The 72089-nt window shown below is 32.7% G+C and overlaps 5 protein-coding genes and 1 pseudogene across 5 annotated transcripts; 4 read left to right on the top strand and 2 right to left on the bottom strand.

Annotated features, from left to right (window-relative positions):
• The first annotated feature begins 1239 nt into the window (after window positions 1-1239).
• Window positions 1240-11132, top strand: LOC11412360 (uncharacterized). The gene is made up of 8 exons (XM_024784620.2): window positions 1240-4689; window positions 4828-5571; window positions 5750-5902; window positions 6411-6902; window positions 6988-7887; window positions 7980-8747; window positions 9535-9604; window positions 10696-11132. Exons 1-6 carry the CDS (start codon window positions 2107-2109, stop codon window positions 8739-8741), a joined length of 5634 nt encoding a protein of 1877 aa, XP_024640388.1. The 5' UTR covers window positions 1240-2106; the 3' UTR covers window positions 8742-8747; window positions 9535-9604; window positions 10696-11132.
• A 13052-nt stretch (window positions 11133-24184) lies between these two features.
• LOC11405999 (uncharacterized) lies at window positions 24185-30376 on the top strand. The gene is made up of 7 exons (XM_003613369.4): window positions 24185-24612; window positions 26024-26164; window positions 26252-26617; window positions 26773-27015; window positions 27725-27817; window positions 29241-29441; window positions 29527-30376. The coding sequence occupies exons 1-7, from the start codon at window positions 24301-24303 to the stop codon at window positions 29737-29739; spliced, it is 1569 nt and encodes a 522-aa protein (XP_003613417.1). The 5' UTR covers window positions 24185-24300; the 3' UTR covers window positions 29740-30376.
• A 3490-nt stretch (window positions 30377-33866) lies between these two features.
• Window positions 33867-35297, top strand: LOC11406532 (metalloendoproteinase 2-MMP). The gene has a single exon (XM_003613368.4). It carries the CDS (start codon window positions 33978-33980, stop codon window positions 35082-35084), a length of 1107 nt encoding a protein of 368 aa, XP_003613416.2. The 5' UTR covers window positions 33867-33977; the 3' UTR covers window positions 35085-35297.
• Window positions 35298-43846: 8549 nt separating this feature from the next.
• On the top strand, window positions 43847-59030 carry LOC11409593 (structural maintenance of chromosomes protein 5). The gene is made up of 30 exons (XM_003613365.4): window positions 43847-43899; window positions 44607-44784; window positions 44879-45032; window positions 45281-45354; window positions 45717-45866; window positions 45956-46060; window positions 46295-46440; window positions 46918-47029; window positions 47124-47279; window positions 49099-49220; window positions 49311-49455; window positions 49543-49608; window positions 50173-50301; window positions 50384-50482; window positions 50632-50797; window positions 50902-51044; window positions 51235-51298; window positions 51399-51523; window positions 51828-51905; window positions 53734-53806; window positions 53889-53992; window positions 55092-55208; window positions 55278-55355; window positions 56182-56281; window positions 56363-56417; window positions 57360-57408; window positions 57490-57577; window positions 57662-57734; window positions 58470-58573; window positions 58653-59030. Exons 1-30 carry the CDS (start codon window positions 43856-43858, stop codon window positions 58712-58714), a joined length of 3159 nt encoding a protein of 1052 aa, XP_003613413.2. The 5' UTR covers window positions 43847-43855; the 3' UTR covers window positions 58715-59030.
• Window positions 59031-59176: 146 nt separating this feature from the next.
• Window positions 59177-61190, bottom strand: LOC25494614 (metalloendoproteinase 2-MMP-like; annotated as a pseudogene).
• Window positions 61191-62017: 827 nt separating this feature from the next.
• Window positions 62018-63330, bottom strand: LOC11411133 (metalloendoproteinase 1). Its single transcript, XM_003613364.4, has one exon. The coding sequence runs from the start codon at window positions 63276-63278 to the stop codon at window positions 62151-62153; it is 1128 nt and encodes a 375-aa protein (XP_003613412.3). The 5' UTR covers window positions 63279-63330; the 3' UTR covers window positions 62018-62150.
• Window positions 63331-72089: the final 8759 nt, after the last annotated feature.

Below are 72089 nucleotides of genomic sequence, written 5' to 3'. Positions count from 1 at the left end.
GCCCTTCATTTTAATCATACGGTTGACATGTCTTCCTCTCACTCTCATATAAGGTCACTCTTTCTCACTAGATATGCCCAGGTTCTTTCCGGCCACATCAAAAGGTTGGAAGAAAGGGTTGATTTATTAATTGCATCATGAGGGAGGGAGGGAGAGAGGATTAAATAAATTACCATAACACCCATTAAGTTTTGCAACTTTTAAAAAGAAAAAAGAAAAGTTGGGCTATTTTTATTTTTTTGGTAATAAAAGTGTGAGCTTTTTATTCAAATATAAATGGTACACATAGCTAATACACACCTAATTTTTGAACGAGTGTGTATTACATTCCCCATTTCTAATATAAAAATGTTCGAGTACAATTAACCCCTAAACTAAAGAAATCAGTAAAGAAAATAAATTAGAGTACAGAAACATCACGGACAGTAAGAGTCTTGTGTGTTGACACCTTAAAACTACTATCTAGTGCTTGTAATTGATAAAATAGATCTTGTATGATCTGTTAGACCGCATAAATATACGTTTGATATAAATATATTTGAATAATTAATAATATGACATATGTTTAAATATATTACTCCCTCCGTCCCATTTTAAATGAGTCTTTAGTTCATTTCACACTTATTAAGAAAAAATGTACTCCCTCCGTCCATATATGTAAACCCCCTTTGCATTTTCACTTTTCTTAAGAAAAGTTGTCAGTGTAATTAATGTGTCTGTTTTGTGTGTTAATATTATCAAATTGTCCTTTGTTTGTATGTGTATTAAATTTGGCCTTTCAAATTTCAAGACAAGTTAGCAGTATTAATTAAAAGTATGTTTAGGAAAAATAATAATAAATGCATCTAGTAATTTGAAAAAGAGTTTATATTTAGGGACAAAAATAAAGTCAAACGGATGCTTAGATATAGGGACGGAGGGAGTATAAGTGAAAGAGAGAGAAAAATGAGTTTAAGTGTCCTTATTAACTATTGATGCATTCTTCTTTATCATAAATGCAAAGTAGAATATATTGAATTGAGAGTGGTGAAAGTAATATTAATTAGTGTTATAATTGAAAAAAGTAATTAATATTGTATTGAAAAGTGAAATAAGTCAATTTTTCTGAAACAATATTTTTTTGCAAATAGCTCAGTTATTATGGGATGAAGGGAGTAATAACAATGTAATATCTCAATCAAATGAAACTCTATTTTATATTTAATATGACATTTTAAAGAATCATAATATATATGAAATCATATTTCAATTCTAGTTATAATAATCTATTTAATTGTGAGAAAAATTAATGTAGACTAATACGTTTAAATTATTTAAAAGGTTGAGAAATTTATAAATTAATCCAAAATATTAAATATAATAAAATAATAGTTTCATATTTACTTAAGTTGATTGATCTATTAGGTTTAAAAGACTTTTTTAATGGCCTAACAATTTTAGTTAAATATAAGCTTTTAATTATTATTTTTAGTCTTTTCCATTTTAAAACAAGTCTGGTATGAGCTGGGTGTGACGTAAGCTAGACCTTGGGCCTTTGTGACTCCCCCCCTAATCTTATTCCCACCACTAATTCTACCTCCACTTCCAACATTAACACTACTAACATATACTAACATTTTGTAAAATAATAAATACACTAACATGGTCATATTTGTTATTTAAAAAAAGACAACATAGGTGTTCCACTCCATAACGTACAATGGGACCTTCCCGGCCACCCAAACAAACACTTATTGCTGTTCAACCTTCCCATCAACCATGTTGGCTTAATTATAGTTTCGATCCCCCTATTTTCATTATTTTGCGAAAATAGTTCTCTTATTTTAGAATTTGATAGTTTTGATCTTTCCTTCAAATATCTGGTCTAAAAATATTAGTTCTCATTTGAATTACTTTCATTATATAATTATACTTTTACCCTACCCCCAAAACTTAAAATTTATAATAATGGCTCAACAAATTTGAAGAATGAGAATTTTTAGTTACTCTATCTAAACATTGGCAATTTATAGTTCTGGTTTTACCTATATGCATTCTGATAGCCCTAGTAAGATGTCTAATAAACTATTTTTCATTTAGAAACGATTTTATTTTAGGTATAGGAAGATGGATTGCCTTACTGAATTGGGAAAAGAAGCTGTCACAAAATTGGGACAATTGGTTGTGGAGTTATCCATGAAGCATTTTAAATATTTGACACAACACAAAAAAATTACAATCAATCTGGAGGAGGAGCTCAAGAACTTAAAAATGATGAAACAAGCATTGCAAACAAAGGTGGACAATGAAAGAAGGAAGGGACATGAAATTGAACCCATCGTGCAAAAATGGCTATCTGATGTGACAATTATTGAAAATGAGTGGCAAAAATGGATCTCTAATGAAAATAATGTTAACAAGAAGAAGAAATGTTTTGGTGGACAATGTTCAGATATAGCATTTAATTACTCATTGGGAAAGCAAGCAACTAAAAGGATAGAATATATTACAAGCCTGAAGGAGGAAAAAAACAAATTTAAAGATATATCTTACCCTAAAGCTTCATTAACACTTGGATCTACCTTCACAAAAGATGTCAAGAGCCTATTGTCTAGAGAAAAAATTATAACAGAGGTCATAGAGAAGCTCAAGGATGATCAAGTCAAAATGATTAGCATTTGTGGGATGGGCGGAGTAGGAAAAACCACACTGGTGAAAGAAGTCATCAAAACAATAGAAAAAAACAATCTATTTGATGAAGTTGTGATGGCAGTGGTTTCTCAAGATGTAAATTATGAGAAGATCCAAATTCAAATTGCTGATACTTTGGGCATGGAATTTAAAAAGGACAGCTTGCTAGGAAGAGCAATGGAACTACTTGAGAGACTGAGTAAAGGTAAAAGAGTCTTAATAGTTCTAGACGATGTGTGGGATATTCTTGATTTTGAGCGTATTGGACTTCAAGAACGTGATAAATATTGCAAAATATTGTTCACATCACGGGATCAAAAAGTGTGCCAAAATATGGGATGCAGAGTGAATTTTCAAGTCCCTGTATTGTCGGAGGATGAAGCTTGGAGCCTATTTCAAGAAATGGCAGGAGATGTTGTAAACAAACATGATATCAATCCAATAGCAAGAGAGGTTGCAAAGGCATGTGGTGGCTTGCCCCTTGCAATTGTGACAGTTGGAAGAGCACTAAGCATTGAAGGGAAGTCTGCATGGGAAGACACACTTAAACAATTAAGAAATTTTCAATCATCTTCCTCGTCAGATGTTGAAAAATTTGTCCACCCTCGCATTGAGCTTAGTTTAAAGTTTTTGGGAAACAAAGAATACAAGCTATTCCTTATGCTTTGTGGATTGTTTCCTGAAGACTTTGATATTCCTATTGAATGTTTGTTGCATCATGCAGTGGGTTTGGGAATGTTCAAACACATTACTGCATCATGGGAAGCAAGAGACCAAGTGCATACATTGGTAGATAATCTAAAGAGAAAGTTTTTGTTGCTGGAAAGTAATGTGCGAGGATGTGTAAAGATGCATGATATTGTGCGAAATGTTGTTATATCATTTTTATTTAAAAGTGAAGAACATAAATTTATGGTGCAATACAACTTTAAGAGTTTAAAAGAAGAGAAATTGAATGACATCAAAGCAATATCACTTATCTTGGATGATTCAAACAAGTTAGAAAGTGGCTTAGAGTGTCCGACACTTAAACTTTTTCAAGTAAGGTCAAAAAGCAAGGAACCAATCTCTTGGCCCGAACTTTTCTTCCAAGGAATGTGTGCTCTTAAAGTTTTATCTATGCAAAATTTGTGCATTCCTAAACTCTCGTCTCTATCCCAAGCCCCATTCAATCTCCACACATTGAAAGTAGAACATTGTGATGTTGGAGATATATCTATAATTGGTAAGAAACTTTTACTTCTAGAAGTCCTAAGTTTGTCACATTCCAATGTTAAAGAACTCCCAATTGAAATAGGAGATTTGGGCAGTCTAAGATTATTGGATTTGACAGGTTGCAATGATCTGAATTTCATTTCTGATAATGTCTTGATTAGACTGTTTCGGTTGGAAGAACTTTACTTTAGGATGTACAATTTTCCTTGGAATAAAAATGAAGTTGCGATCAACGAGCTGAAAAAGATATCTCATCAGCTAAAGGTTGTTGAGATGAAATTTAGAGGTACTGAAATTTTACTCAAGGATTTGGTCTTCAACAACTTACAGAAGTTTTGGGTTTATGTGGATCGATACTCTAATTTTCAAAGATCTTCATATTTGGAGTCAAATTTATTGCAAGTTAGTTCTATAGGTTATCAATATATAAATAGCATATTGATGATCTCACAAGTGATTAAGAAATGTGAAATCCTTGCAATAAAAAAAGTGAAAGACTTGAAAAATATTATAAGCCACTTATTAAGTGATTACTCAATTCCATACTTGAAAGATTTAAGGGTTGTCTCATGCCCTAATTTGGAGTATCTCATAGATTGCACTGTTCATTGCAATGGCTTCCCACAAATTCAGTCATTGTCTTTAAAAAAACTTGAGAATTTCAAACAGATATGCTACTCCTCTGATCACCATGAAGTCAAAAGATTGATGAATGAGTTCTCATATTTGGTGAAAATGGAATTAACAGGTCTCCCAAGCTTTATTGGCTTTGACAATGCAATTGAATTTAATGAGCTCAATGAAGTAAGTAAATTTTTTTTTTTTTGTTATGCTTATTATTTATTCATTTTCCTAATTTTATACCGAGAGACGTTGAATTTTTTTCTAGTAAGTTATATATTGGCTAATTAATATCAACTATATTTTTTACACATTTTTCAGGAATTTAGTGTTGGCAAATTGTTTCCATCTGATTGGATGAAAAAGTTTCCAAAGTTGGAAACAATATTATTAAAAAATTGCATTTCCTTAAATGTGGTGTTTGATTTGAATGGAGACTTGAATTCTAGTGGGCAAGCATTAGATTTTCTGTTTCCTCAACTAACAAAAATTGAGATATCCAACCTAAAAAATCTATCATACGTGTGGGGCATTGTTCCAAACCCTGTCCAAGGCTTTCAAAATTTGAGATTCCTGACAATCTCAAATTGCAAATCTTTAACACATGTATTTACTTCTGTTATTGTAAGAGCAGTCACAAATCTTGAGAGATTGGAAGTAAGTTCTTGTAAGTTGATTGAGAATATAGTGACCTCAAATAGATGTGAAGAAGAGTATGACAATAAAGGACATGTGAAAACTATTGGTTTCAATAAACTTTGTTATTTATCACTTTCAAGACTTCCAAAGCTTGTGAGTATTTGTTCAGAATTACTTTGGTTAGAATATCCATCCTTGAAGCAATTTGATGTTGTGCATTGTCCTATGTTGGAGATCTCTTTCTTACCAACACATATTGGTGCTAAACGAGACAACCTCGATGTCACGTATTCTGCAAACTCAAAAGATGTTAGTTTTCACAGTTTAAAAGAAAACAATTCAAGGTCTTCTAATCGGTCTGTTAGCTGTATTCCATTTATACCCAAATTTATTCAACAAGGAACCACAAGTAAGAGAAATAGTAAGGTATGAAATCTCATTTTATATATTTTCCACAATTGTAGCCATATTCTTCTATATATATAACTTGAAGACGTAGAATGACTCCATTCAATAGAAACACCATTTTACATAAAACTAATAAAATTACCCACAATAATTTTGAGAAGTATTCTGTTTAATGATATATTTTATGTGTTTGCAGGAAGCATTGGTCACACGAGCTACAAGAGAAAAGGGGGAAGACATGATACACTCTTTTCCTTTACTAGAATCTCTTCACTTAATATATCTGCCAAATCTTGTGAGACTTTGCTCTTTTGGAACATACGAATCTTGGGATAAACAACAATTCATGGTGGGTATCAAAATTATTTGTCACCATATACATTTGATAATGTTTTCTTGAACATGTGGATCGAAAGTTCTACATAAAAGTTAAATAAAGGTTTATATAGGTCCTAAACTATTTGAGAAATTTTAAATAGATGCTTAAACTAAAAAAAAAAAAAAAAAGGTAATAAGGTCCTTGAACTAATATATTTTTTTGTAATTACGTCCTTCCATTACATGCTGACTAATGATTGACTAACAGTTGCGTGATGAAGGTGTAATAGAAGGACCTAATTAAAATAATAATAATATTAATTCAAGGATCTGATTACAAAAAAATTTATTTCAAGAAATTATATAAAAAATTTCAAATAGTTTAGTACCTACAAAATAACTAAACCTTAAAAAAGCTCATAGTTGTTATTTTAGTACTTTGCTTTGGTATATAACATAAATGAGTGGAGAATGAAAGATATATGTAGTACTTCAACATTGGCAAATTGATTTTTTATTTTTATAATATGATTCTGTAGAATGGTGGATTTGTGGAAGATCATGTAAGCTCAAGATGTCACCCACTCATAGATGATGCCTTGTTTCCAAACTTAACTTCTTTGCTCATAGAAACATGTAACAAAGTCAACATATTGTTCTCTCATTCAATCATGTGTAGTCTTGAGCATCTTCAAAAGCTCGAAGTACGACAATGTGAAAACATGGAGGAAATAATATCTAATCAAGAAGAAATAGATGCAACTAATAATAAAATTATGCTCCCTGCATTGCAACATCTACTTCTTAAAAAGTTACCCAGCCTTAAGGCCTTTTTCCAAGGTCACCATAATCTTGATTTTCCATCATTGGAAAAAGTGGATATTGAAGATTGTCCCAATATGGAATTGTTTTCAAGAGGTGATTCTTATACACCTAATCTTGAGGATCTCACCATAAAGATTGAATCACTCAGCAGCAATTATATGCAGAAGGAAGACATAAACTCCGTAATACGGGGGTTCAAATCATTTGTAAGTCTCATCTTTCATGATGATCTATATATGTTCATTAATTAAGGTAATACTTCTTGAAAACACACTAGTGAATGTTTTGCAGGTAGCGTCACAAGGATTCGTGATGTTGAACTGGACCAAACTACATAATGAAGGATATTTGATTAAGAACTCTAAAACAAACATCAAAGCATTTCATAAATTGTCGGTGCTTGTGCCGTACAATGAGATACAAATGCTTCAAAATGTGAAGGAACTGACCGTAAGTAATTGTGATTCACTAAATGAGGTGTTTGGATCAGGAGGAGGAGCAGATGCAAAAAAGATAGATCACATTTCCACCACACACTATCAGCTGCAAAATATGAAATTGGATAATTTACCCAAACTGAGTTGCATATGGAAACACAATATTATGGCGGTTGCAAGCTTCCAGAAGATAACAAATATTGATGTTTTACATTGCCATAATTTGAAGAGTTTGCTTTCCCATTCAATGGCAAGAAGCCTTGTTCAACTTAAAAAACTAACAGTTGGTTATTGTGACATGATGGAAGAGATAATTACAAAGGACGACCGGAATAGTGAAGGACGAAACAAAGTCAAGATTTTATTTCCTAAATTGGAGGAATTGATCCTTGGTCCCCTTCCTAACTTGGAATGTGTTTGTTCGGGAGATTATGACTATGATGTCCCAATGTGCGATGTAGTAGAGGACAAAGAAATCAATAATAATAAGATTCAGATTTCATTTCCAGAATTAAAGAAGTTAATATTTTATCATGTGCCAAAGCTCAAGTGTTTTTGTTTGGGAGCGTACGACTACAATATCATGACGTCGTCAACTGAAGAGTGTCCAAATATGGCAACATTTCCCTATGGAAATGTTATTGTAAGGGCACCCAACCTTCATATTGTTATGTGGGACTGGAGTAAGATTGTGCGTACTCTTGAAGACCTTAATTTGACAATATATTATTTTCAAAATTCAAAGAAATACAAGGTACACACACATGAGGTCTACCAACTCAATCATAGTTTTTGAATATAAACTTTATCACATAAAATGCATGCAAATTTTTGTGTTGTGTGCAGGCAGAGATCCAAAAATTAGAGACATTTAGAGATATCAATGAAGAGCTTGTTGCCTACATCAGAAGAGTAACAAAGATCGACATTAAAAAGTGTCACAAGCTGTTGAGTTGCATCCCAGCGAACAAGATGCACTTATTCTCACATATGCAGATTCTCAATGTGCGAGAATGTGGGGGCTTAGAAGAGATATTTGAATCAAATGATAGAAGTATGAAATATGATGAATTATTGTCTATATACTTGTTTTCTCTGCCTAAACTGAAGCACATTTGGAAAAATCATGTTCAGATATTAAGATTTCAGGAATTGATGGAAATATACATTGAAAAGTGTGATGAACTGAGCTGTGTGTTCTGGGATGTTTCCATGACCACGAGCCTTCCAAATTTACTATACCTTTCAGTGTGTGATTGCGGAAAAATGCAGGAGATAATCGGGAATAGTAGTAATTCAAATCCTATTAATTGTGTAATAGAACAGCAACAGAGGGCTAAGATCATATTCCCAAAATTGTTTGAAATTAGACTACAGAAGCTTCCCAACCTTAAATGTTTCTCTCAGAGCTCTTTCCCTTCCTATGTTGAACTGCCAAGCTGTTATTTAATCATAATTGAAGACTGCCATGAGATGAAGACTTTTTGGTTCAATGGAACCTTGTACACACCAAATCTTTGGTCTTTATTTGTGGAGAATACCAAATTTGACATAGATGAAGATGTGAACGAGGCGATACTACAACACAACAAATGCTTTGAACGTTGATTTGAGGTATGAATAATTTTTTTTTGTTTTTGTGCTAACCCTCCGGTTCTCGGGGGGAGGAGGCCTGGTAATGAGAGTTATGAATTATTATTACCGTCTTTACCACTTTCTCCCTCTTAGGCATGACAACAAAACCCATACTCGCGGTTACCCGCCCGAACCAAATCCAATTTGACGGGTTTTTCCCGTTTTGACTAGGTTTGGCTATGTGTATGGGTTTTCTCCGATTTCAAAACACGGGTATGGGACGGGTAACGGGTATATAGGTACCCACCCGAACCCATACCCATACCCGTCCCAAATGTAAAAAATTACTTTATGTTGATATGTCATGTTATTTTATTTGATAATTGTCATATTAATGAAAACTACCATTGATATTTGAAGGATCAATTAAATAATTACGTCTAACAAATGTTAAAGTGAACATATTGGTGGATAATGTATTACAACGTTGCTCTTGGGGATGCAAAAAAAACTTCTATTTTTTATTAAAAAAAATTATTCGATGCGGGGATGGGGCAGGGATACCCGAACCCGTCGGGGACGGGGATGAGATTCAATTTCTCATCCCCGTTAGGTATGGGTAGGGTAACAGGTAAGTATATGAGAATCGGTTATGGGGATGGGGAAGGTAAAACCCGTCCCCACCCCGCCCCATTGCCATGCCTACTCCCTTTGCATGTCTTCTTACTTACCTTATAAGAATTGTATATTTTAGTAAAAGATGTCTCCTTCTGAAATAACTAGTTCAATTCATATACTTGAACTTAAAAGTGAATATTTTTTGTAGCATATTTAGGTGCTAAAGCGTGATGTGGGTTTGAAAGGAAAGATGTTATTCAAGAAGAGAGCATTGTAAGGTACATTACATATGTCATTGATTAGTTTTATTTTGTGATAAATTTGATGCTATTTGTGCCACCAAACAAGCCCAGTTTAAATCTTTTGAAATCTTCCAAAAAAATGTTTTAAGGGATTTGAAAATTGCCTTCTTCGATTTTTAAAGGTTTTTTTTGGTGGTGGTCGGGGTTTGAACCCTAGACCTTGCATATATTATGCATTGTCCCTACCAACTGAGCTAAGCTCACGAGGACGATTTTGAAAGGTTTAGGCTCAAGAGTTCTTACATCCAGAGGGTGCCATGATTTTAAATTTGTGTTGCCTAGTATTTTCATAGTCAGACATAATAACTCCACCAAGCTTGAGTTCGACCTAGAATCATTTTGTACCATTTGCAGAGCATCTTTCTGAATCCATGTGTATATAGTGAGCTTTTTGATTCAGAGCCGGCCCAATAATCTTCAAAAATAAGTTAGACCAAAAATAAGTTTTGGCATATGAGGCCTTTTTTATCTGCATATGAGGCCTTTTCGCATATAAAATTTAATGAAAAATAATATTTTTGCTTGTAGGCCTAAAGCGAGGGCTTTAGTGGCCTTATCCTTCGGCCGACCAGTTTTTGTGACCTTCAATCCCTAGACATAATTTATATTTTTCAAAAGTTGGTGCAGTACTACTAGAACAAAGTACTAACTTCATTGGAAACTTCATTGTTATGTCATTAAATATGTACTCCTTAAAGAGTTCCGCTACTACTTATGGTTCTTAAGGAGTGCCTCAGAGACACTCGTTAGCATTTCCCTTTAATTATTTATTCTCTCTTCATAAAACATGTATTAGTCCCATCTGGTTTATTTAAAGTATATCAATAAACATGCTAAAAAAACTCATCAAGTAGCTACATAACTCATCAAAAAGCTACTGATCCAAATTATCTAACTCAATCAATAATCTCTTCTGCTTAAATTATATAATGTTAACGATATTTTTTGTGAGCAATGGATATCTTTGATATTTGATCTTTCACCTGCAAGTTTGCATTGAAATATCCTTATATTGTAATTTCCATAACAGATTCTTTAATTCTAAATTCATGTATCATTATTACTAGATGTAAATTGAAAGTCTGAGAACTAGCTTTGGGAAAAGCAAGATAAAAAGTCTTTCATAGAAGCATTTCCTTTGGAGTCTTCATTCATACACCCAAAGAATGCTTTTGTCTCATCATACAAAGGCTTTGTTAGAGAAATTCAAGGGTTTTGTTTATAGAGAAATTGTTTCTTCCTACGACTGCATAGGGGAAAAAGGCATTGTTAGAGAGATTTCAATGACTGCAGTAACTGCAATAAAAATGTAATATTTAGGACAAATATTTTATGGCTACTTTATTTTGTTATGTTGTATACTACTCACAATGATGTTGTTTCCTTTCACTATGTTCGATTATCAAGGACTTCTACACAATATGACTGTGTTTTCTTCACAGTATTTTAAGTACTGCAAAGGATTCCTTTTAAAGTATATAATGATTTGAGCTTTTGTTTTGTTTTTCATAATACTTTAGGCTTACATATATGTGTGTACGTGTCTTGTTCAATAAAACAGTGGATTATATGCATTGATTCATGTCATAATACTTTCAAGGACATTGTAAGGGGTGATAATTTCATTGAAGAGCACAAATTATTATGAGATTATATATTTTTATATATAACATATTCAGCATGTGAAAAATCTTGCCTGAACACTATTGTGTCCATAAGCTTGCCTATATCATGATATTTGATAGGTCTTTTCTCTGTATTACAGTTTTGTATTTGTCAAAATTGAGTTTTTGGTTTTTGGTTTGTTCAGATCTTGTTTGTCAAAATTAAGCTTTTTTGGTTTTCTATTTACCACCTCGGCTGTCGACACTCACAAACAACATGATTCTTATATATATTATTATATCTATGGAAGCTAAGATTGAATACTTAAGCTCATCACTGCTACAAACCCAGGCAGCTCTGCTGTCAAAAGTGCCAATGGAGACATTGTTGCTAGCATTATAGAGCTAACTAACTAATGGTCAGAATTGGTAGTACTTTTGGTTTCTGAAATGTGGAGCTTTATTCGACATATTACATCGGTTAATTCGTCTTCTACTCTAAGTATCCTTGTTACATTGAAGCCAAGTGTGTGTGCAAACTAGCGACTGAAAACGTCCGTGTAACCTCTGCATTGACATTGCAGCTTTGGCGAGGATTTTATCATGATAGATACAAAGATATTGTAGAGGTATCCCATTGCCACTTCTAAAAGGAACCAACCTGCAAATAGTTAATTTAACTTAATCTTGCTTGTTTTGATTTTGACCGTCTGATTCTCTGAAATCAATAATTTATCTTATCTAATGTTCTACTTACAGGATTCCTTTCCTCACCTAGTGATTGCTCCAAATGCTGGTATTGCTGCCTATTCCATTGCACCACCATTGTCAAAGGCACCAGCAGAACGCATCGCCTGAACACCTTGACAGAAGACTTTCCAAACAAGGAGGCGGTTGAAACCTTATTGAACCTCGGCTCCGATACCTGCAACTTGTAGTGGGATTTTTAGGGATAAGGATGCTAAATATTTAGGTAGTTTTGCAGTTAATATGCATAACACCACCTCCTTTGAAGCTGAGTTTCATGACTTGATGTATGAAATTGAGATATCTTATAAGAAGAATTGAAGTAGGCTTTGGTTAAAGACCGAGTCCCAGCTTGTTACCATGGCTTTCAAAATTTTTAATATTGTTCTAAAGAATAAATTTATAAAACGTATGGACTTAATTATAAACATGTATTTTTACATTTCTCATATTTTCAGAGTGGGCAATCAGTGTGCTGATAAAATTTCCTCAATTGACCTTCATCAAAATAGTATGATTTAGATAAGTTCTACTCCTTTAGATTCTTTAAATCGTAATAGATTAGGCTTCTCTGAGTCCCAATTTTGTTGACGTTGATATGTGTTAAGAGTTATCTTCTTTGTTGTTTCAATTATTGTTTGCTCTGTACTCATTTTTCATTAAAGTAGATGTTGAAAAATGTATTTAATGAGGTAGATGTTGAGTTCTCTTGGTTTTCTGACTTGAGTTTTGGTCTAGTCCCCCAAGTGTCTTTGCATCTTTATTTTCTTTTCTTAATAATATTTCTTGAGTGTTGCAGTCGATAGGGGCAACTAAGGCTCTCTTTGGATTATTTAAAACTGACGGAGCATAGTGGGATGGAATAGAATGGAATGGAGATTCCATTCCACTATTTACATATTTCATGATGGAATGGAATAGAGTACTCATCTCATTGTTTGGAAAGTAGATCGAGAGGAATGAGTTATAACTTTTTCATTCCATTTTTGCCTTTGTTTAATATGGGTGCATTTCTTGCATCTCTGTGTGTATACCTTAGTAACGATCAACATTAGGCAAAACACTATTATGTAATTATAACATAATATATTTTATTAAGAATTTCAACACTATCCTGTTAAAAAATCAAATAAAGTTTAACACTACATAGCTTAACCCATATATAAGATGTGTTGCAAAAATATCAATCCCACATCTATTAATTTTGCTAAAAATATCAAACATTAAGTATGTTGAAATGTTGTCATAATGTAGATTGGAGGAATGAAAAATAGGAGGAGAGGGTGGTATTGGATGTAATGGTTCCATCAATGTTCCATTACATTACCTTTGTACAAAAAAACCAAACAAAGGAATGTAGCTTCATCTCACTCCATTCCATTTCATACTATCAATTCAAACAAAACCTATGGGTTGTAAACATAGTGGAAATGTCTTGTTAATTTTTTTATTTTTTTTTACTCCATTTGTTGGTAATTTTCATCCACATTCTCTTTTCTCATACCTAAAAATAAATCTACGGTTAATAGGACTTTACCTCTGTAATATAGGTCATTTTAAGTTTTTTCCCTTGTAATTTTTTTTAGATTCCGTCCTTGTAATTTAAAATTTTTTGGTTTTGGACCTTCTTGAATTTTGATTCTACAAAATCAATGATATGGCAGGGGGTAAACCGAAATTTGCTCAAATTACAGGGGGTAAAACAAAATTTACTCAAATTACAAGGGGAAAAAGTACCATAAATTTTGTACGTTGATGCCATACAGATTTTACAAGGAGCAAAACCAAAAAATCTTGACTAAACTGCACTTTTTGTCCCCTAAGTTTCAAAATGTTGCTATTTTGGTCCCTTATTAAAAAAATGGCAAAAATGTCCCTTTATGTTTATGGAAATATTCTCTTTTGACCTCTTAACATAAGGGAAATATGTTTGTTGACCCTTATCTTTACAAAAAGTTTCGATTATGGTCATTTTTTTGGGACATGTGGTGTTTTCTCAGCAATTTTGAAACGAAAGTGGCGAAAGATAAGGGTGCGAAAAAAAAGTGGCGATTATGGTCCTTTTCATTTTTTTTAATAGGGTGTCAAAATCGCAACTTTTTGAAACTTAAGGGGTGAAAAGTGCAATTTAGTCAAAAATCTTCAAATTACAAGGATAAAATCTAAAAAAAAATTAAGAGAATAAGGGAAAATAACCTATATTACAGCGCAAAACACTGTTAATCCATAAGGCAGTGTTTGGTTCTATGGAAAGATTGCAAGTGGGAAATAAAGTGAGTGGATGGATCCACTTTCTATAGTTTGGTACCACTGAAAAGAGGATAGAAAAGAATCTTTTAGCGGGGACTCACAGCCAAAAACTTTTTGTGATGGATCGAAAAGAAAGGTGAAGAAGAGACCAAATATTTTTAGAATTACAAAATTAACCCTCTAAAACAACATGAATAATATTATATATAATAAATAGTATACAACTTTTTTTTTAAGGAATGAATAGTATACCTATTAACGTTGAGAAATGATATTGACAACTTTTTTAGTTTTTGTGTCAAGACTCACATTTCTTTCTATATTTTGGTTGTCCCACAAGTTATCTTACAAAATGGTTGTTCAAATAACACTCATCATTAACCTTTATATGACATATATACAATTAAATATTGATTTTCATGTATATATTAACATATTGATTTTTATTTATTAATACATAAATATGAACATATTATATTAAGTAACGTTCAAGAGAGTGTAAAGGAGAAGATGAGTAACGAGAAGAAGATGAATCTTGTTACAGAGGCTTTCAAGCACCGCGGTATTCGTGAATTTGCTGACATGACTTGGAACATTCTTGAAGATGCAATTCATCAGATATACAATCACAACTCTTGTGATTACAGTTTTGAAGAGCTTTACAGGTTCTTTCTCTGTTGTTGCTTGTTGGAAACATTTGTGTTCATAGTTTTCTCATAGTTATCATTGAATTTTTTAGGGTTTTTTTATAATTATCAAATTGGTGCCTAAAGATACAAATTTTCATAGTATTTGGAATCACTTATGAAAATTGATAATGATGATCAATTTCAGTTAATGCACAGTTTACACTAACATATAAGTTCTTAATTTTTATATTTTATATTTTGAAGAAATATAAGTTCTTATATTATAAGCTATGAAACACAGACACTCCTCGGATTAGGCGTGTTCCAGTGTCGTGTCCGACACCGACACTTGTAATTACACTGAATTATGTGATTTTTTTTAAATTATTTGCTGTGTCGGCGTTTCAACCTGTCAGTGTCTATGTCATATCCGATGTCCGTGTCCCGTATCCATGCTTCATAGATTATAAGCAATTTTGTAAAGTTATTGCTTCAATTCTCAGGCAGGAGGATTGATGCAATTCTTTATATTCAACAGAATTTCATCAATCAATGAAGCTTGAACAAGTCTCTCATTTTTAAAAAGTTTCTTATTATATTATGGTTTTGCTAATAATATTCATTACGGAAGGGTTGATGTTATAAGAATCCAAATCGGAACTTTATTGGAAAGAAAGCATCTATTTCATTTTTATATTTCTCATGTAAGATGTTTTTTTCATCTTAAACTCATTTCTATTGCAAATGTAGTGATGTAATAAAAATAATGTGTAGCTCCTAATAGTGTAAATCAAAATAATCTTACGGAACGCATAATATAATGAATGGTTTTCACATATAATTAAATGATCTTTCTATATAAATTTTCCTACGTAAATGGACCTTGTAATTTTTCACCTTTCCGTAATTCCATGTTAGCTGCAAATTTCATGTTTCTAATATTTTATTGTCTCTATTTTGTGGATTCAGATGTACTTACTTTATGATTCTTAACCAATTTGGGAAATATGGGAAAATTTATAAATTTGGGGAAATAAAAATGGAATGTTTGATTATAAATTAATGATGATAGATATGTTTCTCAATTAGATGATAGAGAGTATTTGGTGTATGATAATTAATTTCGTGATAGTTTTAAGCCTTTGGATTAAATGAAATGAATGGATAAGATTTGATGTCAAACTAATTTTGACACCATGATGTCATTTGATCCTAACCCTATATATATATACACACGCGCGCATTTAGAAACTCTTAGGTGACATGTTTTATGTTGCTCCATGGACCTACTTACCAAGCCAGCATTTTTACAGATATCTAGCCATGTGTTACACATGTATCTAAGAGCCAATGATTTGGTTGTACAATGTTTCATCTACAGCTCATCATATTTATCTTTGTTCAACTTTTCACATGTCTCCAAAGGGGTGTATGCAATTACTCATTTTGAACCTCTCTTTAGGATATATATATATCTTATGCATATTTCTTGTGGTGCAAGGAAACTCCCTTTCATGTATTCATAAACTCCATTCCCAGGGAATAAGAAAGATTCCCTAAGCCTGATATCTCAAACTCATGCATCGTGCTAGCTTTGAGTTTTATTAATTCATCTTCATTAATTTTATCATGTGATCATCAAATCATCTACATATATACAAGCACAGAATAATCTGATTATACTTATTTGAGCCCTTTACATGATATATACTGTGTGTGGTTATATATTTTCTCTCTATGTACGGTTAATACAAACTTCAAAATATTGAGACATTTAACTTTTTTTTATTTACTCATGCCAAAGAGGGTTGTAATTCGCTATAATTAGTTACTAAGATGTTGCTTTCCAGCAGTGTCGTGTGTTTTCGATTGTTTCATGCCTTCGTTAGTGACCGGATATTTATGGAGTAACAACTTTTTACTTTTAACTTGTAATGGAGGTCAATTCACTAGAAGAAATGTAGCATTTTGCCGGGGGCGAAAGCCCTGATAAAATGCAGAAAGCCTTGACAAATGCACGTTTGTCAGGAGCTTTGCCATGAGCATAATCACCAGCAAATATGCCCATCACAAATGAACATGTCAGGGCTTTAGCTCCTGGCAAAGGCCATGGCTTAACCCCTGAAAAATTGTGTCTAATAGAGTGCAGACTTTTCTGGTCAATGCAGTTCTTTGCAGACCGTGTCAGCGGCACGTCAGTCCTTTTCAGAAACATGTCAGGCGCTTTGCCAGGGGTTAACCCCTGACAAATTGTGTACGACTATTAAAATAAAAAATGTTTTTTATTTGTTAAAATAATCAAAATATTAAAATTTAATAATTAAAGTAAACGTTTTTAAATTGTTTTTTTTTTATTTCTTTGTTTGGAAATTGTTTTAATAATAAAAATTATTGGCAATTAAAATAATTTTATAAAACAATTTAAAAGTAGTTAACAATGCAAATTAAAGTAATAGCACACATAAAATATAAAATATTGTCTAGCAGCATTGAATTTAAAATTGTACCAAATACTACACACCATGAGTATCAGATAGGTAGAAATTGTGCCAGGAAGTATAAGAAACTTCCCCAAGTATTACAGACCTAGAAATTATTATATAGATAAAGCCAAAAGAGAATATATCATAAAGGACTTAAAACATCAATCCTCAACATCATCCTCCTCATCTACGGGATAAGGCTCAACATTGGGACTTAAAATCCAACCCTCACAACCCCAAATGAAATTGATTAAATTACTGGAAACCCAGATCATGAATCATCATTTACATCAATAAAAATCGATCATTTTCAACAAATATAAACAGGGATGAATCAACCGCATTAAGGGAGATTTATAGAAGAGATTTCGAAAATAGAGAAAAATTTATAGAAGAGAGAAAACATGAGATCAAGAAGTTACAAACCTGATGAACGGCGGCGACAGTTTACAGTGAAGGAAGGAAGATGTGTTTCTTGAGAGATTGAGAAGATGAGCGCCGTTTCCTGCTTGGAGTGAGATGCGTGGTAAGAATGAAGGAAGGAAGAGAAAATGAAGCTTTCTAGGGTTTGATCAAAATGTCAAATACACCCTTGTTTTGTTTTTAAAACCAAGGACCATCTTGTATTTTCACTAACGATGCATAGTGGTTCTAAAACTAACTACTATAAAAATAATGTCATTACAATTAGAACAATATAAAACTAAGTCAACAATACACTAATTATAATAATACAAAAATATATTAATTATAATCCGAAAACACTTTCATTGACTTGATCCCCTTCATCCAGATCCCCTTCAATATTGGGCTCTTCCAAACCAACATCATCCTCGTCATTTTCATCTTCATTAGGACTTAACAAAACAGCAGGATCAACATGATCCCCTTCAACTTGTGCATCACGCCAACCTGTAACCGGCTAAACTTCAATTAACTCGTTAACATTTGAAATTTCATCAATTTTCTCAACTTCATCAGTTGGTTCTTCAGTCTCAATGTGACCCCTTGATTTTGTTTTGATTGCAACCGACCACCCTTGTTTGTGTGGTTGCGTTGGGCAACCACACAAACATAGTACACTTGCCTAACATTATGTGCCATGATAAACAGATCATACACATTATACTTTTTGTCCACTCGAATGTCAACATTGTGGCTTATTTTGTTCATTTTTGTCCACCTACGCGAGGGATCAAACCAGACACAATAAAATAACACCACTTTATCCTGATTGTAAAATAACTCGTAAACGTGTTTGATCACGCCATAGAAGTCATCTGCACCTCCTTCTGTAACTCCTTTTACATATACACCACTGCTATATGTCTTCTTCCCCTCACTCCATGATTGGGTATGAAACTTATATCCATTTACGAAGTATGTATGATATTCAGTGGCACATTGTAAAGGACCTTGAGCTAAACCTCTTAACCGAAGGATTTCATCCGTTGGTTCGGCATCGAATACTTTTTGCTTAAATCAACCAGGAAAATATTCATGTATGTAACCAGACGAATCATCACCAAATTCTTCATAAAAGGTATTAAATTCCCTATATCAAAATTAAAAATTAAGTTAGACGTGTTTTAACTTAATAAATAATGTAATGGGAAAAATGTGTAATAGTTTTGTTTTATACTCACTCAAGGTATGGTTTAACCTCTGTGCAATTAATTAAGACATGAACATGAGCTGATCTGTACTCTTTCGCATCTACTATCCAATGTTGCCTCGCCTTGCCAGCGTGGCGACCAGGTAGCTTGAAAACTGATAAGGTCAACGGGTCTCTTTCACTCTCAACATAAACTTCATTTCGTGTAGTGGTTGGAACAAGCACACGACCGTGTAAAAAATTAATATGTCTCAATGAATGAATGGAACAATGCTATTATTGTAAAAATTATAGATCTGCAATTTCCCAGGAGCCCAGCCAGGAGCTACCCCTGGCAAGGCTCGGTCTCCAACACTCAAAAAGCTGTCAGCAATTTGCCACGAGATTATGCATTTTGCCAGGGGTTGAGCCCCTGGCATGTCAGCTTTTCAGAATTTTGTCAAATCTTCTTCATAATGCAGAGATTCCCTTGATTTTAGGGGCTCAAATTTGAATCAAAATTTTCTGCCTAAAATTTTCCAGGAGTTACTGCACTTTGCCAGGGGTTTGCTCCTGGCATATGGTGTAGTTTGTAATTGCAATTTGCCAGGGGTTTCCCTGGCATTACTCCTGAAATTTTTTCCAGGAGCTGATGCTCCTGACATTATTCCCTGGAAAAACGCAAGATTTCTTGTAGTGATTCTACCATGCACAAAGGAGAGAAGTTTTGAATCATGCACAAGTTAGTTTTTACTATTTGATCAATAAATCTCATTGTTAAATTAAAAGAGATCATGATATAACTTATGAAAAAGACATTTGTACATTGATGCAAGACCACTTTCATCAATCTAGTACAATTTATATCTATATTGGTTTAGTAAGATCACCCAATCAAATACAATTTATATCCCGTCTTAGATTTTTTTCGGTTTGCACAACAACTTATCCCAACTAATCAAGTGATCTTTCACGAAAAATATTGAATACTACTCGTTAATCAAATACCAAAAAAATTGAACTTTATTAGACGGTATATAGTTTCCGCGTTTATATCATCTATTAGGGATGGTTTCAATATTTTATATATCAAAGTTTAGCCTCAAGAGAAGAGAGAGGCTTTGTATACTGAATAAAATATTTCCGATATTTACAATCTAATAGGTTGCCATTATTCTAATAGAGGCTTAATTTACAAGCTTATTATTCTACTCTAAATAGTTCCTTATGCCTATATATATATATCAACAGACAACTACAAGGACGAAAAGGAAGTCAGTAGGATTGCATGTCAACAAACGTCATTCTTTGGAAAGTACCGAAATTGATTTAAAAATCAACTGCAAGAAATAGGACAGATAATGTTAAGCTGCGCAGTTAGGCAGATTGATGGTAAAGACAGGGTAGTTTTCAAAGGTCATACCACAGAAGTTCTTGTGAAGACAAAAGTGGGATGGATGTTGGATTATGCGAAAAGAAACAACACTGTGACATGAATTGCTAATGGATGGAAACATATCGCTCTAAGGGCTCAATTGGGTTGGAAATGCCAACTAATTTAGTTGGTTGGGGAAGAATTTCACTCGTCATAACTGATGCCTCTGTTGCATTGAACGTTGGAATGGTACATACATCAATCATGATGTGAGTCTAAGTCTTTTTCATACAAATATATAGTTTTCAAATTGGTTAAGTTTGTTTCTTTCTGGTGCAAATATATAGCCCTGTTTCTCATTTCTGTGTGTAGTGAATAAATTTGCTACCTGTTTTCTAATATACAGTTTGTTGCAAAGTCATGTGTTTAATTGTGGTTAGTTTTGTTATATTGTTTGGTAATAATTTAAGGTTAATTGTTTGGTCATGTATAGTAGTTTTGGGTGGGATTATCATGTTTATGGATTTATTTTCTCCATAAATGTTGGAAGTGAGAACATGAGTTATAATTGCAAGGTTAAATGTTTTAAAACTTGTTTTTTCTTTATTTCTAAATTTGTTTTATAGCTAGTTCTAATTTTGCTTTGGATGTTGTTGTTGTTGTTGTTGTAGACAATGTTCATGCATTGATAATTCAGTAATCCGATCAAGTGGGCTTGAATTATAATGTTGGGGGAAACATCAAGTCGTACATATATTTTTAATCTTATCGTACGTTGTTTAGGTTTGAAGTATAGTGTTGGTTTTTGTTTTATTTTAAAGACATTGTTATTTTGTGTGTTTTTGTTATTTTGTCTTTCTTTCTAGGGTTAGGGATAGAAATATGGATGGTAATGAAATGATGATTACCTATTTATTGAATTAGCATAACTATCCTGAATTAAATAGAAGATTTATAAGGATAGGATCTTTAGTTAAATAATTGAAGTTGAAGTAAAGAAAAAACAAAAAAGAAAGTTAAGCAATAAAGAAGCAGCATGAATCAAGAGATATAAAGGTGTTTCAGTATTTACCTTAAAACATAGATGAGAATATATATAATTTAATTTCAATAAATTGCTTAGTTCTTACAACACTAATAAATTGCTCAAGTTTTCAAATTGACACATAACACTATTATGGTGATGTTACAATTGAAGACTTTGTCAATTCAGTTATCGGAGAGACGATTTTGAGAAGAAAATCGTGTCGTATTTGCAAGGTTAAATGTTTTAAAACTTGTTTCTTTTTCTTTATAAATTTGTTTTATGCCTAGTCCTAATTTTGCTTTGCATGTTGTTGTTGTTGTAGACATTGTTCATGCTTTGATGATTCAGGAATCCAATCAAGTGGACTTGAACTATAATGTTGGGGGTAGACATCAAGTGGTAAATATATTTTTAATCTTATTGTACAATGTTGAGGTTTGAAGTATAGTTCTAGTTTTTGTTTTATTTTAAAGACATTGGTATGTTGTTTGTTTTGGTTATTTTATCTTTTTAGGGTTTGAGATATTGTTTGTCCAATTGTTTGTATGCTTTTCAATGTGGATGAGAATGAAATTGAGATAGAAATGAGAGTTGATTATTTGGATGGTGTTGTGAATGAATTTGTATGTTTGTTGCTACCCTACTTTAGGATGAAGTTGTGAATTCTAAAACAGGAAATTCATTAAACTTCATGTTCTAGGATTTTCCTGTTTTAGGATTCACACCATCCAAATAATCCACTCCCATTTCTATCTGAATTTGTATGTACCCTACTTTAGGAACATGAAAGTAGCTTGCAACATATTCCATTAAACTTCAACTCTTCTTATAGATGAAATCCTAAAAAAAGAAATATGCAGAAGTTGTGTTTCTATACCAAATAAAATCAGTAAAATTTACCGAAAACAATTTAATTTAGAAGAAAGTATGAATTATGAAAGCAACAAAGAATATAAATTCTTATATGTAACCAACAAATACATTGTGCGAGAGCAAATTTTTTTTATCCAATGGAGAAATGGGAAGGTGAGGTGGGTAGCAAATATAAACAAAAAATACATTATACATATTCATCTTGATTTCATCTCCTAACCTTCCCTCCCCTAAAGCCTAAACTTCTTCAACAATATCTTTACCAAATAATGCATTTTGTGATGCTTCAAAAATTATGTACCTACAAAAAAGAATATAGCCAATAGTTAGCAAACAATAATCAAATTACGAATAAAATAAAATAAGAACCGAAAAGTAGAGGCAAGACACGATAATAAAGAACCTGACACTATTTTTTTATTCCATTGTTTCTTTAAATATTTCTTCAATGTTGGCATTATCTTTAGGTTTATTTTGTTTTGCATCATATTTATAGCAGTGGAGGAGGATATAAGATGAGAGAAAGAAAGAAAAGAAGAACAATATAATTCAAGAGGGAGATAGGACGGGGAGCAAACTTACCAAATTATGATTTTAAAATTTTAAGTACATTGTTTTGAAAAGATTCCAATGGAGCTACTAATATATAGAAATAAAAAGATTTTAATGGAGCTACTAATATATAGAAATAATTGAAGGTAAAAGTAAAACATGGAATATATAGAGATACTACGAGGGAAAGTGGGAAGTTATTGTGAAGTGGGTTAAGTGGGGATGTGGTAGTTTTCATTTTTATTTTTTATTTAATTAATAGAATTTATATGATTGATTTGGTGGGAAAAAAAAATATAGGATTGATTTTGTGGGAAATTTTGGAGGGAAAAAAATATAGAGAACTTGTAGGATTATAATTATAAATGATGATGATGATGATTTGGATTTATTAGGGATTAAACGATATTGAAATATTTGCGAGGTTGTGATAATTAAACGATATTGGAATTAAATATATAAGTGATAAAAAGATAATAAAATTTCTTCAAAAATAGATAATAAAATTAAATGAACCCTCCTTTAAAAAAATAATAATTAAATGGACCGGTTCAAAAAAATAAAATAAAAAAAATTGATGAAAAAAAAAATTGAAATATAATATTAAAAAATAACAAAAAGGTTCTCATCGTCAATTGAAGAGAGGCGCTTGCGAAATAAATTGCCGAGAAGTAAGTTTTGTACAATATTTTGCTAAACAACTTTTAACTTAAAAATAACTTTAAAATTAAAAAAAAAAAAAAGAAACCAAACAACTTTAGCTTCTTTCTTAAAGACCTTTATTTTAACTTTGTTTTAAAGTAGCTAGTAGACTGTAAAAAAACTTGGTCAAGCAGTACTTAAAACTGAGTAAATTTTTTTTTTTTATAGAAAATAAAGAAACTATTAAAATTAAGTAAAAATTAAACTTAAAATGTTTCGATTTTATAGGAATAAATAACATACGAACTTATAAGCTACTTCCTCCAATCAATATTATGAGCAAAAATCAATTTTTTAAAAAGTAGTTTTTTTTTTATATTTATAACAGTGACCAAATAAGTATTTAACTCTATATTATATTAGTATTAGTATGTCCTGGTGAATTTAAGTCGGTTGAACAATGCATAATTAATTTATATAATGCATATGTTCAAACTCCGACCATCACAAAAAATGTGTATGCTCTCGCCTACGAGGAAAGTAGAAAAAAAGGGTCAAAAGTAAAAAAGGAAAGTAAAAAAAAGTAACGAACTAACTGATAAAACAATGTGACAGTAACATCAATTCGGCAAAAACAAAAATCCAAACCACGTGGAATTGACGTAAAACCGTTTTCACTTTTCAATCAACCCCTCCCCTTACGCCACGTTTCATTTCTCATTCTCCATCAACACCGCAACCGTCAACATTAATTTCCCAAACTACCCTTTCCACAATCATCATCATCATCTTCATCAATCATTATTATTCATTCCAATTTTTCATCACTCTCTCCAAATCCCTAATTCCCAAAAAATGCACCAAACCCACTGAAACAGTAAAATCAAACCCTTTCCATGTCTCCTTTTCACCCTCTTCTCGCGATTTTGATCGTAACATCGCTGTTATCGAGTTTCGGTGATTCTTTTAAAGTTCCGTTTAGAGTAAACGATGTGTTACCGGTTTTACCGAAAGAAATATCATGGCCTGTGTTGAATAATTTTCATAGTGCTGTTGATTTGCTTCCTTCTTTCGTTGGATCTGTTACTCCGTATAATAATGGTTCTATTCAATGGAAAGGTGCTTGTTTTTTTGATAATCAAGCTAAACTTGAGTTTACCAATCATGGTGATGACTCTGATTTGGGTGGTGCCGTTCTCTATCTCAAGGTTTCTGATTATTAATTTTGTTCACTTTTTAGATTGTGTTTATTTATAGATTATTATGGAAAGTTTATGATGTTTTTATTAATGAATTAATTGTAAGTTGAAATGTTATATCATCATATGCTACTGTTTTGGTATTTTAAGTTTTAATATATCCCATAAGCAAGTGGTCATGATTTGATCACACACTATTGCATACCGAGAAAATTCGGTTGGAAGAGAAGAATTCCCGAACGGAGATTAGTCATTAGTACTTGCTAATCAGCATAACTAATTACAGACTTAGCTCTTCAAAATCCTCCCAGAAAGGTTGACATAACATCCACACACATCCTTATTGTAGTTGTGTGCTATAAAGTAGCTACACTGAGGCACAAATGATAGTTTGAGAAAATAAAATGATTGAATGTAATTATATGTGTCGGTGTCGAACACCTGTCATCAGACAATCAGACATGCCTTCATGTATGTTTAGTTCCACTTAAGAAGGAGCCGGAATTGATTCTAGAGGTGCAAAGTTGATTTTGGCATGTTTGGTTCTTCTAACTAATTATTGATTTTTCCTTCTAGAGGTGTAGAAATTGTAGCTTTTGATTCTAGAATTGCTTTTTACACTAGAGTTATTGTTAAATTCACTTTTACATGAGTATATCCAAACATAAACTATTATACCTTCAACTCAATTTTTGCCAGAATCAATTTACTCAATTAATTTTTCTCATTGTAGAACGAAACATACACTTCAAGCTAAAGTGTTAGTTATATGTGTATGATTCTTTATATATTGATCACCCTCTTTTAAAACAAACTCGAAAAACAGTTAGTTTATCCCTCTTCTAATTCCATGGTGGGTACACTGATTGTACTATGAGTATGATCCACTTGGGATAGTGGTTGAGAGTGTATATGAATTGAACTACAATTACTTTGAGTTTGTGATCAATGAATCTGTATTAACAGTGTAAGTGCTGGTACTTGCACATTTGTAAAACTGTATATTCTCTCCAAGATTGAGTCTAAGTGGACCTCATTTAATATATAGCTACATCATGATCCCCTTTTACCTACATTTGATCTGTTATAAAAAAAATCACGTGTAGGGTTGCCTAAGATTAGTAACAATCATTCCTGATATTTTACTATATATTTATAATAATTTGATTAATCATCTAGAATTGGAAAACTGATAGTATCTTATCTATGGGGAACACTTTAGATTGTTTTTTTTTCCTTGGGGAAAACACATATCTCTATTTATGTCAATTTAGTTGATACTTGATACTACTTGGAATTAGATGCAGCTGCTGGTTGAATTGGTCAATGAAAAGTTTAAGCATATGTCTTCTGTTACCACATGGTTTGGGTTTTAGATTTGTATTTTGCTCTGCTGACAAGAGTTTTTTGCCATTTACAGACAGGGGAAGCACACAGCTGGACCTGCATGGATCTGTATGTGTTTGCAACGCCATACCGGATTACATGGGACTACTACTTCTCTGCGCGAGAACATACCTTGAAGCTTGATTCATGGGAAGAGCCTGCAGAGCTGGAATATGTAACTTTCTTGTGTAGTTTCTGTTTTGTCTGAAACTTTTTGTTGGTGGATTCTAATTATAAATAAAATTCTCTCTGTATTGTACAGGTAAAGCAGCATGGGGTTTCTGTGTTTCTGATGCCAGCTGGAATGCTGGGTACACTGCTCTCTCTAGTCGATGTGTTGCCTCTATTCTCTAACACTGCATGGGGTCAGAGTTCCAATTTGCAGTTTCTAAAGAAACACATGGGAGCTACATTTGAGAAACGCATTCAGCCTTGGCGTGCAACTATTGATCCTGCAGATGTTCATTCTGGAGATTTTTTGGCTGTGTCGAAAATTCGCGGTAGGTGGGGAGGTTTTGAGACACTTGAAAAGTGGGTAACTGGTGCATTTGCTGGCCATACAGCAGTCTGCTTGAAGGATGAAATGGGAAATTTGTGGGTTGGTGAATCTGGGCATGAGAATGAAAAGGTAAAAATGTGGAAATTTATGGTCTCTTTGACAAAACAACATACATTATAAGTTTCCTATCCAATTTGATTTTCTCAAAATGTTCATAGTAACACCTTCTCAGAATATCATTAGTCTATACAGGATTATGTTATCGATGGTCTGTCTTTGTGCAGGGTGAAGAAATAATTGTGGTAATTCCATGGCATGAATGGTGGGAAGCTGCTCTTAAAGATGGTTCCAACCCACAGATAGCGTTGCTTCCTCTACATCCAGAGATGCGTGCAAAATTCAACTCCACTGCAGCATGGGAGTATGCGCGGAGCATGTCAGGCAAGCCATATGGTTATCACAATATGATATTCAGTTGGATTGACACAGTAGCTGACAACTATCCTCCACCTCTTGATGCTCACTTGGTATTAGTTTTTTCATTATTTGTGTAAGAGTAACTTAAGTAATGTATTCACCAAAAAAAAAAAGAGTAACATAAATATTGAACCGGCATTTTTGTGTAGAATATATATTTAGCTGAAGGCCGCTGTATTATTTTATTAAGGAATTGAATGCCAACTGATTGCTATTTGTTAGAAACAATTTGAATCATAACTGGTTTAGAGTCTTGGGAAGAAATAGTTAGTCTATTTGGGAGGGGGATTTTGGATGGTTTTGGAGGGCTTAGCCTATGTTTTAATATATTTTTGAGATGTTAAATTAATGAAAGAATACCGTGATATATGATCATATAACTATTCACACCTCATTGATTTTTTGTAGCTTGCTTGATTCAAAAAAGAAAAAGCCCCTCCCATCCCCTCCAAAATCCCTCTCCCAAACATACCCTTAGTAAATAGAGCATTCATGAAGTAAATTATTCTTAAGATTTTCTTGTACGAGAGAAGGATTATATGTTCATCCCTGTATTTCGGCATTGCTGAACTTATTAGTGCTCGAAGAAAGAGAAACTAATCTCCATTCTTCATTTCCCGTGGTTATCGATTACAATACAATTTTTTTTCTTTTTTCTTACTGATGTTGTAGCCTTGTAGGTTCTAGTTCCTTGAGAGCAATGGAAGTCTGTTTTTGATTTACATGTTTTTTTACAAGAGATTTACGTGTTATGTGCAGGTAATTTCTGTCATGTCTATGTGGACAAGGATGCAGCCAGCATATGCTGCAAACATGTGGAATGAAGCGTTGAATAAGCGGTTAGGGACCGAGGTATATATTGATATTGCTTTGCTATATATACACAAGTACATATGCATAATGTCCTTTTTCTTTTAATTTCATGTGGAACAATCATCAGGCAAAACAAGTGGACATTACATTTAGTATGGAATTTAGGTTATACCTATAATCTCGATGTGTTTCTGGTGCTACTTCATACTTTGCATCATTGATGCCTAGATAAATTACAAATAAATTAAGAGGACATATCTACATATCTTATTGCTTTATTTCAGGACTTTCTTTTTACATTGCATGAAAAATTGGTCTTTCAAGACTTCATGCCTTGATTTTGTTTCATTTTGGTAGTTATGTTTTTCATGTTTTTAAGGCTTTATATCTTTTAACTGTATGTCGATGATATCTGGAATATTGTCGTTTTAATAGAAGTGCTAAAATATTCTTTTGCTCTTTTACCTCTTTTATCCAATCTTTATTATGGTCCATTATGTTTTGTACATTGTTTTAGCAAGGTTGTGGTAATTAAAATGCTTTTGTATTTTTTCAGCAGTCAGACCGTTTATAGATTATTAGACTAATTCTCTTGAATCCAAGAATGATTGGAAGAAAATAAGGAACTAAGCAATACATACAATAAAGGAAGATTTGAATAGAATAAAATAAAGAGCATAGCTATATAACACGAAATTCTTTTCACGGGAACCATGAAAAGGCTTAGTTGTGTGCACATTAGTTAAGGATAATTTAATAATTGCTTTTTTGGCGGAAATCAGGGAGGGGTGGATTGAAATCAACGGTTCCTTGTTGAATCATAAACCAATTTTTCGTGGTATTGATCATTTCCCTAGAATAAAATCTTTTGAGATCATGATTTCCCCTGGTTCTCAAACAGTTTTACATACCTGTCTTTTTAGCCAACTTTGTTAAGTATGACGCGTGGAAGATGTTGAGGTGGATATGACCTTTGTGTTTGATAAAGACTTATTTCCATGTGGCAGTCGACATGAATATGACCGTTATAACTTTAATTAAGACTGTCTTATTCCTTCAAATCCCCAAATAGAGAGCTAGGTTTCGAATATCATAGTTTCAGATTGAAAGCCACAAGACTTTTGGTTCTTTCAGCACTGTTTTGATGGCGATGGCCAAAAGGACTAATATGTAATGTATAATTTAAAGGATTAAAATTAATCTGTTAAAAGATAAAGAACTAGAAAAATGAACATTTAGTAAAAGATAAAGGACCAAAAACTTTAGCCATCTATAAATTTGTTTAATGTTTCTGCGTTGTTCTTACTGATCATCTATTTTTTAAATAGTTCATCCTCACAAGTTCTATTGAATATGTCTTCAATATTCATTACAATTACAGAAACTCAAGTGGCATTAGATTATGTTCATGTGTCGATGATTATTTTACAATTAGTGGGATCTCATTTGTTTGTGCTTTCAGGATTTAGACTTGCACGACATTATACTTGAGACTGAGAAGCGTGGGATAGCTTTTGATGAATTACTTGCCATTCCAGAGCAAGATGATTGGGTCTACAGTGATGGAAAGTCAACAACATGTGTGGCATTTATTCTTTCAATGTATAAAGAGGCTGGAATTTTCGGTCCCATTTCTAGCTCCATTCAAGTAACTGAATTCACAGTAAGTCATGTTGCCTTGGTGATGGCATGAATCTCTGCTTTGTGTTGTAATTGCTTTTTCTTATGTCACTGTTGTCGTATTGCAGATTCGTGATGCATACATGCTTAGGATTTTTGAAGATAATCAAACACGTCTACCAAGATGGTGCAACAATGAGAATGACAAGCTTCCGTTCTGCCAAATTCTTGGTGAATATAGGATGGAATTCCCGGGCTATAACACCTTGGTTCCTTATGCCAATATGAATGAGCACTGTCCTTCCCTTCCTCCAACTTACGATAGGCCTTCACAATGTTAGGTTCATCATTTCAAAATTATTCCTATATATGAGAAGTGTTTGCAACATATTTTCTTTCAAACACTCTCCTTGCGACATTCCCTCTATTGTTGGTTGAAATTCGTATTAGAATCCACATATATTTTAAGGTGGTTAGACTCACTTGAATTTCAACTGATAATGAAGAGAGTATCGGAAAGAGTGTTAGAGAATGGGGAGTGGATTCTTCTCATATCAAATTTCCAGGTAGCAAAACTTTAAAATACAAAAATGGGGATGAGGGGGGTTAACTTGTGGGGATTAAAACTGAAGAGAGATGATGTGAAAATCTTATGGAAGGAAATCCATTCTCCAGAAAATGTGTTGCTAGCACTCTTATTTATGTGTTTATTGATTTGCCTATTAATTTGTAACCAAGTCATCTAGAGTTTGCTATTGTGGAATTGTCTATAAACTGTATCACGTAATTTCTCCACGTTTTCCTTTATAAGTGGACATGGAAAGCTGTATATAAAAATTTATATTGGTGGGTTTGGTGTGATGTTGTAAATTTCAATAGTCAATTGCAGCAGGATAGTTACCTATGTTCTGCAATGTACCCCATTAAGTTCTATTATTGCAATTTGTCTAGAATTATGTCGGTGGAAATCATTATAAACAAGCTTGTGAACTTAGTTTTAAGCTGGAGTTGGGAAATGTTTTATGTTATGGAGGCAAATCGTATTATAACTTTATTAGGTGTCTATCTTCTTCAAATTGAAGCATCAATTTAATGGAGAAGGTATCAGCTCGAAAATTTTGTTTGGCTTATGTAGAATATCTATAAACTCTGTTGTCACCTAAGACAAGTGAAGATTCATGTATTGATGTAGGGTGGTTTGATTTACAGATAAATAAGGGATTGAACAAGACAACTAAAAAATTGTTCATAGGACTATACAAAATAGAGGACAAGAGAATGGACACAAGTTGAAATTTGTGTCCCTCACTAAACATGAGACAATTTTTTGTCTCAAGTATATGCCGTTTAATATTCTCTCTATCTTTCAAAGGTATTGTAGTAAATTTGACTTGTTTGTGCTATTCATTCTCTACCAAACATGGCACATGAGAAAAAAGTTGTGAAATACTTTAAAGATTTGTCAAGTGATATTATGTTCGTTACTTATCCTTCTGTGAATCAAACAAATTGGTATAGTGATTTTGTTTTTTGTGGTGAGAAGATACACCGAGCCGCTATAATAAATAAGATAACAAATAAAATAAAACTTGAAAGTTTTACCTTTGTATTGAAAATATAAGTTTTTACTTTTGTAAAACGGGGCACTCCAACTTTTAACTTTGTATTATGATTTGGAATTTCTTAACATTTGACATCGCTTAGAATCTCAATCGTGAAAGATTCACCATCTACTATATGATTACATCATGACTATTATCTAATTGACAAATAGAATCATAACTATAATACTCCTTTTCATCTACCGTGATTAAAGAAATCGCAAAGTTATTTACGTTTTCAAGAAACTCGAGAGTAGGTGCAAGAATACCACTCTTATATAAGAAAACTCAACCAAAATTTAAAAGATCTTTCGGTTGTTGAATAAAGTAGATCTTCATGAATGTCAAAATCGTACGAACAATTTTCATCGGTATTGAGATCACTATATCCCAGTTTAAATATCCAATCTGCATATTGCATAAAATATTCCTGGTTTGCATTGTGATTTGAAGCTCCTAACTTCATGTTTGTCTTAAATGTTGGTATCTTACACTTTTTCGAATCTCATAGGCATTTACTGCAGACCCGACAATATTTTTCCTCAAAGCCTTCCTTATTATTATACGAAGAATCTTCCTAAAATCACCTCCCAACCCAACAAGTTTTCCTCCAAAAAGTTTGAAATTATTACCCTTGCCTACTAATGACATAATATTTTGCAACATGTGGTCTAAAGCCTAAACAAATGACTTATTCATCGTTGGAGTCTCATTCCAAATTATCAACTTTATGTGTATCAAAAGACATGCTTTTGAATATCTTATGTGTTATATTTTATGTTAAAGCTCTTGTTATCTTTAGTGGTAACAAAAAGCATAAGTAGACAAGTTTCACCAAAAAGCACAAGTAGTAAGCACATACAACAAATTATTATGTAGTATATTCAAATAGTGGTTGGAGAATAAACTATAAGCTAATATTCCATTCCACAAATTGGAATGAGAACATACAACACAAGGGATTTGAAGTATCAAACGTCAAAAAAAAGTATCAAAGTCAAACAACACCCTCTAAATTAGTCCAAAGTATATTAAATTATATGATATTTTTAAATAACCTTGATTTTTTTTTTTGGAGGAATTTTAAATAACCTTGATGATGAACTGAATACTAACGATCTTGCAAACAAAAATCCAGCTTGGATAGACAACTTGTGATCAAAATTGTGATATAGAATCTATCGATCAACAAAATATCTGAATTTTACGAATTGAAAATATATCCCCAAAATTGTAACACAATCAAAATGGCGTCTCTTTTAATTTATGTTGCTAGAGACTATGATAGGGCATATTAAACATTTCACATTTGATCCAGATCGATAATGCATCACAAGGGACTGAATTACATATGAAATTAACAAGGTAAAACTTATTTAACGATTGGATTATGAAGTGTGTGTCTTATAATAGATATAAAATACATGAATTCAAAATTACATATGAAATTAATGAGGTAAAACTTATTTATCGAGTTTAGATTATGAGGTGTGCGTCTTATAATTGACATAAAATGCATGAACTTAACGTGTCACATAAGTTTCCGATGATATAACAATGTGGGATCTATGTAGAGTGTCATGAGTTCATTCAATGTGTCACATTATAGTTTCTAATTTCAAAAGTTAATTGAGAAAACAAGATCTCAATATTATTATTTTTCAATTGAGAGGGTCTATTTCATCATATTTACAATCTCGACAACCAATTGTCTCTTCACTCAAAAGAAACCGGAAACTTTTTTATCATGAGATCAATTAAGACCACCCAATCCAAACTTGTTTTAGTCTATATGACCACAATTTAGAGTTATGGTTTCTTCTAGACTCTACCATTCCTCTAGATCAACTTTGCAATAATGCCTAAAAGGAAACGAACCCTCTAAAGCCATGGGTTCAATAATACCTAAAAGGAAAAGAACCCTTAAAGCCATGGGTTCAGATACAAAAATATTTGGCTGGTCACAATTGTTCAGATACACACAAATATATATTATTTAATTAGTATAAAATATATATCCATCAACCGTTCTTTTCTTTCTATATTGTTTTAAAAAATATGGATGCGTGCTTAAATAATGTGTTCAAATGGTTGTGACCATCCGAGACTTCTTTATCGAAATATACCACGTGCAGTTCTAAACTTCTAATAGGTTGAAAGTTTTTTTTGAACTTATGTTTTTCAATTATTTCATAACAACTACAAAAATACATTTCAAAGGTGAAGATAAAGCAGTTGAAAATTGAAAAACAACTAATGATCGTGTGACATGACGTAATCTAAATATTCTCCTACTCCCCTCTTAACCTTCAATTTACCTTCATTTTAACCTAACTATTTACATTTTATGTTATTAAATTAAATTATTCCAATAGTGCTTGGAGAATAACAAAAAACTCCTTTTTTTTTTTTTTTGAAGGAAAACGAAAAGCTCCATATCATTTGAATCAAAGCATAAAACACAAATTTAGTAAAAAGAAAAAAGCATTTTTAAGCATATAACACAAGGTATTTTTCCTTGACAAAAAAAAAAAGGTATTTCAAGTATCAAAGTCAAACAGCACCCTCCTCGTTAACTATTTTTCTTTGTTCAATTCTAAACACGTTATTTAAATTAGTCTATACATTGAACTATATATTATTATATATATTAAATAGCTCACCATATGTCCTCAACAAACAAATATCGAAGTTTCCAATGGTGGCCCTTCTTCCAGGTTACTTACATTTCCTCATATGAATCATTCAAACGACACAGAACTTTTCAACCCATCACTATCAAATAACATAGTTTGACGAAAACTTCAAAGTTGTTCACAATTTCATATCATATAATAATATACTTCTAGATGCAAATATTTGGTCCATCATATATACCATTATTTATAACACACCTATCATATTATATATCTTCTCAAACACCACCATCACATTTAATTTCTAAAACTTATTCCATTCAAATTTCTCCTTAAGAAAACATGATTACTCAAAACCAACGTTATTATTATCACATATTCTACATAACACTAATTAGCATCACATTAACTTCAGTTTCAGCTCGTTTCTTCCCTGATCCATCTTCAATGCCCGCATGGAATTCTAGCAACGCGCCACCAGGCGCGTGGGATGGGTACAAAAACTTCACCGGCTGCAGCCGCGGCAAAACTTACGACGGTTTGTCAAAACTCAAAAACTACTTCAACCACTTCGGTTACATCCCCAACGGGCCGCCGTCAAATTTCACCGATGACTTCGACGAGGCCTTAGAATCCGCCGTCAGAACCTACCAAAAGAATTTCAACCTCAACATCACAGGTGAACTCGACGATGCAACGATGAATTACATCGTCAAGCCACGCTGCGGTGTGGCTGACATCATCAACGGTACAACCTCCATGAACTCCGGCAAATTCAACTCCAGCTCCACAAACTTCCACACAGTTGCACACTATTCATTCTTCCCCGGCCAGCCACGCTGGCCGGAGGGAACACAAACCCTAACCTACGCTTTCGATCCTAGCGAAAACCTCGACGATGCAACGAAACAAGTTTTCGCAAACGCTTTTAATCAATGGTCAAAAGTAACTACAATAACATTCACAGAAGCAACGTCATATAGTTCATCAGATATTAAAATAGGGTTTTACAGTGGGGACCATGGTGACGGAGAAGCATTTGACGGAGTCCTTGGAACATTAGCACACGCTTTTTCACCAACTGACGGAAGATTACATTTAGATAAAGCTGAAGATTGGGTAGTTAACGGAGATGTAACGGAGTCATCTTTATCTAACGCTGTTGATTTAGAATCTGTTGTGGTTCATGAAATAGGTCATTTATTAGGGTTAGGGCATTCTTCCATTGAAGAGGCTATTATGTACCCTACAATAAGTTCAAGAACGAAGAAAGTTGAGCTTGAGAGTGATGATATTGAAGGGATTCAAATGCTTTATGGGTCTAACCCTAATTTTACAGGGACAACTACTGCTACTTCGAGGGACAGAGATTCTAGTTTTGGTGGAAGACATGGGGTGTCGTTGTTTTTGTCTTTGGTGTTTCTTGGGTTTGGTTTTTTGAGTTTGTAGATGAGAGTTTTCTCTTGTTTTTATTTTATTTGTTGTTGATTGATACTTAGATAGTATTTATACGGAATAGGGAAAGTATATGATACGTATACGTGATACGGCTACTGTATATTTTGTACTATTCACATTCTTCATTCTTTTTGTGATAACTTATTGGTCAACTTCTATGGATTATAATTTTAATATAAGGTTGGTGTGAAATTACTTTATAAATGTATTAAAAGGTTCAAGATGAGGAGAAAAGCTTAAGGAATCAGGCTGCTATTCTTCGTAAAAAGAAGGTAGGCTATAAAACATTTAATATTTTAGTTCAATATACTGGTATTAATCTACCTAGAGATTTTCTCCTAATGAAGGGTACAACATACATGTATTGATGATGAAAGCTTTAATTTTAAAGTAATCTGTGTTTGAATTTTTTTTTTTTGTATGTAAGTTTGAATTTTTTTTATTCTTTTTTATTTCTTTTAGTAGGACAATAGTAACACATCACATAATGAGCTAAAAAAACGACAAGCAACAATTAGGAGTATTGGTAAGTATTAGTGATATACTATATTGAAGTATATGTAATATAAGAGTCAGGTTAAATTTTTCTTTCATACTATAATAATGTAAATACCTTGTTAAACACATTTTTCTGTAGAGAGATGTTAATACATAAATACTACTACTCTCACCATTTCTTATTTTGAACTCTTGAAAATAAAATAATCAAACTTTAATCAGAAGAGGCATTATTTTGTGGGTTACATAAGAGGTAGGTTTAAGATAACTCCTACTAAAATAAAATAAAAAGATTTATATTTTGATTTATGAAAAACTATAATAAACTTGCTATTTTTTTAGAAACTAAAATGGAATATATTAATAACAACTGAGATGCCTTTTAAGCATAAGGTGTACTTAAAAGACGCTCAACAACAACAAAATCTTTGACAAATATTTACAAGGACTAGCTATGACCGATACCCAAACAACACAACGGGTTCGACCGCCACTGCTCGCATCCGTACACAAAAGAGGCATTATTCGCCTTTAACCACCAATAAGCGTGGAACTTAACTTTTTCCGAAAGCTCCATAATGGAAGAATGAACAATATTAAAAATTCTATTATTATGTTCTTTCCATATGAGTCACACACAAAGAAACCACAAAAGCTGAAGAAATGATCTACAACTCCTCCTACCACCCAAGTAATTTGTAAACTGAGAGAAGTGAATGCTTGGAACGTTGTGATCAACACCTGAAAAACCAAGCCAAAATCTCACATTGCCAAAGAGAGCCAAAAAAACTACAATTAATAAACAAGTGTTGCACGCTTTCAATTTGACCGCAGCCTGTCACACAAAGAGAGTCATCCACATGAGTAATGTCGCGGTTCATGAGATTGGGTTTTGTTGGTAACCTGTCTCGAAGCAACCGCCAAGCTAAGATAGAAACCTTTGATGGAACCTGAGAGTGCCATATGAGTTTCTGTGAATCATCTAACACTGGAGGAATCTGAGCAGAGAGGGTCTGGTAACCTGAACGAACTGAATAATCCCTTGTAGTATCTGGGTGCCAAAGCCATGTATCTGAAACATTTAACTGCAAAGTGACATTAGCAAGTAACAACCTACACTCCGCTACCAACTCCTCCTCTCCTCGTCCCAACCTAAAGAGAACATCGATGCTACAGAAATCGAGTTGTCCTCCGTTAACTCAAACAAACGGCCAAAACACTGACAAAGGGGAACATCCTCTAACCATTGATCACGCAAAAAAAAAAGAGTGGTTGCCCCATCTCCCACCTTTCTCGACACCCTCTCTGAGAACCAACTCTCACCCTCCTCTCCTACACCATCTCTAATCCTAGCCACCTCCCTCCACCAATACGAACAACTCCATCCCCCAACCTCCAACCGCCCAGCCTCTTCACCATACCTAGCAATCAACACCCTATACCAAAACCCATCTCTGTCAACCTCCAACACCACTTCCCTAATAAAGATAAATTGAACTCCCTCAACTTCATAACCCCTAAATCTCCATTCTCCTTTCTAAGACAAATAGTGTTCCAACTAACCCAAGGTATTTTCCTATGATCCTCACTCTCACCCTAAAAAAAAAATTAAATAAAGATTCAATGGAAGAGATAATACCTGACGAATCTTTGAAGAAAGAAAGAGCACAGACAGGCAATGAGGTCATAATAGATTTTAACAGAGTTAATCGACCTCCAAAAGACAAAAAACGGCTTTTCCATGCAGACAGACTAGATTTTATGCTATGCATCACATGATCCCAAAACGCCAACCTACTAGGATTGCCCCCAATAGAGAAGCCCAAATACATAAACGGAACATGACCAACCTTGCGATTCAGAATAGATGATGCCTCTGCCAACCAAGACTCAGATATATTCACCCGAACCAACATACTTCCCACTAAATAACATAGTGGACTTTGTAAAAAAAATAAAATCGTGGATAACGGTTATTCATAAACTGATCATGGAATTATTTTAAGAGCTAAGCTAATTCATTATTATAAATCATTGTTCTCTACAATAAATATATTTTTTGAGAAAAATAATAATTTATTTCAACAATTTAAATTAGTTGTTGTTAAATGCATCTAAAATAATTTTATTATTTTCAGCGAGAATAATTGTTCTTAAGATAAGTCATTTTTCGCAACGACAATAATATTATTGATAAAAATAACAACTTATTACAATGACTTAAATTAGTTGTTGTTATATGCATATCAAAAAGTTATATTGTTCCCAACGAGAATATTCGTTGGTTGGACATGTCATTTTTCGCAGCAATAAAAATATCGTCAATAAAAATAATAATTTATTACAACGACTTAAATTAGTCATTGCTAAACACATATAAAAAAGTTGTATTATTCCCAACGATAATAATTGTTGTTAGGATAAGTCATTTTTTTGCATCAATAATGATATTAATGAGAAATCTAATAACTTATTACAATGACTTAAATTTGTCGTTACTATATGCATGTTATTACCGACACATTCATTGTCGCTGAGAAAAAGTCGTTGTCAAATGTCTAATTTCTTTTACTGTGATTGCAACATGCAAAAGCAATGTGAGAGGCAATATAGTTTTGAACTAGGATAGTCATAACTAATAGGAAATCATATGTGACATCAAGAAGGGTTAGCCATCAGAATAACACTTAAAGTTCAAAAAGAAAACACCTTTTAACAGGATGATTGTATCTAACAATCTCAGTAACTAAGATAAATTAATCAAATTACATTATTAATCATAGTACCTGGATGGTATAAAAACAAAAATATCATCGGTGCGTTATAGAGGTGGTGCAAAACCTGCAACAAAATAAAAGTAAATGTAAAGGTTATTGTGTGTTACAAAAAACTTCTTAGGTATCCAACAAAAGTTTTTTCTTAGCACTAATTTTTATCATTTGGTTATGCAATTAATATTATTGCCAAGTGGGTAGATGTATCAACCCCGGAGGTTGTTTAAAATTTGTACACCTACTACAAACATTAAAAAACAATGTATATACTATTAACTAGAGAAGCATAATAATAAAGACATTCACATCCTTCAAAATGCAAGAATCCTATCAAATTGTATTGACGTGAGAAAAAAAATTAGATGAGAGAAAGCATAACTATAAAACAAAACTCAAACAAAAACATGTAGACAAAATATTGACCTTAAATGTCAAAGATCATTACCATTTAACTTTTCCGCACTATGAGAAAATAGAGTCCTTGTGACTATGAAATTGCAAGGATCATTGAAACTTTTCCGCACTACGAGAAAATAGAGTCCTTGTCAAAGATCATTAAAACATATTTATCACTTGATGTCTCCCCCCAACATTATAGTTCAAGTTCACTTGATCGGATTCCTGAATCATCAATGCATGAACAATGTCTACAACAACAACAACATGCAAAGCAAAATTAGAACTATGCATAAAGCAAATTTAGAAAAAAGACAAAAAAAAAGAGTTTTAAAACATTTAACCTTGCAAATACGACATGATTTTCTTTTTCAAAATCACCTCTCGAATAGTTGAATTGACAAAGTCTTCAATTTTAACATCCACAGAACAGTCCACATAACACTGTTCTGCCAATTTGAAAACTTAAGCCAAAATCCAACTTTTGAAATGTTCTTTAGTTGGAAATTCATACTTCACATATGACCTCGGTCCAAAATGCTTGAGCAACACATTACCAACAAAAGAATAAGCAAGGGAGCCATGTTTGAGAGTGTGAGAGTGAGTGAGAGGTACAAATGTGTGTTGTAAGAGTGTAAGGGTAGTAAAGAGGTTTGGTTTATTCGAACAAGCTGTTGGTTTTGTAAGAAATAGCCATTTATTGAAATTAAACCCTATATATACCAAACCCACTAATAACTAATCATTTAACATTTAATTTTTTTTCAATCATCGTCACAAACAATATTTAAATAATTTTTTTAATATAGATTGATCCTTTTAATGGATAAAACAAAATAATAAAATTCAAAAAAATATCCTATGAAAAATAAAACTCTACTTTTCTGTTACGCACTCTAATCATATATTAAAACAGAAGGCAAATAATACCTTGATAATTGTTGTTTATGTCTTACACATTTACATCATTACCCTTTTCCTTTAAACAACGTTGATCTAGCTTTTAGGTGATGATGTGGGTGTACAACTGAGCAAATTTTTAATTAATTTTTTATTAAACATAAAATAAAACGAAAAATTATAAATTAAAAATAATAATCTCTAAATCATTCTCCATCTTCTACCTCTATCTCCACCACCTTCAACCCAAACCAAAAATAAAAAATATCAAAACCTAGAGGAAAAAAAAATCAACTTCACCAAGTCCTCTTTTTTGGTGAATTTTGTCGGATTATGTTGATTTTGTACAACCACACGTCATATGTTCTTTTTCCTTTCTTGCATATCAAAACCTTTACCCTTTTTTTCTTTCTTTCAAATAATAAAATTTTGATCCTTGGAGAAAGAAAAAAAATAGCTTTTGCCATTTTCATTTGCATTTGCATTTTCTACATTAAATATCAAATGGGTTCTCTCAATAATTATATCTAATAAGTGAAATTAATTTATGAAATGATTTGATAGATAAAGGACCAACCCCTTTGATAATATTCTTAGGGTGTGTTTGAATTGAGGCTTTGGGAGGTGAAGGGAGGGGATGACTCACATTTATTTTCTAAATTACGAACAATGGAAAATATTTTTTAAAAATAAATTAACTTTTAGGCTATAAATAGGCTTCCATCTTCAACAAATACCTTCATTCTTCACATCACCTCTTTTCTTACATTTTCTTCAAATGTTTTTTAGTTTTTTTAGGGATGTCATGGTCATCGTTGACCGTTCATAGGAACCATGCAATTGCAATGCACAGAAAATTACATAACATCTGGTTCGAATTTCTGTTTTCGGAAATCACTAACAATCTAATCCGGATTGTGTAATCCGGACCAGATGTATTTTAATAAATTTTGCTGGGTGTGCGAGGGGACAGCAGGGTGGGAAAAGTAATAGTCTCTTCCATATTCTTCTCACTTTCCGATTCAAACCATTTTCATAACCTAGTTTTTTTCATTCCAATCCAACATTTTACAAAACGAAAATTGTGTAAATTGATTTATGTCAATCCAATTCACAAATTTCTATTCCTTCTCCTTTTTCAAGATTTAATGAATTCAATCACATTAATTCAATAAAATGAACAAATTAAATAATGTATAATGGTTGTGCTTGGTAAGCCTTCTGTGATGGCCCTCGTCTTATTATGCAGTTACATGAATTCAAATAAATTGTTTGACAAAATTATATTTTTAGTCTGTTAACTTAATTTTAGGTAATAATTTGGTATTTTATTTTATTTTCATTTCAATTTTTTTCCTTTTGATCAATTTGAATATGCATTTTGATTTTATTTTCGTATGATATTTCAATCTTTAAATCTATGATCTTTATCTATGTTCGTATAAGAATATTAGATTTGAAGTTTGAAAATCTAAATAAAGATGAAACAAAATGACAAAATTGAAATAAAAAAAGATAAAAAACAAAATGTTACCGATTAAAAATGTAATTTTGTCGAATTGCATATCATATATTTGCAACAAAGATCACTTATGCACGTGAATTGAATCTACTGGAGTTAAACTATTACTGACGTAGATGTGTTATGAGTAGGGTTATTTTTGGTACTAGAAAAAATAAAATCTTTCATGTGTACAGTAAAAATTGTCATTGAAAAAAGGAAAGTCCTTAAACATATCCGAGAAAACAAGTTTAAAAAACTTAAAAAATAAAAAATTCATGCCACATTTAAAAAATTTCAAATAATAAATAACCGAAACTTTATTGAGTTTTGAATTTAGGCTTAATAACATTCCCGGTCCCTTAACTTATTTTATTTTCTCAGTTTGGTCCCTTAACTATAAAGTGTTTCAATTTGTTCCCATAAATCTTATGTCGTTTACCATTTTGGTCATCTCCGTTAGTTTTTTAATGTTTAATATTTTTGATATGATTCCAACCATTCAATTGCAAGTCTATTTAACAATGGATCGCCAACAACTGTTTTTTTTTCTTCATCTTCTTCCTTCTACCACTTCTTCATATTCATACCAAATTCATCAATATTCATACAATAAGCAGCAAAAAATCCAGGAAAAAAAATCAACATTACCAACATATAAAACTCATATCAACATCAAATCATCCCTTCAATGAATAAATAAAATCAATAGGAGAATTCAATACAACAAGCACATCTCAGTACCTCACAACAATTAAGAGAAAAAATCAAAAAAGAAAAGGAAAAAATGTGAAGAAAAGAAGATGCATAAGCAAAAAAAAAAATGTGATGAAAAAATAGACAGAAACAAAGTTGTTGTGCTACACGCCTGAGATGTTGTATCAATTCCAACAATAACAACAAATGAATTTGAAGAAATTGGATTCAAAACCCAGAAATTCAATGATCTAGAAGCTCAGATCTAGAACCCAAAATTTCAATGATTTAAAAACAAGAATAAATTAAATGAATTAAAAACTCAGAAAAGAAAAGAAAAAGAAGAAGAAAAGGAAAGAAAAAGAAAGAAAACCGGTAATGAAGAAAAGGAAAAGGAAAGAAGAGGAAAATGAAATAAGAAAAGAGGGAAAGAATGAGAATGAAGGGAAGAGGGAAAAAATAAAGAAAAAGTAAAAGAAGAAATGAGGAGAAAGATGAAAAAATTCTGGGCTTGTGGGTTGTTGTATTGGTATGAAAATTATGTTGATGAGGATGAAGAATGCAGAAAAAATTAAATTAATAAATGATACACTATAAGATATAAAGGACATGTACAATTCAACAATCCTCTTTTTAACTAAAATATCAAATGATTAAAATTAAAAAACTTAGTAAGGTCTATGGTGGACCACCTATAATGTTGGTCCACCTTAGACATTTAGGGTTAAAAACAAACGAAAATGACCAAAATGGTAAACGGCAGAAGAGTTATGGATCAAATTGATACACTTAATAGTTATTCCCTCCGTCCCAAATTGTATGAAGTTTTGGACATTTCACACATATTAAGAAATGTAATTAATATTGTGTGGGAAAAAGATATTATGAGTTGTTTTACAAAATTGTCCTCAATAAATGATATGAGAAAGATAAATGAAGGAATTGAAAGAATAGAGAGTAATAAATAGTTAAAGATATAATAGGAAAAGTAACATTAATTTTTTATTGATATTGTAAAACGACATATAATTTGAGACAAATATTTTTTTTCTAAAGTAACGTACAATTTAGGACGGAGAAAATAAGAGATTAAATTAAAAAAATAAAATAAGTTAAGGGATTTATTGTGTAGGCCTCACCGGTCACACAAACATAAAAAAAGCTCTTCCTTAAAATAATAAATCGTTCTACAATCAATTTATTGTTGCCTAATAGTAGTTTTAGTTTTTCATCTCCCAAAATTTTATCAAATAATTGTGTGCTGGATTTTCCCAAAACATAATACATCGACTAAAGAGAAATATTTATTCGATCACAAATCAAAATAAAGTATATTTAGACAAAGAAAAATAAAGAGATTTTTTTTTTGGAGAAAACTTAGGTACAATTCCTTAGATGCTTTTCGTATGGTTCTTAACTAAAAATATCATGATTTCCTCAAATCCATAATTTTCTCAAAGTTTGTTATATCAAAAAAATATGTATTTTTAGTTAAGAACCATACGAAAAGCATCTAAGGAATTGTACCTAAGTTTTCTCCTTTTTTTTTTGATGATGTGAATTAATTATTTTTATTTATCTATGTGTTTTAATATTTTTGATTTGGGTTTATGACTATTCAGACCCCAACCAAGAGAAAAATAATAAGGGCAAATGTTAGCATAACCAAATAACAAAACCTTAATCCTGTTATCATCTACCACTCACTAGTCCACTACCAGTTCTCTACCTCCTGATATGCCACGATTGCAACAGAAATAAGTCAGTTGCTGCCATAATGTGAAAGTTGCAGTGTGACGTGACTTGCTAGACGCTCCACACTAGGCAATATCTTTATGCACCTATTGCACCATAGGCTCAAGAGTTTACAAACACGTTTTTTTTGGTAAAAAAAAGAAAGTTTACAAATATATGATCGTGTGTGTGTAGTGTGTACACAAGCTAGGGCAAAATATATATAACTTTTAGAAAAAGTTACCAACATCAACTTACTTTCAATGGCGGAACCACCTCGTCCATCAAAGCGCCCTAAAATCACCAGGTTAGGTTTCTAACTCCTCCATTTTCTCTTCTTACCTCACATCTTTGTATGTTAAGGTAGTAGAATTATTAAACAATATTTTTATATTTTTTTTTTACTTTTTCTTTGTATTTCTAAAAGTGATTTTTATGAAAATTTTAGTCAAAAATAGTAGAAAAGAGTAATTTGTTGTTAGTGATTTAACATAATAAAAATCATACATTTTTTCAAAGACATGTATCTGAAAAATAACATTAATGAGAAGTTATACATTATTTTAAGTATTTTTTGAAATTTTATTATCTAAAAAATACGGTAGCAAAGTGGTGAAATACTTAAATGACTTTTTAAGATAAGCTGATTAAACAAATTTTTCATTGTTAAAAAGTTGTAATAACAACCTGACCTTGAATGTTAATTAGTGTAATCATTAAAGTTGGAAGAATGAAGTAGATTGATGATAGCTCCCACATTGCATGATGAGTTTTTATTTTTACAGTTTGTGTGATGTAGACAAAATGACAAACACCACTTAAATCTGACATACGTCGGATATGGCGGTGTCATATGTCGGATTTTTGGCTTTCCGCCATCGATAATATTGCTTAGTGTTCTGCTTTACTTATCTGGATTCTGGCCTTCATGCTCTATGGTGATTAACTAAATTAAAAATTAATATTTCATGATTAATAGTGATGACGGAGTTGATGATTTGAACTTTGTTTCAGGGGGGAGGATGATTATATGCCTGGAAACATTATAGAGATAGAACTTCATAATTTCATGACATTTGATTACCTAAAATGTAAACCTGGACCTCGGTTGAATCTTGTAATTGGTCCCAATGGTTCTGGAAAGAGTTCTCTTGTATGTGCAATTGCTCTTGGCCTATGCGGCGAGCCCCAGGTTGGTTTGTTGTTTTTTCCCACACTTGAACAGACTAAGGCTTCTCAAGAGTTTAGTTTTGAACCATATCATATGACAACTTCATTTTCTGCAGTTGCTTGGGCGAGCCACGTGTGTTGCAGAATTTGTGAAGGAGGGAAAAGAGTCCGGCCACATTAAGATTACCTTAAGAGGGGAGCATATAGGGGATCACATTACAATTATGCGTAAAATCAATATCAGCCGCAAGTCCGAATGGTTTTTAAACGGTAAGATTTTTAACACACTAGATACAGAATTTTATTAAATGCTACTATCATTTTGACAGCAGTTGTTAAGTCTTTTGATTGATGTTAACTGTAGTAGAAATGTTTAAAAGATTTGATTGGATGTATAAGCTGGATATTTCTATGCATGTATATGCTACAGAGAAAAAAAGTTGCATGTGTGAACTGAAAATAAAGTAAAATATTATTATTTACAAATTTTAAGTGATATGTCAATGTGTTCATTTCAGGAAATATTGTGTCCAAAAAGGACGTGGCTGAAACCATTCAGAGGTTTAACATCCAAGTAAATAATTTGACTCAAGTAAGTTTCTGACCTGCAATCAGGATAGTTCATGCTATACTTATTCTTTGTGTTGCATTCTATAGCTTTCTGCTTCTGTAACTCACTGAATCACCTTCAGTTAGTTACAGTTATTCAGTTACGTTAGTTTGCAGTTCATCAATAGAACTTCTATGAATTTCCTGCATCCCTGTATCCGTGTCATATCATGTTTTGGGCTTCGTAGCTTACATTGATTTACTTGTTTAATTTATTAGTTGACTTTTGAGGAATATTGCAATAGGTATTATGTTTATTGTGATGTTCAAATCTATGATGGGCTAATATTTTGTTTTTCTCTATCTTGCTAAACTACTTTATTGGGATCCTTGGCTTTTTGGCAGTTTTTACCGCAAGACAGGGTCTGTGAGTTTGCAAAGTTAACTCCCGTGCAACTTCTGGAAGAGACCGAAAAGGCTGTTGGTGATACGCAGCTTCCTGAGCAACATCGTGCACTGATTGATAAAAGTCGTGCATTGAAGCATGTTGAACTAGTAAGTTCACCCTTTACTAAGGAATGATGGAAATCTCCTAAAATTAGTTGCTTGTAAACTTCATGACCAATTTACTAATTCTGTTTCAGTCTCTTGAGAAAAATGAAGGAACTTTGAATCAGTTGAAGGAACGTAATGCTGAGTTAGAGAAGGATGTTGAACGTGTTCGTCAAAGAGATGAACTTCGTGCCAAGGTGAACTGTTGGGTTTTGTTGATCACAGTCACATGCTTTGTCTGAATATTTTGTGTATGCCAGGCAATGTAGACTCTTTGTGGGGATTTCTATTCTTTTTCTGATATGCTTAGTTCATCCTTTATTTTTCTCATATAGGAAGTTTTCTGATCATCTTGCATTGAAAGTTCCATGTCTTAATGTTTTTTCTTTCAAAAGGAAAAGATAAACAATACTCCTATACCTGTTTTGTAGGCAAAATTAATGGAAAAGAAATTGCCATGGTTGAAGTATGATATGAAGCAGGCCGAATATCGTGAAGCTAAGGAGCGTGAGAAGACTGCCGCAAAGGAATCTGAGAAGGCTAACAAATTATTAAATGAACTTAAAGAACCTATCAAGTATGCTGACCTTTCTTGCTTTGTTATGTGTTAGTAATTGTTTAAATTTTGATCCTCTTAGAATTTGAATTGCTAGAGGAGAAGGCTGTTTATACTTTCGAAAAGGTAGAAGTTTGGGGAGGGGTCTTGCCTTTCGATCAAATGCATAATAGATTGTTCGATTTATAATTGTAGAAGTTGGGAAAGAAAACATGTCTTACTCTAGCCTCAAAATGTATGCTTTAAATAAAATGAATTCATAATTTAGTAGTGATATTATTTCTCATTTTAGAAGGATACATTTAATGTTGGGCTATTCAATTATCAAATCAATTAACTTATGGTAATGCTACTATTGTTATGATATTTAGCTGAGGATGGTGTTATCCTAAAAGATCCGTGACTATATTACCACAACGAGAACATGTCTGTGTGGCAAACACCTCCGTTTTGTTCTGATATTTTATGATAAAATTATAATTTGTCATGCTTTAACAGGAAACAAAATGATGAGAAAGATGCATTAGCTGAAAAATGGAGAAAGGTTAGCGACCGACTAATTGAGAATGCAGATAAGAGAAAGGGACTATTGGAGAAAGAGAGCCAATTGGTAATTTTTCTCATCCATTTACAAACCATACTTTCTAATTATTCATGTTATTGTACCTGTGGGTTCATCTTGTAATCTATTTATCAATTTATAGGAAGTGGAATTACAAGGAAATTACAAAGAGATGGATGAGTTGAGAAGGCACGAAGAAACTCGGCAGCAGAAACTTAGAAAAGCTAGGGATGAACTTTCTGCTGCTGAACTTGAACTTGAGAGTCTAAACCATTATGTACCTCCCACGGATGAGATTGTAAGTGTACATTTAGTCATTGGTTATACTATTTATATTTATCTACAATTAAGCATATGTTTTTTCTTGAAAGTGCAATTAAGGGCGGTTTGTTTTGAGTTTTTGTATTTTTTTTAAATATTAAAACAAGTACTTGTTCGAGGACAACTTACAATTTTAGAGGCCGTTAGGGGTGGTTGCAAGTTTTTGGTTTTAAAAGTTAAATTTGAAAACAAAACATGTTCGGGTAAAATGATGTTGAATCAGTTTTTTACTTAATTTAAAAATAATTTTCAAACCACATAAATAATTATAACTCAGGTTTTTATTGGTAACACTAACACGTCACCACCAGTGGTCGCCAACTACTACTCCGACTACCACTTTTACCACTACCGATCACCACTCGAGCCACCAATCCGGCATGGTGGATCACCACTCCATCCATCTCTGATCTCCAATCTGACTACCAACTACCACTATGATCATCAGTCTGGACATTGCAAACCACCAATGTGACCACCACTCAGTTCACTACCGAGTACCGACCACTGTCGATCACGAATCCGTCCACCTCTAATCACCAATGTGACCACCACTTACTACCACTCTGACCAGCAGCAATCACGACTTTGACCACCGCTTAAGCCACCTCTCATCACCAATCCGGCCACCACTTTGACCACCACCTCGACCACAGACAACAACCACTCGAACACCTTCAACCACCACTTCTACCACTTCCAGCACCACTCCATCCACCTAAAATTGCCAATCCAACACCACTAGACACCATTTTGACCCCCACCAACCACCACTCTTACCACCGCCGATCACCATTTTGACAATAGTCTGTCAATGCCCACCAATTTCAACTACTATTGAAGTTACTACTAAATAAATACATTATATATATTTTACCTATTTGTTTGGATCAGGACATATTTATGATGAATATTTATGGTATGTTTGAATATTTCTATTCTGTTTCAGTTAAAAATTGTATTTTGCAAACCAACTAATATGAGTTGTTTGGATTAAGACATGTTTCTGATGAATATTTATATTTATCTTTATGCTTGAAACTGGTTTTGATTTTTGAAAAGTTTCTAACCTCAAAAATAAAACTTTATAAATTAGTATGCATAGAAAATGAGGGAAAATAAGAGAAAGAGTAGGAAAGTTGAGAGAGAGAGGAATTTTGTTGAACTTAATCTTGTAATATTTAATCTGTATGAAGCAGTAGCAATTACTAGTACAGATATAAAGTATAATCATGACTAACTCCTAAGATGAAATGCCACCGTCATAACTAACTGGCAGTTGTCATTGAATAATTCATATTTTAGATTTCAGCTCACATGTATATATAAATAGGTTTACAACACTTCTCATGGTTAATGAGAAATATTCATATTCAAGTACTTTCTTTTCTCTCCCTAATGAAAACTATTCTTCCTTAATAAATGAGTGAGAGGCCTAGGAATAATTCCGCAATCTTTGACAAACTTTCGGTAATAACCTATCAATCCCAAAAACCCTCTCCGCCCCTTGATGTCTTTTGGAATTGGCCACTCCTCAGAACATTTGACCTTCATTGGTTCTCTTGAAATGCCTTCACCTCAACTCCGTTTAGTTAGTTATAGTTGCACTAACTGGCTAACAGAGACTAGATTCAATTATGGTAAACCCAAGTAAGTATACTCTAAATCCATTGTTATCACTCCAAATATCTGCGATGAATGTTTGTTACTAACTTTAGCTGATATTATACTTGCAAAAATTGTTTATGCTTTTGGTACTTAGCTTTGTAAAACTGATTTTTTTTTCTCCTTACCAGAATAGACTGATAGATGAAATTGTGGAGTCGGAAAGTTCTGCTAATCAAGTGGGAGAAAATAAGTCACTATCAGAAAAACTAATTAAACGAAAAAACTTCTCCTTGAAGAATTGTAAAGACAGGTAGAAGTTGGACAAAAGTTGTTTTTTTTCTTCTTCAGATTGGTTACTTGTGTTAATCTATTGTTTAATTCTCTATTGTAAAATTTGCAGGTTGAAGGAAATGAGTAAAAAAAGTTACAAGTGTTTACTTGCATTGAAAAATTCTGGGGTTAAAGAAATATTTGAAGCTGAAAAATGGGTCCAAGAGCATCGTCATGAATTCCACAAGGAGGTTTATGGCCCAGTTTTAGTTGAGGTATACATATATATGTTTAAATCATTATGTTTTCATAGCCTTTTGGTCTTCCTACTTGGTCCGTTAAATTGTCGATTGAATTGATAGGTAAATGTCCCAGATCAGTCTCATGCTAAATATCTAGAGGGTCAACTTGCTTGGTACACTTGGAAGGTAGTCCTAGATATCTTAGTACTCATTCTGTTTCTTACACTCGCTATGCATGGGTGATCCTGCCCAATTAGCATGAGAGCTTTTCGTGGATCTACCAACAATTACTAATAATATTAAGGTTGATTATTTAAAAAGAGGTATGAAAATATTGTCAACGTAAACAATAATTAAGATAAACACACTTTTGGGCTGAGCGACGATAAGAAAGGAATGGTCGACTTTGATATAAATCATATGAAACTGTGTTGAGTTTGCCAAATTAGCAACAAATCAATATATGCAGTCTTTTATAAACTCATCTCTTCCTTTCAAGTAACCTCAGTATTGATGGAATTTGCACCCATCCCCTCAATAAAATAGAATTTGCACCCACCCAAACCATTGCTTTGATAATGTTTTCTTTATTCTGCCTTCATTTGACTGCATCCTTTTTTCCTATGCAAACAATTTTATAAGGATAACATTATGAAAACAATGGTGATAACATTCAGTATTGAGGGGACCCATATTTGTATCCTTCATTTAACGTTATAGATACTGATTTTTTTTCTTTTTCAAATGCAGTCTTTTATAACACAGGATCCTCGTGATCGAGACTTTTTGGTGAACAACCTACAACATTATGATGTGCCGGTTTTAAATTATACTGGTCGTGATAGCCAACAAAGAGAGCCTTCTGAAATTTCTCCTGAAGTAAGTTCAATGCAACAATATTTATTTATTTATTTCCATCCAAGTATTAAATATTTGATCATTGTCGTATCACTCTTACCAGATGCGTGCTATTGGTATTCATTTCCGTTTGGACCAAATTTTTGATGCTCCTGATGCTGTCAAGGAGGTGTTGATTAGCCAATCTAAACTTGATCATTCGGTATGCCTCTTGTGCTTTGTCTGTAGATTCGTTATTTATAATTATAGGTTGATTGAAAAATGGTTCAAGTTAATACATTTATGAATAAGGATTAATATTATTTGGTTATACAACGTTATTCATTTCTTTTCTACATGTTTGCAATTCAGTTTATTGGATCAGAAGAAACTGATCAGAAAGCCGTTGAGGTCCCAAACTTGGGAATTTCTAGTTTATGGACACCTGAGAATCACTATTACTGGTCGAAGTCTAGATATGGAAATCATGTCTCAGCGATTGTTGAGCAATTGCAACGCCCGAAACTTCTAGTGAATAGTATGTCACTCTAAAATCATGTTAAACCAACATTTGGATCATGTGATTTAGATTGAAATGCTGGTTCCTTATTGTCTCTCTTTTTACCTTTTGTTGTAATAAAGATTTAAATGTGAGGGACATTGAGAATCTGAGCCAGGAAAGGGAGCTGCAAGAACAAATTGCTCACCTGGAGGAAAATATCAAAAGGTTTCAAGATGAGGAGAAAAGATTAAGGAATCAGGCTGCTAATCTTCGTAAACAGAAGGTAGGCAATAAAACAATATATATTTTAATTCGATATACTGATATATATCTGTCTAGAGATTTTCTCCTAATGAAGGGTACACCATACATGTATTGTTGATGAAAGCTTTAAATTTAAAGTGATCCGTGTTCGAAGAAATTTTTTCTATGCTAAAGTTTGGAACTTTGTTATTCTTTCTGATTTCTTTTAGGAGGACCTTAGTACGAGAGCACTGAATGAGCAAGAAAAACAACAGGCAATAATTAGGCGTATTGGTCAGTATAAGTGATATACTATATTGAATGATATGTAAGAGGCAACTTAACATTTTTCTTTCATACTACAATAATGAAAATATCTTGTTTTGACCTTCAGAACAAAAGAAAGTGATACTGAAATCGATGGAAGAGCAGGATGATTTAGATACCGGGTTAGCAAAGCTTGCTGATCAGGCAACGAAATGTAACATTTTGCGATTCCATAATGCAATTAAAGTTAAGGTGATTTATCTCGTTCTTTTTACTGCTTAATATCTTCTCAATTGAAACTTTAAGGGATTGGCTTAGTTGATCATGACAAATCTTGTATCTAGTTTGTTGTGGGCTTGAGCTCCATTGTTGGGTTGATGTAAATGTATTTCCCTTCACAAGTGTTTACTGAGCCTGGATGTTTTCCTTGCCTCCATCCCATGCTTTCATTAATAAATAATTCATGTTTATTGCTGGTTTAAATTCTGCATAATGCACTTTTTTGTTTTTGTTAGAAGAATATAGTTTTTACTGTTGATTTTTGGCCAATTGGTAGGATCTTCTTGTTGAAGCTGCGCGTTACGGACGAAGTTATGTTGTACAGGGAATGGCTTTCATTGAATTTGCTGCAAAGGTAATCAACCACATAATAGATATGTTGCTCATGCTGGTACATAATACATGTAACTGACTTTATTCATTGCCTATATGTAGCTAGTTTTATCAACTATTTTTCCATCCCTAAGTTCTAAGTAATAGGCTTCCATTATTACCTCCGAAAAGTTCAAGTCAAGCAATGAAGTACCACCCTGCATTAGCGCTTGTTGGCTATTGTTTAATAGTTCTAAAGATCTAATAGGCTAAGCTTGTATAAAAATTAATATAAAATTTTGGTGCAAGTGTTTAGTTGTTCATATGACAAAGGAAGTCATTAGTCATAGGCCTCATGGCTGACGTGGCAGCTATGCGATTTTGGCTGTGGTTTGGTGTTTACAATTATTGGTTTCGTACATTAAAATTGTTGTTAGAATCCCATATTCCACTTCAAACTTCCAAACAATGATCAGAGTCAGAGAGTTACATGATAACATAATAAGATTGTACTCACCCCTAAGCGCTTTTATCTTACACTTATATACAGATAAGAAAAAGTAGGTTTGCTAGTTCAGGTTTCAAATATATATCTGACTAATTTATTTTAAAGTACTTATTTAAGTATTTTTATTTCTATTTTATTTGAAGTTATTTTCCCTCTTTGTTTTGGTGAGTCAGAAAATTAAGAGAAGAGGCAACATCATTTTTCTTTCACAGTTGTAGGCACATAGTTTGATTTATTATATACGCCAATTATGTTATCTGTAGACCTAAAACTGAGATTTTCTTTAAGCCCTTAATCTGACTTCATGTCTCTTGCCCACTGCTGCCTCATCATCTTTTTGCCTCATGCTTCGTGATACTTCTTGGATCTTCATTCATGCTTCTTCATTTCTGTCTCAATTGAATCACACTCTACTGAATAAGAAGGAGAAGGACATGAGTTAGGTCTTGTCCGAAGTCTAAGACTAGGCAAGACTGTCCATGAATCCATTTAGGACATGGCCTTTTTGTGGTTTGTAGCAAACTTTTATAGGTCTTCCTCTCTCTACACTTTTGAATCAGGTTATTTTCCAATTAATCAGCTTTTTTCTTCAAACCAGCCCAGACACATTTCTTTCATCTTCTTCATGAAAGGCAGGCGCTACCTCAACTTTTTATTGAATATATTTGTTCATGATCGTTTATTATGTGCCATCTTATACACCTCGACATTCTGATATCTAAAATACCTATCTTTTCTTTTAGTGCATTATTGGGTTTTAAGTTGTCGATCTTGTTTAATTTTTTAGTTTTTGGCAATTCCTGTGATAAGATCTTTAGAGGCCAAATGAGGCACATTCAACACTCCCATGTATGATGGCTAAGCAAGTTTATCTTTTTTACACGTGTTAAGTTAGACAATCTACAATTATCTCCAGCATTACTCCCTTTCTTTCCTCACCGACTCTTTCAAGTTTTTCACCCCTGAAACCTCTGCTAATGGCCTTCTGAGTTAACCGAAAAGATTCCTCCAATTCCCGTCTTTCACTGTATTCTCCTCCTAACCTGTTTTAAATGATTTGCATAGCCAACCTTTTTTACTTCATCTTTGTATTTCATAAAATACAATATGTAAATTTCGGTTTGGTGAATTCCATTTTTTTCCTCGGTATAGAGTTAAGTAACTAGTTTTATCTGCGATCGGCCATTAAGGCGACGCCTCCCACTTATAAACACATTTTCAAGCCACATCTCATCCAATGTAGGACTCTTAACAGCTAGTATTACGTATAATCTCGCGTCTTGTGTCTGTGTTTGATTTCTATGTTTACTCTCTCTCTCTCTCTCTCACTCTCTCTCATGTATGCATTTTGAATTTTCTTTAGATTGGAGACATGGAGGCCAATCTGAAGCAGCATGAAAATTTTGCCCGTCAAGCATCAGAGCACTTTAATAAATGTGAGAAGCTGTTTTGGTTTTAATTTGTAGATTTTTCAAGATGCAAATTTGTTTCCTAATTTTTTTTTTTTTTTTTTTGCAGCTAAGAAAGAAGCTGAAGAATGTAAACAGAAGCTTACAGATTTATTAAACAATGCTAAATCAATTGCCCCTCTTACACCTGACCTACAGAAGGAATTTCTCGAGGTTTGTATTATATACTCAATTGTTGTTTGCATTCCTTTTCTTGTTTTAAATATTTATTTGCAATCATCAACCTTGTCCAGAAGGTAATGCTTACTGGACTCGACAATACATTTTGCTGTTTGCATACTTTGAAGTTGATATGCGAAAGACTATATGAACAAAAAAGCATCATTTTCCGCATTTCTTTATCTTCTATAATTGAAAAACCTAATGAAAAACATGATGACCAGGGTGATTTTACATGTATATGTCTTGAAAACATTTTTGCCCATTAAGCATTGTACTGCAAAACAATTTCGGTTATCAAACATGTTTCAGTACAACATAACTGTTCTGAAATTAAAATGATTAGAAAAGGAGTAGTCCCTGAATAGTTTAGAGGGTTGTCGATAACCAAAGGCTATTTGGTTCAATTGAGTTCTGTTATGTGCTTAAAAATTACACTACTTTTTCTATGTACCCAATATAACTAGTACTGAGAAGTGATAAGTGATGTTTTCATGAGTACCAAACCTGGATTATTGTTATTGTTGTTGTGATTGTGATTGTCATTATTATTATAAGTAGGAGCATCTGTGTATTATCACTGAAATGAACAATTTCATTAAAATACTCTGCTGCGTCGGTTATAGGAAGGTAGAAAAAATTAGATCCTACCTTACAAGTAGAGGCAGTCCTCACTCCTCACCTTACTAGCCAGTTTTGTAAGATTGAGTTAGGCCCAACCCAAATTTTAAGATGGTGTCAGAGCCTATCCTAGACTTGTTGTTGGGCTTCCAGCATTGCCCACATTTCAGGCTCTTGGGGCCAAGCGGTGAAAATTCTTCCATCATTGCAATCTGACCCTAGCCGTGTAATTGCGGCATTTGGGTTACCTTCGTTGCAACCTACAACACCTTCATTGTGTTGAGTGTGAAGGGGTGGATTTAGTCCCACATTTCCTAGAGATATGACAGTGTTGTGCTTATAAAGTTTGGGAAGCCCTCACCATACAAGCCGGTTTTGTAAGGTTATTAGACCCAACCCAAAATTCCAAGAATAAAATATGTAACTTCTAAGTCATTGGGAATTCTAAACACATTTGGGTTTTTTCATGTAGATGCCTACTACAATTGAGGAGTTGGAAGCAGCTATCCAAGATACAACATCTCAAGCTAATTCAATGCTTTTTATGAATCCTCACATATTGCAACAATATGAGGATCGTCAAAGACAGGTACTCTTCATTCTTGTATTTTTTGTTGGTTATTTCCATGTGCCCTCTATATTTACAGTGACTATACAGATAGAAGATCTTGCAAAAAAACTTGACATGGACAAGAAGGAAGCTACAAAGTGTCGTTCTGAATTGGAAACCATTAAGGTCTGAAAAGTGTTTCTTTACATAGCTAGAATTTTACGATGTAGAGAATTCTTCTAGTAGCTCTTCTCTGCAGCATCCTGTCATCTTTTTCTATACACACTTTCACTAATATTTCGGATTAGTTTAGAAAATCTCCCTTGTACATTATTTTTGTGTGGATGACTGAATGTTATTAGATTGTATTGATTTGTCGGAACAAATTCATCCCCAATAATATTTTTTTTTTTTGTATTTGTGTATGTGGATTCAAAATTATAAATTTGCAAAATTCCTAATCATCTATTTGCTAAGTTTCATTTGTGTAGAGTTAAATAGATCAATCTTTCTTAATAAAATGCGTTTATGGTAAAAACTAAAAAGAGAAAGGCAAAGAACAAACATGTTTTTATTTATGTGTTTTACAGAACATGTGTATGCTTGCATGTACAATTGTAATGTTTGTAGCTATTTTGCTCTACGTTAGAGAGAAAGGGAGAAGAGGTCCAAAATGGATCGGTTCGACCGATACAGTTGATGAACTGGCAGGAAATAATTTGATCCATCCTATTAAATAAGCTTTACTAGTTCTTCATGATAAAATCTTCAGAAGTAATAAGATGAGAGAAGCCAGTATTCAGTCCAGAATTGTTAGCATGTAGCTGAAGTAGTATTGATGCTATTTCAAAAATAACCTGACTTGAAGAGTTAATCTTTTCGATCAGGGGTTAAAGAATGTTATGTCCCGATTTCTATGCATATATAATGTGATTTATAGTATGTGGTCTGCATGATCTTCTTGTATTTCTGGTTCTTGAGAAAAGCTCAAATATTTTAAGTTCTTCTGCAGGAAAAGTGGCTTCCAACTCTCAGAAATCTTGTGGCTCAGATAAATGAAACTTTTAGTCGAAATTTTCAACAGATGGCTGTTGCCGGAGAAGTTTCACTAGGTATGTCAAATGGTAGACTGAAATTAATTTTATTTGGTCTTCTTATGCTTCCATCCTTACTTATGTTTCTCCACTCCTCAGATGAGCATGATATGAACTATGATCAATTTGGAATACTTATAAAAGTCAAATTCAGGTGATGGTTTTTCTGAACCAGTTATTTTGTTCATTCTGTTTATAAGAATGTTCTTTCAAGTGGTCGCTGTTCATTCTTGTTATTGGTTGTTGTAACTTCTGGTTAGTAGTCAACTTTATTGTTAAGAAGGAAACCCAGCCTACAACGATTACATATTTGTTGATATAAGTCAGAATGTTATGATTAATGAAATCTGCAGTTTTAAATTATGAAAGGCCGCAGAAGGTGAGGGAATGGCCACACTGGGCTACAACTAGCTAGGGTGGGACTAAGGCTCACAGCTTCACTATGATCTTGCTATAATGGCTGCATTAGACAGTGGAAAACGCCGCTATGAAACAGCGGAATGAGGCGTAGACAGGGTGCTGCTGTACCTGTAGTGACCAAAGTTCCTTCTTCTATATCTGTGTCTGTTATCACTATTTCTGTTGCTGTGAAAGTGTGAAACCCATCTCAAACAGAGTAAAAAACAGAAAAAATATTTAACAAGAAAACTACAGTTTAACTAGCTTGTAAAAGAGAAATTCAAGAAAAACAAACAGCAAGCTCAGGAATGCAGGACTTAAGACTATACAGTGAAAACATCGTTGGCATAACTAGGCAACAAAATAAGTGTCGGAAAAACAGGAAAAGAAAATACTGTATGACACATACACCTGCTAGAAACAAAGGGCAACCTTGTTATAAAATATTTGCTTGCATATATTTATGTACTGCACACTACCTATTGTTGTTGTATGCAGTAAAAAGTGCTTCATAATTTATGGTATTTATGTTTCAAATTTCAATTGAGTTGTCATGTTCCTACTTATTTAAGGGTACCAATATCCTAACAAAAACAACGGATACCAACGGAATTTCCTTATAATATTTACTTCCCCATATTTTACACTCCAGCTTCTCTTATTATTTGTTTCTTACAGTATATTTTTATATTATCAGAGAAAATGGACAGCTTAAAGTTCTCAGTGCCCATCATCAATCTGGAGGGGTACTAAAGATTATCTTTTTAGTGCTTTTGTGCTCCCCTGGCGCTCCGTTCACTAATTAGCCTTTAATTTTGGTTTTCCAGGAGCGATCAGTTTCAACAATTGTTTATCTTGTTTCCCTTCAAGATCTTACAAACTGCCCATTTCGAGTTGTTGATGAGATTAACCAAGGTTGGTTATTCGTTGAAGTAAATTCTTTCTGGATTAATGGCACTCAGCACTCAAATGATCTTCTTTGACTATTTTTTTTATCAGGCATGGACCCAATAAATGAAAGGAAGATGTTTCAGCAACTAGTGAGAGCAGCAAGCAAGCCAAATACACCACAGTGAGTACTCCTAACTACTATTACTTGATATTTTCAGTTCGGTTGTTTAAAATTTGATATTAAAACTTGATGAATACATGTTAATACCTAATTCAGTAAGTCAAAGACTGTTCATTTTACGACTTCTTAACAAAAGAAGGATAAACAAGGGCTATTTATATCAACTGGAGGCAAATCACTCGGTTAATGCATGCATAGTGTTCTCGCTTAGAACTGGGGGTTAGACCATGCCTTGTGCATTGTGTATGAGGTGGGTAGGAAGTGAATGAGAATTGGGCTAGCTAGTGACCCATATAGGAGAATATTAGGGTCTTTTGCTTGGTCCTAAATCTTCTATTAGGGCTGGCTCCGCCTTGTTCCCCAAGTTAGGAGTGTATAGGTGTTGGATGATGAGTTCTTTAGTTTGGCCATTGGAGTGAACAATGAGGATATGGGCTGAGACCATAGCCCAGTTCTCACAACCCCCAAGCATCAAGCTTGAAAGGATGAAATGCTTAGAGTTATTAGGTTAACTCGGGCCAATCCTTTAGCGCAGTCCATGTAGTATGTATACGAAACACTAATAAGAGCAATATATGTGAGGCAATCAAGCCCGTAGATTTTGAATGCGATGCTTGTCATTCATACTAGCTACACAACTAAGGTTGATATTTGCAGGTTTGCAAGTCACTGATGGGCTTTTTTCCCCCACATTTGTTCATTTCTAACGCGTAAGTGATGATTAATCTTATGCAGGTGTTTCTTACTTACACCAAAGCTGTTACCAGATCTGCAATATAGTGAGGCATGCAGTATATTGAATGTAATGAATGGCCCTTGGATTGAGCAACCCTCAAAGGGTAATTTCTCATGCCGAAAACTACATCTATCCCCTTTTTTGCTGTTGATATTGCTTACAGTCATTTTCTCTTAAATCAGCCTGCGCTAGTGGTGATCGATGGAGTATTATCACTGGACATGTTGGAGAGATTTCATGTTAAAGTAAAAAAACAGTATGGAGTTGCAGCGATGCAGAGCAGTAGCGCTTATTTAGCATTTTGTATAGTTTTTTGGAGAAAGTTTTAGCCTGCAATCGGGTGAACTTGCTTTTGTTTCATTGATTGGATTTGAACGTGTACCTATAAGAATGTAAAAATATCTTTCCTATTTGTTTTTGCTATTATGAGGATTAAAACCGTTGTTCCTACTATTGCTTGTACAAGGGGTTCTTTTTCTTCGTCAAGATATAACGGTAAGGTTTGTAATTGTAACATATAATGTATTAATTATATATGCGATAAGGTGGTTGAAGGATTTGCGCATAAATAATGTAATTTTTGTACTTGATTATAAGAGAGTAGTGGATATGGTAACATAATAAGCATTAACGAAAAATGGCACATGAAGTGATGTATTACACAAATTAAAAAAGCGTATCCAAAATTAAAGGATAAGCTAAGATGCTAGGTCAAAAGTGCCACAAAAGCAAATCCAAGGAACAAAGAGGTAAGGAAACTGGATCCAAACATTGTGAAGCACCCACCATTGTCAGAGTTGGCATTGGAATAGATTTGTTGCATGGCTTGGTTATCTGAATATGTTATATCTGCAGCTTCCTTTGTTGTTGTAATGGCAATATGGCTGGATACATAACATACTCCTTATCAAAAGAGTGATCAAGTCCTAGAAGATGACCTATCTGATGCATTGCCGCCGTCTCCAAATCAAATTCTCCGTTCTGCCATGACCACATGTAGTTGTCAGTTGGCAACACCCAGTACTTTGAAGCAATCAGGCGTATGAAACCTGAATTCACATTTGAACCGAGTTTGATAACCGTGTCACCCACCACAACGTCATCAACCCCATCGATGTAGTTAATATTGTAGAATCCAATCTTAATGTTAGCATCATCGTATGATGTCGTCTCGCTAAAATTTAGGACCCTAGTGGTTTGCGACCATCGTGTGAAGGCATTTCTAAACACGTTGGTCATGTCGAGTGGGATTTGGCTCGCCAGAGCAAAAGCATAGGTAAGATATTCTTTTTCCTCAGTAAACCACTTGTTTAGTTTCGGAAACAACTTATCTGAAGCTGTACTCGAAATTCATATCAGGAAACATGCTTTCATTAGGGTGGCTTTGAGTTTTAATGATATTGATTATTGGGTTAATATGTATTTACCCCCCTTTAATTTAGGCGAGTTCCGGTTTACCCCCCTGTAAAAAAAAAAAGTTTAGATTCCAACCCTGTAAAATAAGATTCTTTGATTTTAGCCCCTGACCTATGTGACTCTGCAGAATTGCTGACGTGGCGAGCTGATGTGGCATGATGACTGTGCATAGCTGATTATGTGGCGTGATGATTGTATTATTATTTAATTTTATTACAATTATAAAAAAATATAGAAAATTTAATAAAAAATAATCTGAAAAAATTAAAAAATCTAGAAAATTTAAGAAAAAAATCACAAAAATAAAAAAAAAAATCTGGAAAAAGTTAAAAAAAAAAAAAATTCTGGAAAAAATTTATATATATCAAAATTTTCAAAAAATATAAAAAAACTCTGAATTAAATTAAAATTATAAAAAAATCGAAAATATAATATTATATAGTTATTTTGATTATGAAAATTTATTTCTAGAATTTTATTTTATTCGAAAATATAATCTAGATAAATAACAAGATACAATGGATTTTGATTGACACCGGTATATAAGTCATGTTATACTATTGAATAACAAGCCCTTAATTTCTATTCTTCATGATCTAATGTTATGTTTTTTTAATTATTGAAATATTTTCCAATATTTTTATTTTTTGTATAAAAAATAAAAAAAACAAACTTTATAATTTCGAAAGAAAAATTTGAACTTTTTTTTTAAAAAAAATAAAATGTATTTTCTTATTATATTCATGAATTTCGAAATATATTAAGTTCCTAAATTTTCCAGAAATATATATTTTTTTCTCATATTTTTAACTTTTTCCAGATTTTTTTATTATTTTTTCAAATTTTCTAGAACTTTTTAAATTTTTATTAATTTTTCCAAAACTTTTTCATTATTTTTCATTTTACCAGATTCTTTTTCATTTTATTAAAATTTTCAGATTATTTTTTATTTTATTAAATTTTCCAGAATTTTTTTAATTTGTTTAATCATATTTTTTATTTTAATTAATTTTTTCGTTTTATTTTTCTGAATATTTGTCATTTTTATTAATTTTTCCTGAATTTATTTAATTTTTTATGTTTTTTTCGTTTTTTATTATTTTTTTACCAGATTCCTTTTCATTTTTATTAAAATTTTCAGAATATTTTTTTATGTAGTTGTCAGTTGGCAACACCCAGTACTTTGAAGCAATCAGGCGTGTCAAACCTGAATTCACATTCGAACCGAGTTTGATAACCGTGTCACCCACCACAACATCATCAACCCCATCGATGTAATTAACATTGTAGAATCCAATCTTCATGTCAGCATCATCGTATGATGTTGTCTCGCTAAAATTTAGGACCCTAGTGGTTTGAGACCATCATGTGAAGGCATTTCTAAACACCTTGATCATGTCGAGTGGGATTTGGCTCGCCAGAGCAAAAGCATAGGTAAGATATTCTTTTTCCTTAGTAAACCACTTGTTTCCTTTCGGAAACAACTTATCTGAAGCTGTACTCGAAATTCATATCAGAAAACATGCTTTCATTAGGGTGATTTTGAGTTTTAATGATATTGATTATTTATCTCTATCTCTTTTTTAATTAATCATTCCCTCTCATCAAAATTATTTATTTTCATCAAAATACACTAAAATCACTATGTCACAAAAACTCATAGTCACCAAGAGATATTCCCAGGAATCCGAGGTTGACTCTAATTCTTTGTAACATCATTTATCTCCATAATTATAACTATTCGAATAAAATAATTTGTTAACTTCTAGTCCAAGGTATAGACGGACACTTCCATATTTGTGAAATCATTACTAAATGATGTTAATGATTGGGTAAGAAGCAGTGTTTATGGGATAGCATGTGAAATGGATTCTTGATCATCAAGAAGGTATAATAGATGAGTTTTTCTATCATATCCAAATTTACACTTGTTAAGAAAACTAAAATAGTAAATTTGTATTGAAACTTGTGCATTTTATATTAAATATAATACATTTTAATAAATAATTATTGTTTTTCAATAAAAAAATTACAATAAGTGCTTTTAATGGGTTGAACATGACAACATCAATTGTATTGTGTTTGATTGTAAAACTATTTCAACAACTTGACAAACCGAAGGCAAACAACATAACAAAAAGTAAAAATTTTATTTATCATTAAACCACAATACAAATATTTTTCCCAAATGTGTAATTGATTACACATTAATTATTTAACTTATGTAAAAAAGAGACTCTTAATCAAAGGATATAATTTAAATGCTAGTTCAACAGAGCCACAAAAGCAAATACAATGGACAAAGAGATTAAGAGGCTAGAACTAGACCCAAAAAGTTTAAAGCACCCACTACTATCATCTGAGTTTGCATTGGCTTTAGTAGAGCTGGAATAGAGTTTTTGGATTGCTAAGTTATCAGAATCTGTTATCTGCACATTCTTTTGATGTGATGGCAATATAGTTGGATACATGATAGACTTGTTATCAGAAGAATGTTCAAGTCCTAGCAGATGACCTATCTGATGCATCGCGGCCGTCTCCAAATCAAATCCTCTGTGCTCAGTTGGCAACGCCCAGTACTTTGTAGCGTCCAGAGTTATAAAACCCGACTTCACATTCGTTGAATCAAGTACGATAAAAGTGAAACCCACGGCAACATCGTTGATCCCATCATCGTCAGTTATATTGTAGAATCCAATCTTAATGTTAGCATCATCGTATGATTTCGTCTCTGTAAAATTTAAGACCCTAGTGGTGTTCGACCATTGTGTCAAGGCTGTTCTAAACACGTTGGTCATGTCGAGTGGGATTTTATTCCTGGGATCAAAACCGTAGGTAAGATTTTTCGTTCCCTTAGGAAACCATTGGTTTCCTTTCGGAAAAGATATATCATTGGTTAAGTTGTACTTCAAAATCCTATCAGGAACACCGCATCGTGGTAATGCTATATGTTGGAGAATTTCGCTGAGAGTATCTTGTTGGATATTGAAATATCGTTGGTAGGTCTTAAGGGCTAAGACTGTTTCTTGGTCTAGAGTGTTATTGAACGGCCCAGATTGTTCGAGGTAGCCGAAATCGGACAAATATTGTTTGATTTGATCTACACCTTTGTATTTTGGTAATTGTGATGGAAGGGACGGTTTGATATTTTTCAAGTTCTTGTCTTTTAAGTCCTCGACCAACTTCTTTATTTTCTTATCCCATATATAGTCAGCAGCTTCCGTTGTTTTCTTAATATACTCCAATGGTTTCGCAAATTGAGAGAGTGTAGGGAAAGAACTGGAAAGGGTTGTATTGACAATGATAAGAAGGAATAAGAAAAATTCAAATTGATATAATTTCATCATTTTGGTTAATGAACAAACATAACTGAGTGTATCTATTATATGCATAGATTGATCAAGTAATCCCACTTGCCAATTTGATATGGGCTGCGCGGCTGCCATAACAAGAGTACCAAGTTTCAATTAGATGACTTTGACTTTTGGTGATATTTGTAACTTTGGTTTTTGGAGTTTTGCTTCAAATTGCTGAAGTAAGTTTCCTGTATACGAACCAAGTGAAAATGACCGGCGAGAAAATAAAACACTTCAATCAGTGCTTCGTTAAGAGTCAAATCAGGTAGTATTTTATATTAAAAGTTGTGTAATCAATGTATAAATTGTGTAATAAATGCATAAAAAGTTTCCTTTTTGCTTTAAAATATATTTATATTGGATGAAATTATGGTGAATTTAGCTAAAAACCATACAAAAAAGTATGAGTCAGTTTTCCTTATATTTAGGTGTTTTTTAGGTGCTTTTCATTATATTGACTATACTTTTGGTTTTGATTTTACGATATATATATTTTTTTAGTTTAAACTAAGTTGCAGATAAAGTAATTCATTAATTTTTGTATTTAGCGGTGAATTGAATAATAAGTTTTTATTTTTTATTATGTTTGGTTAGTTTGTTTATTGGATTTTGCCATGCTACCATGTTGTCGCATGAAGCCAAGAAGAACTGTAGCATCACGAGAAAGAAAAAGAATAATGCAGCGGCGGCAAACCTATAGAGAGAAGAAGTTTTAGATTCTTATGGCTTAGTTAGTTTTTGTTTTTGTTTTTTTTATTTATGGGTTTTTATAGATTGGTTGGTTTATCAATTCTTATGAAAAAGTTGTTTTGTTGTTGATTTTTATAATTGGTGATGTTTGTTGATCTCTACTGTTTACTTCAAAGAATATTGTGTATTCTTTTTTAGGGTAAAATTTATTAATAATCAAATCTTATATAAGATGAATAGAGATTGCCTGACATAAACTCAAAAACAAATGCGTCATATATCCGTTTGTTATACCTTTTTTATAAAATATATTCTTGTAGTGTAACATATTTTTGTTAAAAAAAATTTAACAAAGAAAATTTTAAGGAAAGCTTCAAATAAAAAATTGGTTTGAATAGTTTATCTTAAAATGTCATTCTAGATATTTTATCATTTTGTTATAATTTTTTTGGATACTAAAATTTTGAAAAAATCTCTAAAATAAAAGCTATTTCAAATGTCTTTTCATAAAAATCATTTTTGAAATATATTGTTTTGAAAAAATATTCGATTTTTACTATGTAAAATCTCGAACAATGAATATTTAGGTTGGTGAATGTTAAAATATCTTTTTTTAACTTATAACAAATGAATTTGAAATAACTTATACTATTTTTGAGTATATTTCCAAAAAATTTATTTTTAAAAATACAAAGGAAAATTTATTTTTTTAGAATCTTTATAACAAACGGGCCCATAGAGGCGAAACACTCAAAAGGAAAACAATAAAAACACCAACTAACTTTCTCAAACATCATCTCTCAGAAGAAAAAAAAAAAATTCCACAAACACCAATAAAAAAACTAGTCATAAGAAAATAAAGTAAACATCTAAATCAAATTCAAACCTCCACACTTCCCCGCAAAAGACATCTTTCACCGATCAACATAAAACCCTTCAAAAACTATCAAACCAATCAAAATCCATGAAAACATAACTTCAACTTCTCATCACCACCGCCAAGTACAATTAAACACCCGAAAAAGAAGAAAAAAAAAAAAGAAAAAACTTCTCGAAACACACCGCCGGGTTCCACCATTCGACCTCTGGTCCGTTGAAGAAGACTAGGTTCTATGACTTTTATTATTATTGCTTATAATGAAGGTTTAACCGGACTATGTTCCGTGATTTTTATTTTCACATATTGAAGGAAAATTTTCAACTAAAACTAGTTGTGTGTGATATTTATTCTCTGCGTTATTATTTTTCTCTAATCGATTATGGCTGATTGTCTGTTTAATTGCACATGCTAGTTGTATGCTACAGTAACAAAAATGAATCTATGGGTTAATGACTTAGTGAGTTTTGAATTTTTAAAATTTGATCTACTAGTTATGTTTAGATTTTTTTCTAGTCATACCTAAAAAAATTGATTACACCTTAAAATGATTAAAATAAAACAAATGATCATTGTATTATTCAATAAACTAAGTCTAGGTGAACTTAGTCTATGTAAATCATGTAAACTGGATTTACTATAGTGTATGTAAATTGAGTTTACGTACTTGTATGTACTATATTATAAACAATTCAATTCACGTAAACGGTAAACCTCATAAACTGAAGAAACGAATAAGTATACATAAACTCAGTTTACGTAAGTCATGCAAACTAAGTTGTTTTTAGTTTAACTTTCAAATAGCATTTATCGAAATGAAACTTATTAGTGTTTTATATGGGTTTTATACAATATATATTCCTAAACCATGTATTTGTGCTAAACCATGTATTTGTGACGTCGTGAGAATTTTTTCAAGCCTACGGTAGTGGGATGCATGATCTACGCTTTGAGTGATTTGCTTAACCGTTAGCAACCACTTGAGACCTCACAACCCCTCATCCATTCCATTGATGAGAATGAGAGTTAGTTCGTGGATAATTGAAATTTCAGGAACATTTTGATTGAGTACTGCAATTAGAGCCCACTCCTCTCCTTGATATATTGTAATCTTGCTTTGTAATTTCTAAACTATTCTATTAATTATTGCAATTATGTTTTCATTCATTTCTCTTATTTTTATTTGATTGGGGTTTCATCACTTATGGGATTAGAGGTCAGGGGTTTTAAAGTATGACAGACAATCCTAAAAGATGCGTCATAGTGACCAAACATGAAAAAAAAACATGTTTTTGACAATCAAGATATTTTTATTCCATTTACGTTTGACACTTTTGACTTCCTAGCACCAGATGTTGTTGATCTATATAGAGTTCAAATGGTCATGTATAACAATGTCACGTCTCCTAGATTCATGAATGTCGTGTTCACGAGGATTAGTTTTGCCTTCCTTAAAGATCTAATGGCGCAACTTATTGTTCGCTTGTCTTTTATTCATCTGTAATTAATCCTTGATATATATATATATATATATATATATATATATATATATTTCTATAAATTAATTATAAATATCTATAAATAAAAGCTACCATAAGTATAACAACCGGAAGCATTTATATTGATCATTCCTTTAAACAAACAAAAATAAGAATAAGGTGCTAATGCAAAAGCCACAATGGTAAAACAAAAAATAGAGAGCTAAGCAAAACCACAATAGAACCAATAAATATCAGAAGGAAAAAAGGCAATCCAAACATGGTGCTTAATGGCAGATCTCAAAACAACAAGAGAAACATCTGAAGTTTATAAAATCACCTTTAATTAATAAAGAGTCCAAACAAAGGAGGAGAGACATTCTTTGAAAAGTTAAATATTTTTTTGTCTCAATAAATATATCAATTTTTTCGTTTTAGTTCCTTTAATTTATTTTTTTCAACTTTTAGTCTTTATAAGATTTTCAATTTCCACTTTTGGTGCCAATTTTTAAGTCAATTCATGAGTAATATTTGTATTTTTTTTAATGAAATTATGCAGAAATGTGTAGAATATTGTAAAAATCTTTAAAAAAGTAGATTTTTTTTTAACAAAATATGAATTTAATATGGCTTTGGTACTATGTTGAAATCACAAGGATTAGGTAAAGAGAGAAAAGAGAATTAGATAACTAAGATTAAGGATAATGGGACTACTCGGCTATATATATATAAACATTCCAGGACATAATATATGTTTTTTGTTACAACACCAAAAAAAAAAAAAAAAAAAAAAATTTAGGCATGCCACAAATTACAACCAGCTACATATGTTTTGTGGTAGATGTGGTTTGAAAGCACAACATATGTGCCAAAATTTAAAGACATAATAATGCAGTTTCCTATTGATGACAAGCATATCAATTCAATAGAACAAGTATTGATCAATTTTTATTAGCAACAACCTCTAATTTCAACATATATCCATTTTTTTTATTCCTTGATGCAGTTATATATACAAAAAGCATGAGCTACATAGCAACTGAAATCTCTGATAAGTGTGATCCAATAGATATAGGATGTTGGACCAACTCTAATAGAACATAATAATCTTCAATGAATTATCTAATTACTAATTAGCTTAATTAATACCAAAGACATATTATTTAGTTAACATGACATGCCTTTTGTTCCTTGTAATTCAAAAGTACTTGTGTGGTTAATTGCCTTTAGTCAATAAAAGTAGGGTTTATTTGATAAAGCACTTGCAATTTATTGCACTTACACCTTTTTTCTATATTTGCAAAGCTCAAATTCTTAGTTTGTGAGTTTTTCAAAATCTAAGCACTGTGAATAGCATTGTTTCGAAAAAGAATGTGTATCAATTAATTCAGTCGAGGTTAAGGAATGAAATACGAGTGCATGTTATAAAGGACTGAAATAAAGAAACAAATATATACCATGGATATAGATCAGTTTGTAAAGTAAAGTGGCTGTAAGCTGGTGATAAGTTTAACTTTTGATATATGTTTAATTGAGTGAACTCATCATCATGTACTATTTCAATTTAAATTTTTTGTTTAGGAATGTTAATCACCATGGCCATATCATCTTTTTTTAAAATGTCAATGAAAGTCGTAATAGGACAATATTAATCTTAATATATATAATTTTTTTTTTGAAAAAGCCAAAATGGAATATATATTGAATAAACCTAGACGCTAAAGCACAAGGCGTGCCAAAACGCCTAGCCACAATGAGTACACAAAACAATCCTGTACAAGCCAAAAGGCGCAGAAACAAAGTGAAACAAAGAAACAACAAGCTAGAAAATAATGTTTAAGCAAGTTAGAGGACTCCGCCGCCATTCGTGATAGTCAAAATCAAAGTTAGTGTATTTCGATTTCAACCACCAAAAAGATTGAAGCTTTGCCCTTTCACCTAGCTTTAGCAAGTTATCCTCCTTTCCTTTGAAAATTCTGTTATTCCGTTCTTTCCAAATTGTCCAAGATACCGCAAACCAAATAATCTGCATGGACTCAATCGATTTCTTAGAGAACCCACGCAAACCACTAAAATGATGAAAATGTTCAAAGAAGTGACAATGAAAAGCCGTTGAGTAACCAAGCCAAAGCGCAATGATATGCCACACACGGGCGAAGAAACCGCATGTGAGAAGTAAATGATCTCTGTCTTCATTAAAACCACAATTAGCGATACACCCCTGTTCAGAAGCAAGCAAAACCTTTTGATGAAAAAGTTTGTCTCTAGTAGGAATCTGGTTGAGGAACAGGCGCCAAGCAAAAATTACTACTTTAAGAGGCACCGCTTTCAGCCATAAGAACCTTTAATTATTATTATGCTGATGATGCTCATCAACCTCCATGTCTGTTAAATAATAATAAGCAGAACTAACAGTGTAACAAGAAGAATCATGTAATGTCCAAATCCAACTATATGCACGGTCACCCTGAAAAGAGAAATTAGATATACGACTAATACAATCCCCCAACAAACCCTCCTCCCACGCGAAAAGTCTCCTACGCTACTTCCACGCTTCCCATTAACTCCCCACCCTCTCGCAAACAACTCGGCCACCGTGTCTAATTTATTCTCCGCTAACTCAAAGGTTTCTCCTCCAGCCAAGGGTCGACCCAAAACAAAGTGGACAAACCATTCCCTACACGACGAGAAATATTGTCCAGCATCCAACCTGAATCAATCTGACCTACACCATCCCTAACATCTAAAATAGTCTGCCACCACACTGAACCACCATCTCTACAAGAACAGCAAAGCCGCCCTCCCTCCTCTCCGTAACGGGCACAAAGGACACGATACCAAAGGGTGCCACGCTCTTGTAAAATTCGCCACCACCACTTACCCAAAAGAGCTAAATTAAACTCCCTCAATCTCCTCACCCCTAATCCGCCTTCCCCCTTACGCGAACAAACAGTCTCCCATTTAATCCAAGTAATTTTCCTAATATCCTCACATCCCCCCCAAAAAAATGCATTAAATAAAGATTCAAGGGTAGAAATTATACCTGAGGGGGCTTTGAAGAAGGAAAGAAAATAGACTGGAATGGAGGACAGGACAGGCTTAAGCAATATCAAACGACCACCCATAGACAGATTACGACTTTTCCAATCAGACAACCTTCTTTTAATACGGTCGACCAGAGGATACCAAAAAGCCAATTTTCTCGGATCACCACCAATAGGAAGACCCAAATAGGAAGCCCTCACCTTACAAGCCGGTTTTGTAAGGTTATTAGACTCAACCCAAAATTCTACGAATAATGAATGTAACTTCTAAGTCAATGGGAATTCTAAACACATTTGGGTTTTTCAATGTAGATGCCTACTACAATTGAGGAGTTGGAAGAAGCTATTCAATATACAACATCTCAAGCTAATTCAATGCTTTTTGTGAATCCTCACATATTGCAACAATATGAGGATCGTCAAAGACAGGTACTCTTTATTGTTGTAATTTATTTTGGTCATTTCCATGTGCCCTCTATATTTACAGTGACTATACAGATAGAAGATCTTGCAAAAAAACTTGACACAGACAAGGTGGAAGCTACAAAATGTCTTGCAGAATTGAAAACCATTAAGGTCTGAAAAGTGTTTCTTTACATAACTAGAATTTTACGATGTAGAGAATGCTTCTAGTAGCTCTTCTTTGCAGCATCCTGTCATCTTTTTCTATACGCACTTTCACTAATATTTTGGATTAGTTTAGAAAATCTCTCTCCTACGTTAGTTTTAGCAATTTTTGTCTGTTTGACTGAATGTTATTAGATTGTATGGATTTCGGCAAACAAATTCATACCCAATATATATATATTTTTTTTGTATTTATGTATGTGGATGTAAAATTATAAATTTGCAAAGTTCCTAATCATCTGTTTGCTAAGTTTCATTTGTGTAGAGTTAAATAGATCAATCTTTCTTAATAAAATGCGTTTGGAATGGTAAAAACTAAAAAGAGAAAGGCAAAGAAGAACAAACATGTTTTTATTTTTATGTGTTTTGCAGAACATGTGTATGCTTGCATATACATTTGTAATGTTTGTAGCTATTTTTTCTCTAGGTTAGAGAGAAAGGGAGAAGAGGTCCAAAATGGATTGGTCGACCTATACAGTTAATGTACTGATATGATATAATTTGATCCATCCTATTAAATAAGCTTGCTAGTTCTTCGTGATAAAATCTTCAGAACTAATTGAGAGAAGCCAGTATTCAAGTCCAGAATTGTTAGCATGTAGCTGAAGTAGTATTGATGCTATTTCAAAAATAACTTGACTTGAAGAGTTAATCTTTTAGATCAGGGGTTAAAGAGTGAGATAATATATTTCCTGTGAATTTGGGATTTACACCTGAAATATGCTATGTCCTGATTTCTATGCATATATAATGTGATTTATAGTATGTGGTCTGCATGATCTTCTTTTGTGTTTCTGGTTCTTGAGAAAAGCTCAAATATTTTAAGTTCTTCTGCAGGAAAAGTGGCTTCCAACTCTCAGAAATCTTGTGGCTCAGATAAATGAAACTTTTAATCGAAATTTTCAACAGATGGCTGTTGCCGGAGAAGTTTCACTAGGTATGTCAAATGGTAAACTGAAATTAATTTTATTTGGTCTTCTTATGCTTCCATCCTTACCTATGTTTCTCCACTCCTCAGATGAGCATGATATGGACTTTGATCAATTTGGAATACTTGTAAAAGTCAAATTCAGGTGAGGGTTGTTCTGAACCAGTTATTTTGTTTATTCTGTTCATAAGAACACGCTTACGAATGGTCACTGTTCATTCTTATTTTTGGTTGATGTAACTTCTGGTTAGCAGTCAACTTCAATGTTAAGAGGGAAACCAAACCTACAACGATTACATAGTTTTTGATTTCAGTCAGACTGTTATGATTAATGTAATCTGCACTTTTAAATATTGCTAATAATTCGTTATCTTGATTCCGATTCTCATCATAATTTGGGTCGCTTCTAGGTTACAAAAACCAAATGGTTTGTGTATGGTACAAAACTCTTTAAATTTTCAATTATTGTAGGCCTCATTTATTTCAGAAAATATGAAAATGATCGTTACAAAAAATTGGTAAAAGTAATTGATTATCATCTTCAGTTGGTGTATGTGCAGTGGTTGTCATGTTTCTACTCATTTAAGGGTACCAATATCCTAATAAAAACAAAGGAATCCAAAGGAATTTCCTCATAATATTTATTCTCCCATACCTTACATTCCAGTTTCTCTTATTATTTGTTTTACAGTATATTTTTATTTTATCAGAGAAAATGGACAGCTTAAAGTTCTCAGCGCCCATCATCAATCTGGAGGGGTACTAAAGATTATCTTTTTAGTGCTTTTGTGCTCCCCTTGTTCTCCGTTCACCAATTAACCTTTAATTTCGGTTTTCCAGGAGCGATCAGTTTCAACAATTGTTTATCTTGTTTCCCTTCAAGATCTTACAAACTGCCCATTTCGAGTTGTTGATGAAATCAACCAAGGTTGGTTATTTGTTGAAGTAAATTCTTTCTGGATTAACGGAACTCAACACTCAAATGATCTTCTTTGACTTTTTTATCAGGGATGGACCCAATAAATGAAAGGAAGATGTTTCAGCAACTAGTGAGAGCAGCAAGCAAGCCAAGTACACCACAGTGAGTACTCCTAACTACTATTACTTGATATTTTCAGTTCGGTCGATTAAAATTTGATATTAAAACTTGATGAATACATGTTAATACCTAATTCAGTAAGTCAAAGACTGTTCATTTTACGA

Source organism: Medicago truncatula, chromosome 5 (assembly GCF_003473485.1).
Source record: "Medicago truncatula cultivar Jemalong A17 chromosome 5, MtrunA17r5.0-ANR, whole genome shotgun sequence".
Lineage (NCBI taxonomy): Eukaryota > Viridiplantae > Streptophyta > Magnoliopsida > Fabales > Fabaceae > Medicago > Medicago truncatula.
This window is presented reverse-complemented; position numbering and strand designations above follow the sequence as displayed.

Coding starts and splice junctions, on each gene's coding strand:
- LOC11409593 (XM_003613365.4), top strand. CDS start 43,856: ATGGCGGAACCACCTCGTCCATCAAAGCGCCCTAAAATCACCAG. Junction 44,785..44,878: donor GCCTATGCGGCGAGCCCCAG/GTTGGTTTGTTG, acceptor CATTTTCTGCAG/TTGCTTGGGCGAGCCACGTG. Junction 50,302..50,383: donor CTTCTGAAATTTCTCCTGAA/GTAAGTTCAATG, acceptor CACTCTTACCAG/ATGCGTGCTATTGGTATTCA.
- LOC11412360 (XM_024784620.2), top strand. CDS start 2,107: ATGGATTGCCTTACTGAATTGGGAAAAGAAGCTGTCACAAAATTGGGA. Junction 4,690..4,827: donor AATTTAATGAGCTCAATGAA/GTAAGTAAATTT, acceptor CACATTTTTCAG/GAATTTAGTGTTGGCAAATT. Junction 7,888..7,979: donor AAAATTCAAAGAAATACAAG/GTACACACACAT, acceptor TGTTGTGTGCAG/GCAGAGATCCAAAAATTAGA.
- LOC11406532 (XM_003613368.4), top strand. CDS start 33,978: ATGATTACTCAAAACCAACGTTATTATTATCACATATTCTACATAACA.
- LOC11405999 (XM_003613369.4), top strand. CDS start 24,301: ATGTCTCCTTTTCACCCTCTTCTCGCGATTTTGATCGTAACATCGCTG. Junction 24,613..26,023: donor GTGCCGTTCTCTATCTCAAG/GTTTCTGATTAT, acceptor TGCCATTTACAG/ACAGGGGAAGCACACAGCTG. Junction 26,165..26,251: donor AGCCTGCAGAGCTGGAATAT/GTAACTTTCTTG, acceptor TGTATTGTACAG/GTAAAGCAGCATGGGGTTTC.
- LOC11411133 (XM_003613364.4), bottom strand. CDS start 63,278: ATGCATATAATAGATACACTCAGTTATGTTTGTTCATTAACCAAAATG.